This window comes from Bidens hawaiensis, unplaced genomic scaffold (genome assembly GCF_021521415.1).
Source record: "Bidens hawaiensis isolate Kalapana, Puna unplaced genomic scaffold, B.hawaiensis_p1.1 tig00036791_1, whole genome shotgun sequence".
NCBI classification, from domain to species: Eukaryota; Viridiplantae; Streptophyta; class Magnoliopsida; order Asterales; family Asteraceae; genus Bidens; species Bidens hawaiensis.
This window is the reverse complement of record NW_027505439.1, coordinates 71,864-143,952: the sequence shown is the minus strand read 5'-3', so window position 1 is coordinate 143,952 and position 72,089 is coordinate 71,864. Positions and strand designations below refer to the sequence as shown.

The 72,089-nt window shown below is 36.8% G+C and overlaps 3 protein-coding genes across 3 annotated transcripts; 2 read left to right on the top strand and 1 right to left on the bottom strand.

Annotated features, from left to right (window-relative positions):
* Window positions 1-9,746: 9,746 nt before the first annotated feature.
* On the bottom strand, window positions 9,747-10,985 carry LOC143613193 (replication protein A 14 kDa subunit B-like). The gene is made up of 2 exons (XM_077086972.1): window positions 10,730-10,985; window positions 9,747-9,853 (listed from the first exon to the last, which is right to left on the bottom strand). Exons 1-2 carry the CDS (start codon window positions 10,983-10,985, stop codon window positions 9,789-9,791), a joined length of 321 nt encoding a protein of 106 aa, XP_076943087.1. The 3' UTR covers window positions 9,747-9,788.
* A 14,372-nt stretch (window positions 10,986-25,357) lies between these two features.
* On the top strand, window positions 25,358-26,067 carry LOC143613191 (auxin-induced protein 15A-like). The gene has a single exon (XM_077086970.1). It carries the CDS (start codon window positions 25,603-25,605, stop codon window positions 26,002-26,004), a length of 402 nt encoding a protein of 133 aa, XP_076943085.1. The 5' UTR covers window positions 25,358-25,602; the 3' UTR covers window positions 26,005-26,067.
* A 26,347-nt stretch (window positions 26,068-52,414) lies between these two features.
* LOC143613192 (WRKY transcription factor 22-like) lies at window positions 52,415-56,279 on the top strand. The gene is made up of 3 exons (XM_077086971.1): window positions 52,415-52,925; window positions 53,264-53,377; window positions 56,066-56,279. The coding sequence occupies exons 1-3, from the start codon at window positions 52,588-52,590 to the stop codon at window positions 56,277-56,279; spliced, it is 666 nt and encodes a 221-aa protein (XP_076943086.1). The 5' UTR covers window positions 52,415-52,587.
* The last annotated feature ends 15,810 nt before the right edge of the window (window positions 56,280-72,089 follow it).

Genomic DNA, 72,089 nt, shown 5'->3' with positions numbered 1-72,089 from the left:
CTACGTAATGCATTTATCAAGAGATACTTCCCACCGGCTAAAGCGGCTATTCTTCGCGATCAGATTCACTCGTTTCACATGTAGCCGGGGGAGCAATATTGTCATGCCTGGGAACGTTTTCAGAACATGCTAGCTCGTTGCTCACAGAATGGTCTCACACCATGGGCTCTTGTGGAGAAATTTTACAATGGGCTGAACTACGAAACCCAAGTTCGGTTCGACACGGCCGCGGGAGGAAGTTTACTGGCGAGGAAAAATGTCACCTAGTGTAACGAGATGTTTGAGAGCTTCGCTCAGTCGGACCTTGCCAAAGTGCCACATCGCGGGAATTCCACTCCCGTTAGCAGTACATCCTCATCCGCTCGAGGTGTACACCAGGTTAATCTGGATACTAGTGTGGCAGCTGCTTTGGAATCACTAACTCGAGAGGTTAAGTAGCTGAAGGCCAACGTGGATAGGTGTGAATTTTGTAGAGGTGGACATGGTACGTTGGAGTGCCCGGTGATGAATCAAAAGGTCGATTTTATTGCTGGTCAGAATAGGTTTCCCAATAATTACAGCAACAATAATCAGAATTGGAACACCTACAAAAACCAGAATCAGAATAGTTCCAACTGGCGTCCGTCATGCGCACCACCCGGATTTCAAAATTCTTATGCTCCAGCACAAGGTCAGTATTTTAATGATAATAATACCAATAATACTAATGTTCAAAATAATGTGCAGGATTCGAACGGTGGAATTGGGCATTTGGAAGAGATGATGAAGCAAATCCTGGAGAGAGATCAAGTTACACAGAAAAAGTTTGCCGAACATGATTTGCTTTTCAAGAATCAACAATCTTCTATTCTCGATATTCAAAGAACTGTTGGTGATATTATTCGTCGTTTAGAAAAAAGGCCTCCGGTCAGTTTTCGGGTATTCCTCAAACTAATCCGGCTGCTCAATTGAAAGCCATCTCCACTCGTAGTGGTAGGGTTTTTGGTCCGGAGGTAGTTAGTAAAGAAATTGGGAAAAATGGGGACGATGAATTGGTAGTTGAGGAGATAGAGGTAGAGGCTCCGGGTAAGTCACAAGTTACAACACCGATTATTGAGCCATTAGTTAAGAAGAAGCCGGTTGAAGTCCGGCCACCACCACACATCATCAACCCTGCCTATGTCCCGTACCCCGCCCGTCTAAAAAATCAACAATATACGAAAGATTACGGGCATTTTCTCAATATATTTAGCCAATTGAATGTTAACCTCCCGTTCGTTGAAGTCCTCCAACATATGCCGAAGTATGCCAAGTTTTTGAAAGATCTTCTTAAAAGAAAGGATAAGTTGGAGGAGTTTTCGACTGTACCACTGAATGGAGAGTGTTCCGCGGTAGTTCTTAATAAAGTACCGGAGAAGTTACCCGACCCCGGCGATTTTACCATTTCATTTCTTTTCGGAAGTGATACGACTTGTCAAGCATTGGCAGATCTTGGAGCTAGCATAAACCTCATGCTGTATTCTTTATATGAAAAGTTAGGCCTTGGAGAGCTCACCCCTACTCGTATGACGTTGTCTTTAGCCGATCGTTCCGTTAAGTATCTGAGGGGTGTCGTGGAAAATTTGCTCGTTAAAGTAGATAATTTGGTGTTTCCCGCAGATTTTATTGTTTTAGATATGGAGGCCGACGAGAGAGTTCCTATCATTTTGGGTCGTCCGTTTTTACGTACTGCTAGGGCAATCATCGATGTGTTTGAAGGTAAGATAACTCTTAGAGCCGGTGATGATAGAGCCACTTATTTGGCGAAGTCCATGAGACATCCGAGTGGTCAAGACGGTCTCATTGATCCATGTCATCCAGTTTATTCGATAGAATCATTTATCTCGGGCATGGGCCCTAGTCTTGACGATTCCCATTCGGTGAGTAATAGTGTGAAAAACGAGTGAGCGGTTTCTAGTTCTCGAAAAATGGTAAAGTGTGTTGGAGAAAGAGGTTGCGGAAAGCGTAAGTTTGAGAAGGTTCGTGGAGTTAGAAAGAAGAAGACCAAGGTTGACGAATGGTCGGAGCGTGATTTTATATTTTTGAGGGCATTGGAGTTCTACCGAGGTGGAGGAAGCTCCACTCGGTCCGCCACGTGATTCGCATTATATGGGTTCTTGAGTGAAAACTCAAGTGTAGAGTTTGTATATTTTATTTTATTTTTATTTCTATTTTCTTTTTCTTTGAGCCACTAATGTAGTTTTTGTAGTTCGACTTTGTTTTGTGTTTTTAAGTTTTGCTAGTTTGAAGATTGTGTGAGCTAGAGAGACGATCCCCAGGGAAGACTATATTGAAAAATACAAGTGTGGGGATGGAGCGGCCGAGCCGTATACTTTATATTATTATTTGCTGCTAATTATTCATGTTTTATATATTTTTGGGTTGTTGACGCACTTTAATTGCATAATATCTATCAGTTTGATAAGATACGTTTTTAGATATGTTTGTTTTGTTTTGTTTTGCCGCTTACGTTCGTGAGAGAAGGAGTTACCAATTGTTGAGCACGTTCGTAGTTGGAGGGCATTCATGGAAGAAGACTTTGACATCATGTTCCATTAGCATATTACCAACTAAGTCTTTTCCTTTATCTAGCTTATTAACTTTTTATTTTGCTTTAGTTTATTTTTGGTTTTTAGTTTTTTGTAGTCCGATTTTATTTTAGTTTTTTCATCCTTATCCTTGCATTGAGGACAATGCAAAATTTAAGTGTGGGGATAGGATATTTGAGTCGTAGTTTAAATTGAGTTTTTGTTTGAAAAATAAAAAAATAAAAAAATAAAAAAATTGAAAAAAAATGAAAAATGTTTAAAAATGTCCCTTGAATCTAGTTTTTTGTGTTAAAGTGGGAGATGATGATATTTATCGGAAATTGGTTTTTCAAACTACTAATAATATGAGATAAATAAAAGAAAGTGCACTTAACTCAGGATGTGTCGGTAGGCTCAACCTTGAAAATGAAAGGGCAAATCTGATAAAATGGTTCGGAAATCTCTTGTGGGTAAAGCGTTTTGTCCGTGTAAGATAAGTAATGAAAGGTCGGGCCATACTCAAGCCTCAATTTTTGGTATGAAAAGTGGAAATATTATAAAGTTTTAAAATTGAATACGTTATCTTATGATTCTTGGGTAGGTTTAACGTTAGAGTATGTCGTGTAGCCTGTGATATAAATCTTAAACTGCTAGTTTTAGTGTTTTACACATCATTGGCGTATGGTTTTATAACCTTAAATCCTGTATTGATGGGATACCCCGGGTCCGGAGACGATGGGTCTGTATGCCGATTATTCATCTGGGTATTCACAATTCCAAATTGGGTTGTGAATATTTAAAATAAAGCTAAAAAAGAGCAAACCCGCAGATTTCTGCCACTTAAGTCTTTAAACATGATCACAAAAAGTACAAATGCATTACAGACTTGATCATCCACGCTGTTAGCCATGTGGGGTCCCCTTGCTCGCGTCTCATTACCATTAAGAAACGGACCACAAGGGACACACCACATGTAAGCCCTACAGATGAAATTTTGCATACTCACCTATGGTAATGGTTCGGTGTATTGCTTGATAACGGGGGCATGTCATGTTGTGGGGAACACTAGCTATTAATTAATTGAACCTTAATCATATATAATGGCTGCTTGGTAGACTTTGATGCTTAAGCTTAAATGGATAAACAATACCCTTGATCGTCTTAACTATTCATAAAAAAATAGAGCAACAAAAGTTTTAAATCTGCTAATTTTGAGGTTTAAGTCAAGTTGGGGTGGTCTGGTCCGGTAAAAGCTGAAAATAAGTGGGTCTTAATTGTGTAAACCACCGAGTACTATTATTGTCGGATCTTATTTGTCCCCGTAAAGATTAAGGCATGGGTTTAAGTGGACAACAATATTTGTGATCGCGGTTTTTTGCGTTTTTTCTAAGCTTTAAAAATTAACCTATATGTTTTTAAGACTGTATTTTCCGATTCTGATTCCATTGCAAATAACTTTTTCAGGGACAAAAAAAAGTAAGTGTGGGGATATTTGATATACGTCTATTTATACATCTTGGATCCCTTGTAAAGTTATGTTTATTTAATATTTTGAGTTCGTTTTAGTTCGTGTTTTGGTTTATCTTTTATTAATTTAGGTTTTGAGCCAAGTATTTCATATATTTACATGTTTTATATCGTTTGGTGTCTTGAATGTTAAGCCTTAATTCTTTCTATCTTTTCATGTGATGTTTGAGTTCGTTTTGTTCGTTAATGACTACATGATTTTTCCACTTAGCGTTTCGATTTGTTTTCATGTAGATGGTGGTTTGAAAGTCAAGGAAAAGATGATCTAGAAGGTTCTTAACGTTACTTTATGTTCAAGAAAGAGATCTAAGATGATTTAATAACAAATAACAAGCAAAAATTCGTAGGCTACTCATATGGGCGCCGCGCCACGCGAAGGCAAAGGGCCAAGGCGGTCGCGGGGCGCCTAGGCCTTCTAGTCAGCAAAAAAAAAGCAAGCCGCCGCGCGCGAAGGCAAATGCCCAGGGTGGGGCCGCACGGCGCCTAAGCCTACTGGTCTGTGCGTTTTTGCATGCCCAAGCCCGGTATTCGCTTATATAAACATCATTATGTCCCTAGCCGAAGACACAATTATTCCAGCCGATTTTGGAGAGGTTAGAGCCAAGTTGAAGGTGTTTTTGGAGCTAGGAATCAAGGGAGATCATCGAGCTTTCATACGGGTGTTCAAGGATCGATTAAGACGGGTTCTTTCGTTCTTTATCTTTGTTTTTGTTCATTGTTTTTCATGATGTTTCCTTTTGTTTTTTGGTTTAGTTCTTTGATTATAACTATGCTAGGCTAGACTTCATGTCTACCTAGGTTTGATGAACATGTTTGATGCATGATTCTTGCTTTGGATAATTGTTTGATTATGGATTTCGTTATTTAATAGTAAAGACTTGGTTTTGTTTTCATGATGCGTATAAGTATTTATTATCCTGATTGATTATTAACTATTGCTTCACATAGATCTTTTATCTTTTGATTGTGTTTTTTAGAATTAGGGTTTATGTTTAAATCATTACTTGGTGTTTTGATTATTGTGATTAAATGGGCCCGTTAGATCATAGAAGCTTGTTGATTGTTGATTAGGATTATGAATGCTTTGCCAAATTCCAATAGCTGTAATGTGAGGAGTTGTTCATGTGTCTTGGTCAATTGCATGCTAGGATAGTTAGTAACAATATTCTTGCTTATTGTGTTGATCCATGTTCATGATGTCATGTTAGCTTATCAAGTTATCTAGAGTTTAGTGTTTCGTAAGATTGCTTGCTTTAGATACTATTAATTAACCCTAATTGATGACTTTGCGGAAATCAATAATACTTATTGCTTAATAATCTAATAATTGTTTTTGGGATTTCGTTTGATTCAGTCAAGGGTCCTTAGGGTTTTGTTAGATGAATATGTTTAGAAATCAGTTTCCATAATCATGTTATTTATCCATTGCTTGATGATTGTTGATACATGGGATTCTTACCTAGGTAGATTCTTTCTCTGATTGGTTTCGATCTTGTGTTTAGTTGCTTGTTTCTCGTTTACTTGTTTATTTACTTTCTTCGTTTAATAGTAGTTTAAAATCCCCCTTAAAACATTAATAATAAATAGTCGTGTCGTAAGTCGAGTCTAATTAGTTAATTTACGTAATTTATAGAGTCATGCGGGTTCGATATTCCGGACTTACTTAGCTTTAGTACAATTGACCGGTTCACTTGCCGGTGTTTTGCTTAGTTGAGTCTCAAGTCTAGTTTTTATTACTTGTTTAATTTAGTTAATATTTATTGATTGTTTTCACCACATCAGTCACTAACACCCATGTAAGTTATTTGTTGATTCCGGGTAAACATATAGAACTAGACTTAACCAATCATGTGTTAATAGGAATATTAGAATTAACAGACTTAAATATCAATTTTAGCTAGCTGTTCTTTTAAATATGGACAGCCTTGTTGCTTATGCCTAATCTATTGACATATTTTTGCAATGAGACTTCTCCTTAATGAATTTAAAGCTGGAAGTAATATTTGTGATTTGTTCATGAACATTAGAACTATCCTCTTTTAGGTTTTAGTGGTGTGAGTTGAATAACATCTTATTTATAGTACCAGACAATTCTTTTCTTGTACATATGTTGTTGATCAACACACTCATTTCCTTTAGTACTTTTGAGTGTTATAGTTGATTCTTAAGGCACCAAATTGTACTACTAAAAATTTTAGTATGTAATGTACTAAAAAAGTATAATTATTTCCATGTGTAAGCCCTTATTTATATGGGTCATGGTTTTGTACATTATAAAGTATTCAGCGATACCATTTAACCTTGTAGTTAGAATTTAGAAAGCATGCATGCATATTATGAGTTATTTTGATTAGTCTCGGGAAAAACTAAATCTAGAATGACTCTAGTGATTGTATTTATTTAAATAAGTTCTTGATCATAATTATCATAAGAGACATTATGATTGACCTATCCCATTTGTCATGATCTAGTTTTCAATAGAATGATTGTTATTAGAAAGAGCAGTAGGATATTCATATCATATCTTAATGGATAATTAAAAATGAGAAGAGCTAAATGTTATTAAAACTCTTTATGAGACAAAATTCAATTGTGTTTTGAGATCAGAGTGGATGATTTGGATGAGATCTTTATTTATAGAAGAATGCTATATTGAGTAATATTATGGGATATTAAAATAATACAGATTAAAATTAATGATCATTAGATTAATGAAAGATCATTAATGTGAGGATCATTATATTTTATTGAAGATGTGATATGCATATTATTAACATCAAACTAATAGACTGTAATTAAAAGTTCTACTTAAACAAATAATAAATCATCTTTGGGCAGAATTAAAATTTATTTAATTATGTGTGCAAAACAATTATATCTCATCACCTTTGTGCAGAAGTGATACAATTATTTTAATTATGCACGTGATAGATTTGTTAGATAAAAATGTAACATATCACTTTTGAGCAGAAGTGAGACATTTGTATCATGTTAGACAAAACTAACAAAAGCTTTTATTTAGACTTGAATGAAAGGTTGATGTAACACATCACCTTTGAGCAGAAGTGATACATTAAAAAATTCATTCAAGTTAAGTCTTTATGTTTTGTAAAAAATTATAATATTTAAGGTTTACAAAACATTTAATTAGTTAATAGCAAAAAAATGTTTAGAGTAAGGATTTTTAAGTTTCCGGTAAAACCTTATTTTTCGGAATTAGTTCTCGGGAATTTTGGGTTCCCGAGAATGGCTATTTTCCGGCTTTTAACGGGTTTTTTAGTATTTGGGTGTTTACATGATTTTATGGAGTTTATAGAAAAAATATTGATTCCGGTATTAGTGAGTTTTCGGGTTTATGGGTTATGACCCCAAACCATTTTAGAAACTCATAAACTCTTAGAACACATAAGCTATTTTAAGCCCATAATACATTATTTTTAAATAGACCGTGAACCCGTAAACTGGTTTAAGCCTTTAACCCATGATCTTTATTAACTAAATTAATAATGATAAGATTTAGTTCAAATATTTTTAATGATTAAAAATTATATATATTTCCTATTTTAAGAGGATTCAAATCTTTTAAGAAAATATTAAAAGTTCTAAGTTATCCAAGATTTGAAAAAATATTTCCCTAAATAATCATTAACAAATTTTAATCTAGATTTTGAACCAACATATGTATAATTTTCGATAATAATGATGAACACGAAGAACATCATCGAAAATTTTAACAATTAAACATACAAAAAACCTGGAATCGAAATCTTTAAACATGAATTTAACATATTTCGAAAATATCAGAGTTTACTAAATATGAATTTTAGCGATTTTAAACAGTTTCATATATTGTTTTCGTAATAGAACATGAAAAAAGAAACCGAAAAAATTAGGGTTTATCAAGTTTTAGTCCATGTCTTCTGATTCAATTCCATATTTAGGGAAAACATGAACTGATTAATCAACATCACTCTGATGCCAGATGTTGATCAGTTCTTCATGTAAGCAATAGAAAACATGATAAATATTAAACCTATGAACCTATTACAGCATGGAGAGTAGTAATCGCAGCAGAGTATGGATATATACGACATAGTTGTCAGCTTGATCGAGTTCCCCTTTTGGATGTATAGTTAAGGATGGTGTTAGGGTTCTTGAGATGAACCCGGTTTAGAAGAGAGGATGCACACAAAATTATAATGTGTGTGTGATTAGGTTATGATGTTAATATTTATCTCTCTTTGTATACAACCAAGGAGAAACTTTTTATTAGTTAATTAAAAGTAATATGGACCATTAACAATTACCAAACTAATATATATAATAAGGTATCATTAATATTTTGATCTAATATAATATAAATGATAATGATGACTATATTAATAAATATATAATATATATTTATTCTTACATTATTAACTCCAATGTACATACACATGTTCCAATATCTCGTTCGTTTGCATCAAGTAAGAAAACTAATGCGTATGTTTTAGTTTGCATAAATTTTGCGTTAGATCAAACTATCTCAGCTCCAAGTGGTTAAGCTGAGAGACCAAAAACCTTCATTTAAAAAGTGGTTGAGGTGAGGCCTTGAGTTCAATATCGCATGTGACAAAAAATAAAGGATTCCAGGTTAGGCCACTGAGATTTCTTCCATATAGTGCGTTTCCTCCTTAGGCTGGAATCTAGAGGATCGGGTGACTGGGTGAGTCGGTGGTCCGTCAGTGATTCAAATGACCGGTAAAAAAATATACATTCACCTATAGCTCATTTTATAACTGATACACATCAAAACATCTAATAATGTAAGATCGAATGAATAATAAGTTAATAGCACCTTTGCAAACAAATCACAGTAGAGAGCTCAGTATTGGTTGTTAAAACAAGGAAGTTACTCTACAATGTTGACCCAAAACCACTAGTTATGGTTTGCCTCCGCTTTGCTTTTAGTTAATAAAAAAATATTGGCAAGACGTTGCAACTTGGATATGAGAAAATGCGTTCGTGAGTTACTTGAAATCGGCTAGCTATAAACTCAAATCTAGTCGAGCCTAAAAAGATACTCGTCAAGTCAGGGCCCAAGTTTCACTTATCATGCTCGGTAAGCTTGAAAGCCTATCAGTTATATAATATCTATTTAGTAAACTAGTAAATCTCAAATAAAATTATGTTTGTCTTCTAGTTCAATACAAACAATGCTATACTTGGTTCATCTTAATCGAAATTTTATATTACAGAGTTGTGGTAAAGTGCCTATCTTGGCGCGGTACTTCCGAAATTTTAATTTGAAGCCGGTGAGTAGTGTTTTCTTTCAGGTTATTGGCACATTTGTAGCAAGTGTTAATCCTAAACACGCATCCACATTTTTTAATCTTCATAAACTGAGTCAAATATAAAATATGATTAAAAAAACTTCACAATTCTAACAATAATCTAACTTTAAATAAAACAGTTTAAATGGGCTTAAGTATCGAAATTTCAACTTGATTAGTCTGTTTTGCTTTGCATTATAGATAGGTCAAATTGAAACTTTTATTTCCAAATAGCAAGTTAGTTGTCTACTACCAGAGGGTGAAACTGTGAATAATATCTTTGGTAAGTTCTATATTTATCAATACTAATAACAGAACAATGAGAAACAAACAAAAAAAAGAGGTTTAAAAAATTCCTTCATGCCTCTTCTGATCCTTTTATATTTTGTAGCACACATGGTCTTCAAATAAACAAATGCCTGAAATCTCCATTAGCATGTCGGCAAAGCTGGTTGAAATTATTTGCATCTACAATATCAATATACAAAACGTATAAATACAAAACAAGTATAAATAAAGGGATGTGTTATTTATACACCCTTTATAGGGTGTATATATTGACAGGGTGTGTGTTAAGAGGGTGTGTGAATAACAAAAAAGGTGTATGAATAACCATTCCCATAAAAAAATTAGTTTTAATCATGTCATAAAATAATCAAATAAATCAAGATACAGAACATTGATTTAACATCAAATGATAATGAGGCACTTGATCATATTCCGCTTAAATTTATAACATAATTACTAGTAACCCGTCCTTTTAATTAGAGTAGCATGTGCATGGAACAGTGCGGTTCAGTAGAGTTTTGTGCTTAAACCAATCCAAAAACCAAAATTTCAGTTTTTAAGCTTTAAAAAATTGTTCGGTTTTTAGTGTTTTTGGTTTGCCTTTTTTGGTTTTATGTGAGATCAATTCGATTTTGGATTTTTTCAGTTTTGCCATTTGGGTTTTGGACAAAAAAAATTGACCAAAAATACTAAATATATGTTTAAACTTTTATTTTAGGTAGGAATTTATTTTATTATTATATGCTTTGGTTAAATTATGGGTTAAACTATATATTAAATTAGCATAAAAAAATTACATAAAAATCAAAATAAATTTTGAAAATCTATAAGTTCAACTCGGTTCAGTTTTTTCACTTTTAATCACACACAAAACTAAAACCAAACCAGTTTGGTTTTTTTACAAAAACATAAAACTTAACCATCAGTTTTTGTTTCGATTCAGTTATATCGGATTAGTTTTTCAGTTTTGGTTCGGTTTTTTGGTTTCACGCACACCCCTATCGTAAACCCACGTATCAAGAAAAAAAGTTTATAATCTTTGGGCAAAAAACATACCAAAAGTATCACCAAAATTAGTCACAATCTCAGCACAAATAGATTGTGGACCATCAGCAACACCAATCACTTCAACAAAAGTAGTAACAGCAGCCGGCATTTTACCCTTAACATCAATTTGCTTTTCATCCGTTGATCTACCCGTCAGACCACCGGCATCTGGCCGTACAACCTGAGCCACTGTCCGCACCCTTTGACCCACGTAACCGCGAAGAAGACCACCGTTCACAAGAACAGCTGGCTTTGATGTATCCATCACAAGATCTCAAAGAACAAGTGTAAAACTGAAGACCCACACAGGACTTTTGTCGAGCAGTTGGTGTGCAGAAATATAATGTCAATTAATAAATAATTATAATGGGGCTTGTTTTATATATTTGGAGTCAAAATGGCGGTAAAGGTTCCCGCCAACTCGTAAGTGGATCGGATTCGGTTTTAGAACATTCACTATGGGCCTTTTTATAGGGCTTTGTTAGCCCAAATACCTAGCCTCACACTAAACAAGGCTTGGAAGAGGATAAACATATACTTTTCATGTAAGATGTTGATAATAAACACAACGAACGTATAATATGAAAAAAGAATTCATTAAAATTATCTAATTAACGATGGATTGTTTCATCAAGATTCGTTTATTCATTCGACTCACAGTCACAGATGAGACAAAAGGACTTTTATGTAATCCCCTACCAATCACGCTTCTATTGTCACAACAACAAATATTTTTGTTCGAATAAAATGCTTAGCCAATTCCATGTGTCTAAGCAACAAAAACAATTTATTCAATTGTGAAATAAAATATCAAGAAGTATGTATCTAGGGAACAGTCGCTTCAAAGTGAATTCTCCCTATATAATGAACATGCAGTCCGTTTGATAAGAATCGAGTGACATTGCTTCTTCAACCCAAACCAAAGAATCCCTTAGATTCGATGCAAAAAGGTATAACGTCCGTTCTCTTAATTGAATTTCGATAAAATTTGGCCATCTTTCATTTGATTAATAGCGGTGGTTGGCTGTGGTAGACGCCTAAAAATGATGGAATTTGGAATGGGTAAAATGTGGGGTGTGAGGATTCAGTGGGTGTGGATAACGATTACTCCATCACTAGTTTTTTAGCAATAAATGGTAATGTCAAATAGTTGAGGAGTTTTGATTTGAAGGTGAATCTACTTTACAAGAAAAAAATAACATTATGAAGTCATACGTCTCGTATAGGCTTACACATATCATATTCATCGTTCCCATGAACGGGTGGCGTATAGGTCGTCTGGCTGACTGATACACCACCCGTTTTCGGGATCATACGCAACATAGAGGTCTTTACGAGGTGTATGCTCCCGAGAACGGGTGGCATATTGGTAAGCCAGACAACCTATACGCCACCCATTCCCGATAACGAGCAATAATTAGACAAATTGACTCGCTAACCTGTTTTTGACTCATGTATATTGTTGAAGTGACTGTAGAAAACATATTAAGTTTCTTCATCATTGGAAGCCATTTTTTCTCCAGTAAATTTTGTAGCTTCTAGAATAGAATAATTACATCATAGTGTCTTATAGCTAAAACTTAGTCAAAAGTATTTTGTGGAACGAATGTTAGGCATTAGGCACTTAAAAACAAAACGACCTAGACTACTGGGTCAACTTATCGTGTTATACAATTTATTTTTAATCTTTGCTGTATCTTTAGAGGCAAACGTGTAGAGGTTTAATTAACACTAGAATATATCTAGCCGAAGTTTCTATTAGTTTAGGGTTGATTGGTAAAAAAGAAAACCCTACATCTACTGTGTCGAAGCACGAAATGAATCTGACCTGATCCATGACGATGTTTCCACGGATTTTCGAGATGAACGAAACACGTCTTGATCTTCTTCTCCGGCTGCCTGAGACCTGCAATGGTTTTTTCGGGGGTGTGGAGGTGACTGCTAAGAAATCCTAAGATTTCTTGTTTACAGACACAAAAAAGTGGTGGTGGCTCTTATTGAGCATGACCTTTTAATAAAGAGGTGGAGACCTCCTTATATAGAGAGTCTCATGGCCACCATCATGGTACCCTAATGGGCTTAGCCCAGTTAGGGTTACCTCCACAAAACCCCCTCAGCCCAATAACATTGTATTAGTCCATATAATAAAATAAGCCAAACATAATAAATTTAGGGTCGTAAAACCGGGTTTAGTACCATACCCCTACAAGCCCCCCAAGTTCAGCGTTGCTCCTGGGCGCGCAAGCGTCTAGGTGGAGCGCTGGACTTTATGAGGTGTGTTAGGTCATGGGGCGGTTTTTTCCCTTTCCTTCGGCCTTGTCTTTATTGTCTGAGTTTCGGGAGGTTTTTCCCATGATGGTGACATGTTGCGGTCCTTATGATAATGATGGTGCCCTGTCATAAATAAGATATAGCACGCATCATAGTGGCGCGAGGCCTGATAAAAGATGGAGCGCGCATCTCGATAATGATGTAACATAACTTGCGCGCGAGGCAGCTTACGAGTTATGAGAATAATAAAGCCTGCGCGCGAGGCGACTTACGGATCTATAAGAATAATAATAAAAAACTGCGCGCGAGGCGACTTACGAGCTATAAGAATAATAAAGCCTGCGCGCAAGGCGACTTATGAGCTATAAGAATAATAAAGCTTGCGCGTGAGGCGACTTACGAGCTATAATAATAATAAAGCTTGCGCGTGAGGCGACTTATGGAGTTTGCGCGAATTGCGGCTTACGAGCTATGAGAATAATAATGAAGCTTGCGCGAGTTGCGGCTTACGAGCTATGAGAATAATAAAGCTTGCGCGTGAGGCGACTTACGAGCTATAATAATAATGGAGCTTGCGCGAGTTGCGGCTTACGAGCTATAAGAATAATAAAGCCTGCGCGTGAGGCGACTTACGAGCTATAATAATAATTAAGCTTGCGCGAGTTGCGGCTTACGAGCTATAATAATAATGAAGCTTGCGCGAGTTGCGGCTTACGAGCTATAATAATGATAAAGCTTGCGCGTGAGGCGACTTACGAGCTATAAGAATAATAAAGCTTGTGCGCGAGGCGACTTATGAGCTATGAGAATAATAAAGCTTGCGCGTGAGGCGACTTACGGGCTGTAAGAATAATGAAGCTTGCGCGAGTTGCGGCTTACGAGCTATAATAATAATGAAGCTTGCGCGAGTTGCGGCTTACGAGCTATGAGAATAATAAAGCTTGCGCGTGAGGCGACTTACGAGCTATAATAATAATAAAGCTTGCGCGTGAGGCGACTTACGAGCTATAATAATAATGAAGCTTGCGCGAGTTGCGGCTTACGAGCTATAATAATAATAAAGCTTGCGCGTGCGCGTAGACTTTATGTCCCGCGCCACGCGCATATGTTGCGTGCGCGTGCGCGTAGACTTTATGTCCCGCGCCACGCGCATATGTTGCGTGCGCGTGCGCGTAGACTGTGCGCCATGCGCAGATGTTGCTGTGCGCGTGCGCGTAGACTGTGCGCCATGCGCAGATGTTGCGTGCGCGTGCGCGTAGACTGTGCGCCATGCGCAGATGTTGCGTGCGCGTGCGCATAGGCTCTGGCTTTGTGTTATGCGCCACGCGCAGATATTGCATGCGCGTGCGCGTAGACTTTACGTCCCGCGCCACGCGCAGATGTTGCGTGCGCGTGCGCGTAGACTTTATGTCCCGCGCCACGCGCAGATGTTGCTTGCGCGTGCGCGTAGACTTTATGTCAGGCGCCATGCGCAGATGTTGCGTGCGCATGCGCGTAGACTGTGATGTGTGAGCATGTGGTGCGTAAGCATATGTAATATGCGTGAGCATATGTGATGCGTGAGCGTATGATATGCGACTGCGTTCAAGCATCATGGTGGTGTGCATGTTGAACGGAGCGGAGCCGCGCTCGGTCTTGTATTCGGCGCGAAGCCGTATGGGTTTATGAGGATTCCCAACCTTTAAGTATGGCGTGTAGCCATATGGGATATTATGAGGATTCTCAACCTTCAAGTATGGCGCGTAGGCATATGGGATATTATGAGGATTCCCAACCTTTAAGTTTGGCGCGTAGCCATATGGGATATTATGAGGGTTCCCAACCTTTAAGTTTGGCGCGTAGCCATATGGGATATTATGAGGGTTCCCAACCTTTAAGTTTGGCGCGTAGCCATATGGGATATTATGAGGGTTCCCAACCTTTAAGTTTGGCGCGTAGCCATATGGGATATTATGAGGGTTCCCAACCTTTAAGTTTGGCGCGTAGCCATATGGGATATTATGAGGGTTCCCAACCTTTAAGTTTGGCGCGTAGCCATATGGGATATTATGAGGGTCCCAACCTTTAAGTTTGGCGCGTAGCCATATGGGATATTATGAGGGTTCCCAACCTTTAAGTTTGGCGCGTAGCCATATGGGATATTATGAGGATTCCCAACCTTTAAGTTTGGCGCGTAGCCAGTTTGGCGCGTAGCCATATGGGATATTATGAGGATTCCCAACCTTTAAGTATGGCGCGTAGCCATATGGGATATTATGAGGATTCCCAACCTTTAAGTTTGGCGCGTAGCCATATGGGATATTATGAGGATTCCCAACCTTTAAGTTTGGCGCGAGGCCTGATGCGCGCATGCACGGCGATGGAGTGGACTCGCGAGTGCGCGTGCATGGCGGAGGTCTCTTGCGCAAAACCCACATGGTGGTTTCCACGGTGGTTTCCACGGGCGCTCACGCATGTCGGCGGAATGGTGACCCGCTGGCGAGCATGCGTGGTGGCAGTCTTCTGCGCAAAACCCACATGGTGGAGGTCTTTTGCGCGAAAACCACGTGGTGGTTCCCGCTGCGGCACATGCATGGCTGCGGAGTGAGAATCCGCGGGCGCGCGTACATGGCGGCGGAAGTCTGGCAATTTCTGGATCTGCACTTTTAGAGTCAGATCTGCAATTTTAAACCTAAAATCCAGGTCTGTAATCTAGATCTAGATCTGTAAAATTAGATCTAGATAGATCTGAAGCTCGGAGCGGATTTAAAACCATCACAGATCCGGAGACCTGATCATTCGAATCAGGCCGTTTCTTTTTGCACAGATCTGGAAGCCTCTTTTAGATCTATGGATCTTTTTGAGCTTTAATAGAACAAGCCTTGAAGCCTTTTTCTGTAAACTTCCAGATCTGGGTTTTTCCTGGGAGAGATCTGACAGCCGAGATGAAGATCGAAGGGTAGTTCGTTGCCCTCCCACGGATGGCGCCAATGTCGAAGCACGAAATGAATCTGACCTGATCCATGACGATGTTTCCACGGATTTTCGAGATGAACGAAACACGTCTTGATCTTCTTCTCCGGCTGCCTGAGACCTGCAATGGTTTTTTCGGGGGTGTGGAGGTGACTGCTAAGAAATCCTAAGATTTCTTGTTTACAGACACAAAAAAGTGGTGGTGGCTCTTATTGAGCATGACCTTTTAATAAGGAGGTGGAGACCTCCTTATATAGAGAGTCTCATGGCCACCATCATGGTACCCTAATGGGCTTAGCCCAGTTAGGGTTACCTCCACAAAACCCCCTCAGCCCAATAACATTGTATTAGTCCATATAATAAAATAAGCCAAACATAATAAATTTAGGGTCGTAAAACCGGGTTTAGTACCATACCCCTACATACTGTTTATTAAGATAAATAATATTTATTAAACTTGTAGCGTGAGAGATAAGTAGATAACAGAATTCATGAACTGTAATGCTTAGTTGCTTACTAAAAAAATGTTCCTGGTGTTCACACCTATGAAAGTAACTACCGTTGAATACTATGTATATCAATTTTAGCCTTGGTAATAAACTTTTATATATGCATATATATTAATTTTCAATAGGATGTATAATGGTGATCATTTGAATTCTATGTAGACGGGGTTTGGATTCGAATCTTATTCATAATCATTTACTAACTTCTTGATGTCATATGAAAACAATCTTGCGGTTACTTCAAGGTTCGGCCATTTCTATCACAATTTGTATACAGTCATATTGTTATGCACTTATATATAGATAATTAATAAGCATGCGGGTCAGTTAAGCTTACCAAACTCATACATGTACACATCTATTTCAGGGGACCACCGAATAAGTTTGAGTTGGCTCGAGATTGTATTTAGATTCAACTTAATCTCAATTTTTACTTTTTAGCGAGATAATATCCAGTAACTTATTAATAATTTGGTTTGTTTACACTTGTGAGTTGTGAAGATAGTGTGATCAAATAGAAACCTTTTTATCATCTTAAAATATACCACATTTAGAAACACCTTCCCCCCAGTAGCTGGGGTTGTGGTTACCGGAGTTTCTTTAACCATCTTTCCAGAAGTTTGAAAAAACTGGAGAAAAATGAAGTTCTAGCTTTTATGCACGGATGGCGCCAATGAAGAAACACTAACCGGACCCCGGGCAGATTACGGATAACCTGGGGGTTAGATAGATGTTTCCCACGAGGGGTTAGACCCGGTAAAGATGGTTCTTCTGATAACCTGCAAAACAGACACCGTGAGCTTGTCACTGAGAAGGGGGGGTTCCTCCTTGTGACCACCCTCCGGCGTGAGAATCAGACTAGATTGCTCTTTAAATATAAATGTATATTAAGAGATTGCTATAGCAGATATCAGGTATAATATGATAAGATATGATGGTAATGTGTTAAGATAAGATGATCATACCATTTGTGGTATTTATAGCCGAAGGTAGATTTCCAAGGAGGTGTGGCCGGCTGCAACAGTATTCCTGTTCCACCAACAGTGGCCTACGCACGTGCCCTGCTGGTAGTTGGTGGGTAGGCAGCGGCTGATAGTGACCAGGCCTGCTGTGTACTATTCCTTTTCCACCAACTGTCGGCTATGCACGTGGTATGGCAGTAGTTGGTGAGTAGGCAGCGGCTAATAGTGACATACAGTACAGGAGCATGCTGCTCGCCATACTGTTGTCAATAAGCTGTCGTATCTTTAGTCAGATCTTTTGCCCATACCTCGTCAGGTACAGTACAGAAGATCTTCCCGTATCGTACGGACTGGCTTATTTGGGCGGGAGTATTCCCCCTCCCGCCCTTGTGCGGGATTGTTCCCGGCTTTGCTCATTCCTTCAGGTGACACTGAGTGATTGAGAGCTAAGTGCCTTGTGCGTGTAGCCTTGCTGCGCGGGTGGCATTCCCTGATGGCTTGTATCCGAAGCTGCGGGAACAGGCGGAGTCCTTCACCATTGGGAGGCATTTCCTGCGGGAACAGCTTGCGTACTGCGCGTAAGGACGTCACGTCTCTGAGCATGGTGGGTCCTGCGGATCCAGTTGGTTTCTGCGCAGACGTCCCTCTTCAAGGTGAGTCTTGCGGGTCCAACTGGGCTCTGCTGGGACCTACCTCTTCATAATGGGTGTTCAATGACACTTGACCTGAATCTTGCATCTCATAGACTCTTACTTACGCCATCGGTAGACTTACCCTAAGCTAAGGTGTTTTTCGAATTATACTTCGGGTTTTTTGAACCAGGTTTTTCGGATTTTAGAAATTTATTTCTAGTACTAATACCCGAACGTAAACTCTCTCGGGTTCGGGTTTATAAATAGGGGTTAATCGAGTCTAGAGTGTTTTACATATAAAACGTGTGTGTGTAATGAGTATCATTACAGTATACACACACATCTATATATGTGTGTTAATATTCAAGCAAAAATATCATTTTCAATTTTTAAGTTACATAAGTAAATAACAAACCGCATAATCCAAAATACACAATATGTTTTCTGGAGAGGGTCCGTGAAAACCCCAAAATTATGAAATTAGAGTAATATTATATAGAAAAATTGGAGTGAATCTCATTATTATAAAATAATAGCAAGGAACACCTTACCAAACTAAACAATGATAACTCATAATTTTATGTTCATGTAGCTTGCTCTTTTTGTCATTTTCGTCTAAATTTTTTTTAGTTATTTCCATCCTCAAGGTTCATTTTCTTGCCATTTCAATCCAAGTCACTAACGTTGTTACTTCTAGTTTGTTAAGTTAGTATGAAATGACAAGAATACTCTTTTAATTAAGGGATATAGGTTTTTAATACTCCCAACTTTCCCTCATTGGTATAGAACACTCCCAACTTTCGATTTGTCACCCACCACTCTCAACTTTCTCCCTATTTTCCTGTACCACTTCCCGTCTAAATGAACACTAACCTCGTTAGTGTTTTGGACTAAAAATGTCATTCAAATTAGTTAAGGGGGTAAAACAGAAATTTTATGGTCTACCATGTTTTCCGGTGACGATCTGGTCTGGCTTCCCTGTTCTTCGACGAACTCCCAATACAACGACAAGACGAGGACGGTGGTAATTGTACAACCTCAACAACCTCCATTTCCGGTGAACTCGTTTTTCCGGCGACCTCGTTTTTTTCGGCGAATTTGAGTTTTCCGGCTATCTCGTCTTTCAAAAAATGGAGATGGTTCAGAGGTGTAAAAAGGTGATGGAGATCTTAAAGATTGTGCACCAGTGGAGATATGATGAAGATGGTGCTCGCCGGAAACCTGCAACTTGTTTTTCTGGCACGCAGGCGATCCCAGAAGGTGGTTGGGTGAGATGATGTATATGGTGTTCGCCGGAAACCTGCAACTCATTTTCCGACGAGTAAAGGATTACTTCGAATCGATATGTTATGGGTTCGTGTTGAACCAGAGGTGTAGTGGTGGTTGTAATAGATGAGGATGGAGTGGTGATGCTTGATCTAGGGTTGGTTGGAGGCAAATTTGGTATATGTTAAACAATTTAATTTTCTTTTTCACCCCCTCAACTAATTTGAATGACATTTTTAGTCCAAAACATTAATGAGGTTAGTGTTCATTTAGACGGGGAGTGGTACAGGAAAATATGGTGAAAGTTGGGAGTGGTGGGTGACAAATCGAAAGTTGGGAGTGTTATCTACCAATGAGGGAAAGTTGAGAGTATTAAAAACCAATATCCCTTTAATTAAATAGAGTAAACTGTCGTATTCGTCTCTGTGGTTTGCTTACTTTTGTCAAATTCATATAAAGTAAACTTACTTTTAGTCATTTCCGTCCTCATGGTTTCTAAAAGTTGTAATTTCCATCAACTTCAATAACAGCGTTAGCCCTTGTCAATTAAGATAGTGCAATTTGGCAAGCGTGTCCTTACTTACACCATTTTAATAAATTCTATAAATTGTCAGGATTCGTATGCGTATTTTCACAAACTTGATGAATGTAACGGAAATAAATAAACGTATGGACTGATCCAAATCTGTAACTTTGTTGGGACTCGTATGTAAGTTTTAACAAAATATGCAACTTTTGCTCAAACTTGTTTTGGCCAAACCTAAAACCTAATCCTTTATAAACTACAATTATTAATTTCGTTTATGGTAAAAAGGGTTTAGTTCTTTAACTGAGAGTTAAGCAAATGAAAATTAATAATTGTTGTTTATGAAGAATTATGTTTTAGATTTTGTCATAACAAGTCATGGCAAAAGTTGTAGATTTTGTTAAATGATTTTGTTAAAACATTCATACGAATCCCAACAAAGTTGCAGTTTTAGATCGGTTCGTACATTTATTTATTTCCGTTGCATTAATTGATATTGTTAAAACCTGCATACGAATCCCGACAATATATATTATTTATTAAATGGTGTTAGTATGGGCACTTTTGTAAAGTTACACTATCTTAATTGACAAGGGCTAACAGTATTAGCAAAGTGGATGGAAGTTACAACTTTTAGAAACCATGAGGACGGGAATGCCTAAAATTAAGTTTTGTTTGGACGGATCTGGCAAAAGTGACCAAACAATAAGAAAGAAAATGGGAGTTTACTCTATTTAATCAAAAGGGTATTTTATCATTTCATACTAACTTAACAAGCTAAAACTAATGGAGTTTGTGATTTGAGCTGAAACGACATGAAAATGAAATCACGAGGACGGAAACGACTACAAAAATTTTTGGACAGAAATGACAAAAGAGCAAACCCATGGATGAAAATGAAAGTTCTCTCTAATTCTCATTGCAATGTCATGGCATGTCATGTTTGTAGCCATCATTATTGTATAGGTATTGAATTGACTTAAGACGAACCATCTTTATTTGAACTTTTAAGGAGCCTTGATCTTGTTAGAGGTGGGCTAAAAAACCAGTTAGCCGAACCAACCTGAAATCGAACCGAATAGGTTTTGAACCGATTATGTAGACACCAGTTTGGAACCGATTGAAACCATAGGTTTGAAACTGATCAAGAAACTGGTTTCAACTTTCAACCCATACCAAAAACAATTATAAACCAGTTTTTTTTTGGTTAACGGAACCAAACCACTTTCAACCCAGACATGCTTAGAGTTTGAAACCGGTTTGTGCACCTCTAAATCTCATTGTAATTACTTTCAAAGGTTGGAGGAAAAATGTTTTTTTTGGAGTAGACTATATTTATGTATGAAATCAAACAAGATGAGAGATTAATTGAGATGAAAAATTTTATTTTTGACTGGTAAACACTTTTTTTCCCCAAATTTGTTAGCTGATTAAACTAGTCACTATAGTTAAAAGATTGGTCCTGCAACTAGGGGTGTTAATCGGGTCAACCCGATCGGGTTTCGGGTTAGTCGGGTTTTCTTAAAAAATATCTAACCCGTAACCCGACCCTATTAAGGTTCGGGTTAGTCGGGTTCGGGTTTCGGGTTAGTTGGGTCGGGTTAATCAGGTTAACCATGCTACTTTATAATTTTAAGCTATTTTTTGTGTTTGTAACTTGTAAGTTGCAAAATTTCTTATACTTTTTAATTTCTTTTACAAATAATTATATTATAATTACATACATAGGCCTGTAAACGAACCAAACGGACATGAACAAATGCATGTCTGTGTTCGTTCATTTAACTTTTAACGATCACGAACACTTCATCGAACAAATATTTGTGTTCATGTTCGTTAGTTAAAAACTAAACATGTTCGTTTATTTAAAATCTAAATGAACAATTCACGAACATAAGCAAAAATATTTAAACAAAGATAAACGAACATGAATGACATATATGTACATACATAAACGAACACAAACATACATAAACGAACATAAATGAACACATTTAAATAAACAAAAACAAACAAATATAAAACATATTAGGGTGATATAATTTTTAAATTCAAATAATGTTTAATAATTTTCTATTAATATGTAAACGAGCATGAATGAACGTAAACAAACCTAAATGAACGATCATAAACGAACGTTCACGAACATGGATGAACGAGTGAAACATGTGTTCATGTTCGTTTGTTTAATTAAATGAACACAACATAAATAAACTTTCCATCGAACGTTTCATGAACTTCTTTATAAAGCTTTCAATATTGCCTTAATAGTGCTTATTTCATCTTTTCATCATTGTATTTAAAGTTAATTATCACCACTAATCGGGTTATTCGGGTTAACCCGAAACCCGACTTTTTTCAAAAAATGAACCCGAAACCCGACCCTATTAACAATTCGGGTTAATCCGCATAACCCGATTAATACTTTTTGACCCTATTAACCCGATCCGAATTAACTTATTCGGGTTCGGGTCGGGTTAATCGGGTTCGGGTATTTTGGACACCCCTACCTGCAACAACAATAAAAGAAAGATTCATAACGGCTTTTGTGGTGAAAATGGAAATATAAAAATAAGAATTAGATTTTCTTCTTTTTCTTTTCTTTACTTCACTTTTTTTCCCTTAAAAAACCGTGAAAAACGGTTCTTTCTGGCATTCTCTCAATTCCTTTCATTTCCTTCTTTAATTGTGACTTGGGAACACAACGTTAGTCCTTGAACAACGGTCCACATTCTTTGAATCAAGAAAAATAGAGGTATATCTTTGCATAATACGATTGGAGAAAAATAATCGTCCTTTAGATTAATTAATCTCGATTAATGGGGGATTAGAGGTGCACATTGGAGCATTTGGAGAAAAACTGGAAGGGAGACACATGATGAAAGATTAATGCTGCACATTGGAGGTTGTGGTGGAAGATGAAGCGGGAATTGGCATTGTGGTTGGAGTTGATATATGCATAGACGAGTTGTACTAGGACATTAGGTGTGTAGATGAACTTTTGGGTAGGGGAGCATTGGGGTTGTGGTGACATCTCAAAAGATTAGTGGGTTGATATTTTTTAGCTCGATATTGAGGGAGAATGGTGAATGAAAACTAAACCATACATGAGACTATGAGAGTGGGTTATGAACTTATGGGATGTCAAGGGCGTTAATATGCTTATATTTTTGCATTTTATGTAAAAAGTATAATAATCAATATATATTTCATACCTTTTATATGCTAGTTAGCAAAATTGGTAAATTATAGAAACCATGTAATGTAGTTTCTAAACAGCGAACAAAAATTGTAACGTGAGTATATTAAGAGATGGGTTATTCATACACCCTTTATAGGGTGTAGTTAACTAAGGATTATTAATAACAAAAATTGCCTATATTAATAAGGACTATTCATGTAGTTAACTATTACTTAATTGTTTTTTTTATGCACCATAATTCAACCAAGTGACTTATTGAAGTACAAAAATGACGTACGAAATTTCCATGATTTCTGGTGAAGATTGCTGTCGTAATTGTGTCTCAGTCTCGCACGTTACGGACCAATTTAAATTAAAATATTAATCATGGTTTGACAATTTTTTAGTTTTTAGTCATTTATATTAATTAGTTTTAGAAACTAATTAAATTAATAGTTATTTCGTTCCCACCATCATGCCACCCACCATTCGGTTCCAGCCATTTCCATGCCTACATTCAACTCCAAATCTTAAATACATATATCATATATTCATATTATAAGCTTACTTATTGTAACCAACGAGAGAGATTTGGTTTTCATGTTCTAGAAACGTCATAATATTTAAAAGGAAAATTGAATTTAAATAATCTAAACTATAAACTTTTGTCAAATAACAGGCTTTACTAATGCGTTAGTTGCTAACGATCTCATCTATTTGTTTCCAACGGGCCACAACTAACGAAAGCTTAACTTCGTTAGTATCCGATTACCGGTAAAACGTTTGCCTGAAAACTTAATCTTTCTCATCGGAAAACTCAACATCAATACCACCACCATTGACTACCACTACCATTAACATCGCAAGAGTTCTTATGCGTGTTAGGGATTTGACTGATTCTCAATTGATCAGACCAATGAACAGTCATTCATTCTCGTCGTCGGAGCTCTAGGTCGTCGTCTAAGTTATTGGGTGTTCGCCAGTGCGACTCTCTTTACTAACTTCGACGATGGTTTTAGGATTCCGACAACCTCAATAATTAAGGTTTTTATTAGAAAATGTTCCTAAATGTCTAATCTAAGGTTACAAATAAGTTTATGATGGAAATGTTGAGTTTTCTAAGAAAAAAAAGAGTTTTCAGATCAAAAACATTTTTCAGCGACCGGAAACTAACGGAGGTAAGCTTTTGTTAGTCACTTCGTTGGAAACAAATATGCCACAAAAGATGGCACCGTCAGCAGCCAAATCGTTAGTTGAGGTTGTTATTTGTCAGTAGTTCAAAGTTAAGATTATTTAGATTCAATTTCCCTTTTTAAAAAGGTTTATTGTAATGAAAAAAATACTAAAAGACATAACTGATACCGGGTCGCTAGTATTAAATAGAAGACAATGATTTATTGGCTAATAATAATATATGTTGATAAGTTAATCAGTGACACCATAACATTGTTTTCGTTGCCACAATCAATCACACTCGCATAAATGCATAATTATCATAAATTACATGTGAAACCGTAAAAAGAACATTCATTCTGGGCAAATTCAAGTGTAAATCAAGTATAAATGTATAATAACTACACAAATAAGATTGCCCTTGACAACAAACATAAAAGTTAAGAGTGTCATTGATAACATTATTATATGGATTGTTATTGATAAATAGGTCTATTTTAAGTTATTAAAAATGCGGATTTGTGGAATTAAATGATGAATCACGTAAAAAGAACAAAGTATAGTCGTAAAATGCTTAACCTAAATTTTTTAAATAGGAGTATAATATAAAATTAATGAAATTCCGAAACATAATGACCAACTTAAAAATAGATCGAGTACTTGTAAAACGCTTAACCTAAAATTTTAGACATAAATAACCGTGTCCAAAGAACAATTATATTTTTGAATATTCGAAAAAACTTGATATCATAAAGTAGAAAAATATAGTTTATTTTCTGCCCCTAAAACACTCCGAATAGTCGAATACTAGATTTGGTCAGTCGTCGAGTGTATTTTTGATCACAGGGTCAGCTAAAGATTTTTTGTGCCAAAATACTTGTGGTCAGCAATGTTTTCCATAATATATTTGTCACTATTACTATTTTCCAATGATTCTTTTCACAAAATAATTATATATTTTCTATAACCCGCATATAATAATTCTGCACGTTAGAAGTTTCAATAAATTTATTTGTTAACTGAAAAAATCACTATCATTTTTTTAAAATATTTAAAACCTTCAACCTAGACTACCTAGTCATATATATAAATAAACTAATAGCATCCACATTAGTCTACAAATCATATAAAATTAGATATTATCACATAAACAAATTATTATAATAACACATTACCAATTTATTTTTCACCCTAATTCGGTTGTTCAAAAAATTAGTCAAAATAAGACCATAAATTCATTAAATAATGAAAATATGATAGGCCCACGTTCAATTTTTCAAAAATAAAAAGTCCAACGGTTGACTTTCTCTAAAACATTCCATCCTACTATATATCACACAAATGCCCCCACCCAAATTAACTCATCCAATGCCATTAAGCACAACATCTTTCTTTCTTTCTTTCTAGAACAAAATGTTGGGGAAGAAGTTCGGCTCAGTTAAGAACCTAGCCAAGATGGCTAAGGTTCGGCGTGACGTCAAGCGGTCACAATCCGAACGGTTGCTTAGGTACAAGGACAGCGAAGAAGATACTAGTTTATCGTCTAGATGTTCTTCACCATCCTCTAAAACCCCAACTGGGTTTTTCACCGTTTATGTTGGTGAGGAACGACGTAGGTTTGTTGTCCCGATGGGTTACTTGTCTCACCCGCTTTTCAAGATGTTGCTAGAGAAGTCGTCAGAAGAGTTCGGGTTCGGGCAGAAGAATGGATTGGTGGTTCCATGTAGTGTCAATGCTTTTCAAGAAGTGGTAAGTGTTGTCGAATCTTGTAATGGAAAATGTGATTTGAGTAATTTGGTTGAAGAGTTAATTTAGAGCATTTTTTTGGATACAAAAGAGTAAATAAATTATATTGCGCGCATTGTGTATTGGTCACACTTGGTTATACAGTAGATATTACAATATTCTCATAGTTTCTTTTGTTTAGTGTGAAAATCTTTTTTTCGAACGACAATGGTGTCGTGGAGTGATTATGCCGCCCTAACACCACTTGTGGCGGAGCCTTGACTCCAGGATATATATTATCTAAGACGTTAGATGACATCAATCTTGATTTTTATATCTTTACTAGAAGCCTTGTTAACTTCTTGACAAGATGGTAAGAACTCAATCCCATGTTTGTGCTGTATGAACAAAGTTTCATAATGTCAAGTTTGATTATGATTTCACTTTCGTACACAATTATAGATCGAGTGGATGGAACCACTCGTACAATTTTCTGGCATGGTTTAAGTTATATAGCGAAGTCCCAGTCATGTGGGACGATTTGGTCTTGATAAGCTTGGTATGATATTGTGATTTGAGTCTTGACTCATGACTATATGTTAGTTCGATACTTCGATCAATTTTAGTACAATATGATGCTTTTTAATGGAACTTTAAAACCTGTCTATAAAAAGTTAGGTCATGGTGTATACTCTAAGACCATGAGGTACACTATAACCCATTTTAATTTCACAAAAGCTCCACATTACTTATTTCTTTCTCTTTCACTCCATGTCATTCAAAGAAAATAGTTTAACCCATTTAACTTCATATCTCTCCTATTAATACATAATAATTAAAATAACAAATCAATTAGTAATTAATACATAATAAATACATATTGTTACTTTTAACCCGTTAAAAACATAACCCATGAGCCTTTTTAACACACTTAACACAAGTGAGGAGTGGTTTAATCCATCTTTAAAGTGTCATGTCATTTTAACCTATGTAGGGGTTAGAGTATACCCCACGGCCTAACCCCAACATAGGTTAAAATGACATGACATTTTAATGATGGATTAAACCACTCCTCACTTGTGTTACTTTTGTTAAAAAGGGCATTGGATTATGTTTTTAACGGGTTAAAATGCAAAGAACATGTTGGGTTTCTATGGAATTTACAAACTTAGTTAACCGTTTAACTAGTTATAATTAATGCGGAAACGTGATAGACAAACTAACCATATGAACAACCTAGTTTATTCATTGCAAGATTACCAATAATCTATTTACTAGAAACCCGAAGCTAGGATCACATGATACGGGAACAACTAAACAATCAAAGCTATATAAATACTTACAATCTTAACCCTTTAAGAGTTTAGTAGATGGTTGAAGAAGATGATGATGATGCTACTAGACTTTCAAAGGAAAACCCTCAAACGGAATATACCCCGAGCCTCCAACACACACCGAGCTATGCTAGGAAGCTTGAACACGGAAAAACGAGACCCGAGCCCTTCCTTTTTCCTTTTGGCCGTAAACAAGAAAGAAAGAAAGGAAGAGTTGTATGTTTTTGTTTACTTGAAAGTTATTAAAAAGGGTCTTCATCATCATCACACCCAAGAATGCATGGTTAGGTAGATATAAACACTTATACACTCAACCTCCATCTTTTGCATGTTAATGATTTTGACCAAGTTAGTGGGGTGTGGGGCCCACCCAAAACCGGCCCCAATATATAATTTTTTTTTTTTTTTTTTTTTTATTTATTTTATACTTTATAAAATATATAAACACCCCATCTTTTATAAACCATTTTACAAAAGATCATATAGTTAAATAATCATTCCAATAATAATTATTTGAATAAATAAATTAACCAATTAATTTATTTAACACTTTCAAGTAAGTATTCAGAAACCCGATTTTCTGAATGTATTGTGTTCTGTATTTGTCTTATAGATCTTATCTTAACAAATACATAATTGGTATGTGTCTAACTCGTTATTGGGTATGACCCGACTTGGATCAAACACGGCTAGCCACATTAACCTAATTATGTGTCTCGGGCATACGGTATTCCAACAATCTCCCACTTGCACGTGACTCATAAGAAGTTAATGCTAATGGTGAATACCGCCTAACAACAGGTCACCACCCCTAGTGTGTTTGACTAAGTGCCATTCAATAACATCATCCCCTTCAAGTCCATACTTGATATGATATAGGTAAGTCTTATCATTACATCCCTTTGTTACTAGATGTCCTGTCAAATCGAAGAGACATAGATTGATCATTCTCTCATTGATTTAACTTAACAGGCCTTAGACATCTAAACTCTCAACACATAAGAGGAACAAATCCCATCTTGACTGCATACATCCTTGTTGACATCTCGTATGATATCTGAGCTCTTTCTTTTATGTCATCGTGTTACCGAAAAACAAAGAAGAGAGTCAAGTTATCAGACTTGATGAAAGGTCAGATCCAATATGCATCTCAGGTCAAAGGACACAATGATACTCGCCTTTACTCAAGGATTACTTATGATCAGTTGCACTAACTCCATGCAGTGATCCTCGAGAGCGGATCATGTCCAATATTTGTATCCCACAAATATCTATGAACCTTGGTGGCAAACCTATGCCTTATATTCATCACATGAATATCAACCAATCCAGGTTCATAATAGTCTTACCTTCATACTTGTTCCCACAAGCATGATCGACTACGGACGTTTAGAACAACATAAGTCATTCATGGATTAAACATGCAAAAATAGAACATAACTCATTTAATAATTAAAACTTAATTAATTTCATGAGATACCCATTACATTCGTTCTTAAACAAACACTAAACACGGATTAAATCCACTCACTAGAATACCGAAGTCCTAATGCACAAACATGACCCTCATGCTTTGGCCTATCGAGGAGCTTCGTGAGTGGGTCCGCAATATTTTGATCGGTATGAACTTTATGAATACATATTTTTCTCTTTTCAACTTCATCCCTTATGTAGTTGAATCTGCGCTCAATGTGCCTCGTTTTCTGATGAGCACGAGGCTCCTTGATCTGTGCAATAGCACCCTCATTGTCACAGAATATCTCTAGGGGCTCCTGAATGGAAGAGATAATCCCTAGATCCATGATGAACTTTTTCATCCATGCAGCCTCTTGGGCTGCCATTGAAGCGGCGATGTACTCAGATTCTGTAGTGGATAACGCGACAACATCCTGCTTTGAACTCTTCCAAGAGACAGCGCCTCCATTTAAGATGAAAACATATCCCGACTGTGACCGAGAATCATCTCGGTCAGTTTGGAAACTCGCATCCACGTAACCCTTTACGACGAGTTCCTCCTCACCAGACCCATATATTAAAAACATATCCTTAGTCCTTCTAAGGTATTTTAATATATTCTTGACAGCCATCCAATGACTGTCACCTGGGTTGTGCTGGTATCTACTTGTTATGCTTAAAGCATACGAGACATCCGGTCTAGTGCACATCATTGCATACATAATAGATCCTATTGCCGAAGCATAAGGAACATGCTTCATCCTATCCTGCTCTTCCTTAGAGCTAGGACTTTGGGATGAGCTTAATACAGTTCCTCTAGGAATAGGCACCAAACCTTTCTTAGAGTTTTCCATCCTAAACCTCTTTAGGATTTTATCAATGTACGCACTTTGATTGAGTCCGATCAATTTCCTTTGTCTATCCCTATAGACTTTTATTCCCAAGATATATGTCGCTTCTCCAAGATCCTTAATTGAGAAACGACTACTTAACCACGTTTTAACGTTTTCCATACTTGGTATATCATTTCCAAATAAAAGTATATCATCGACATACAAAATAAGGAAAATGATTATACTCCCACTAGCCCATTTATACACACATGCCTCATCACCGTTTTGGACGAAACCAAACGCTTTGATTTCTTCATTAAAACGATGATTCCACATCCGTGATGCTTGTTTCAATCCGTAGATTGAATTCCTTAACTTACAAACTTTATCAGGATTAGATGGATCGACAAAACCTTCAGGCTGAACCATATGGACATCTTCCTCAAGATATCCATTTAGAAAAGCGGTCTTGACATCCATTTGCCATATCTCATAATCAAAATGAGCTGCAATGGCAAACAATATCCTGATCGACTTAAGCATCGCGACTGGCGAGAAGGTTTCATCATAATCAATCCCTTGAGTTTGCGTGAAACCTTTTGCGACAAGTCGAGCTTTGTAAGTATCTAAATTTCCATGCATATCGGTCTTCTTTTTGAAGACCCACTTACATCCAACCAGTTTGGAGTTAAGTGGACGATCAACCAATTCCCAAACTTGGTTATCGTGCATGGATTGCATCTCGGCGCTCATGGCTTCAAGCCATTTGTCACAATCAGGTTGTGACATAGCATCTTTGTAGGAGATCGGTTCATCCGAATCAATCAAGTAGCAATCATCCACAAGAAATCCATATCTCTTGGGAGGTTGACTAACCCTACTAGATCTGCGAGCAACGTGCGTATGATCAACCATTTGATCATCTTCAACATCCTCGTGTTGAAAGCTAGTATCGACCAACTGTGTATCATCCAGTGATTCTTGAACCTCTTCAAGTTCCACTCTCTTTTCACTAGGTCCTTCCATAAGGAACCTAGTTTCTAAGAAGTATCCTTTGCGTGAAACAAACACTCTTTGTTCACTAGGATCATAGAATATATATCCTATATCATCCTTTGGGTATCCTATGAAGACACACCTGATGGATCGAGCCTCAAGCTTATTTGGGGTGTCACGTTTAACATAAACTATGCATCCCCATATCCTTAAATATGAAAAGGATGGAACCTTTCCATGCCACACTTCATAGGGTATTCGATCCACCTTTTTGGTCGGGGCCATATTCAAAATACGAGCCGCTGTGAGTAGCGCATATCCCCAAAATGATGGCGGTAGTGAGCTTCGTGCCATCATTGATCGAACCATGTCCAACAGTGTTCGATTCCTCCTCTCGGATACTCCGTTATGTTGAGGAGTTCCAGGAGGAGTGAGCTGTGAAATAATTCCACAATCTCTAAGATGACTTTGAAAGGTATCACTTAGGTATTCGCCTCCTCTATCGGAGCGGAGTACCTTGATTGTTCGGTTGAGCTGATTTTGCACTTCATTTTGAAATTCTTTGAACATTTCAAAGGCTTCATGTTTGTGTTTCATTAGATAAACATACCCATATCGACTAAAATCGTCGGTAAAGGTAATGAAGTACCTTTCACTATTCCTACTAGTTGGCTTGAAAGGTCCGCATACATCCGTATGTATGATACCTAACAAATCCTTAGCCCTTTCATTTGTACCTTTGAAAGGCTCTTTGGTCATCTTGCCTTGAATACAAGATTCACACTCATCAAACGAACCTAACTCGTTTGTTTTCAAAAGACCATTCTTTTGGAGAGTGTTTATACGATTCTTGTTTATGTGTCCAAGGCGACAATGCCAAATGTAGGAATCACTCAAACCCTTTTTGAGTCTTTTAGTAGAAGTTTGATATAATGAGCTATTTGAGGTATTATCATGAACCAATTCATAAATACCGTTGTTTGGTACAGCTTTAAAATAAAAGATACCATTAGATGACACATGCATTTCCGATCCTACAAATTTAAAGTCAAAGTTACATTGTCTAAGAAGGTGCACAGAAATAATGTTCCTAGTCAAACTAGGAGCATACAAAACATTTTTTAAAACAACTTCCAAACCACTTGGAAGTGATAAAGTGAAGTCTCCTCTAGCGACCACGTGTACTCTTGCACCGTTGCCCATGAAAAGATTCACTTCGCCCTTCTTCAAGTCTTCATTCCTTTTGAACCCCTGCAACCAATTGCAAATATGAGTTCCACATCCGGTATCCAATACCCATGTGTTAGAAGAAATAAGATTTAGCTCAACATTAATCATAAAGACATTACCCGAGGTATGCGCCGCATTCCTCTTGTCTTTTAGCTCTTTTAGGTAGACCGGGCAATTGCGTTTCCAGTGTCCGGTCTCCCCACAACCAAAACAAGGATCATCCTTATGACCCCTTGGTTCCACAACCTTTTGTTTCTTTGCCATAACCGGTGATTTGCCCTTACCCTTAAGATGCATAGGGGGACCCTTCCTTTTAGCTACCTTAGCCTTAAGATTGGGTTGAGATCGATTCTTGGATCTACCTTCATTGATTGCAAACACGGGTAAAACCCTTTTGCCCATGCTCGCCTCGGCTGTTTTAAGCATTGAGTGAAGTTCTCCAATGGTTTTGTCCCACCCGTTCATGTTATAATTTAACACGAAAGTGTCGAACCTTTTCGACAAAGAGTTAAGGATCAAATCCGTTGCTAACTCATTTGAGATGGGACAATTGAGCTTAGTGAGCCGATCAATATAACTTTTCATCTTAAGTACATAAGATGAAACTGGTTGACTATCATCCATTCTACATGCATGTAAGGCTCGAACCGTTTCGAACCTTTCCACTCTCGATTGCTTAAGGAACATTTCCTTAAGTTGAGTAATCATGTCGTACGCATTATGGTTTTCGAAATCCTTTTGGATTTCGGGAACCATAGTCGCCAACATGAGGCATGATACTTGAATGGAATCTTCCGTGAGTTTGACCCAATTCATGTATTCGACCTCAGTTCCCTCTTCCGGTTCTTCGGGGATAGGTGTTTCCAAAACATGATATAATTTTTCTTGTTTTAGAACAATCCTTAAATTTCGGAACCAATCCGAAAAGTTATTGTGGTTAAGACGGTCTTTAGCGAGAATAGATCGGAGAGATACGTTTTGGACGTTAGGGATAATGTTGTCGTCGACGTGTGTGGCCATCTGCAGAATTTTAAATAAGTTCATTTTAGTGTTTTAACCTTTTAATTATTAATACCCTTTTATATATACCAAATATAATTAATAATTAAAATCTAGAATCCAACGATAAACCCGACTCCGGTTAGGTGACCTTTTTCCCTTTGTCGGTTTATCAAGGTAGTTATTCATAACAATTGCAAACCCTTTTGCAACTTCTAGAATTTATGGGACCGGTTCGAAATCATATTTCGTGTTGGCATGTTTTATCCCATCAACACCCATTAGACCCCATGCTTGGGTGACCCTCTTCACATGGTTCTAATTTAAGTTGTCCTACTTGTATCAACTTGTAATATTAACATACAAATGGTTAGGTGACCTTTTTCCCATTTATATGCCAATATTACCTTAACATGTTAATTTACTCTATGCGGTTAGGTGACCTTTTTCCCACTAAGAGCTTACTAATATGTTAAGTGTTATACAAAAGGATGGTGTTTAACTTATTATCCTTAATTTTAAAGGGATTTTTAGTTTTAATAATTCTAGATATAAAACTTTAAATCATGTTCTAACATGCATTTAGAAACATGATTTTGAAACCATTTTCAAAACTAATTTATAATAAAACCATTTTTATTATGGGCGTGAGACGGCTAGTTAATAATTCCATTTTATTAAACTACGTGTCACGTAATTACCGATAATTATTAGAACCCGTTTTATGCTTTGTTAATTAATTCTATGTGACGGAGTTGATATCCTAATATCTAACAACCACACAATCAAACAATCAATCAACAAGCATACACACAATATATACTAGACACGAGCCACTAAGTTAGACCACACTTGTTAGCCGAAACAAGTGTGTGTCTTAGGTCCAATCCTAAGGGACACATGACACATGGATGTTGTAGCTCCCACTCGATCCCGCATCCAAATGCTTCGAGCATCTTCTTCAACCTTGTTGTGATCCATTGGGCTTGAACTTGGGCCTTAGCTTCCATAAGCTTCCACTTGGGCTCAATTGGTGGGCTTAGGTCCTTTTGGGCTTGAATCCCTTAATGGGCTTGTGAAACCCATTATGACCATACCCGGCCCAATTAGGCCCAAACTTCCAACTTTGCAATCTTCTTAAATTTTACAAAATTAAATGTCCTAATACATTTTTTCTATAAAATAAAGATATTACAAATTACCTATTTATTACATACCCATATGAATAAATAATTACAAAATAGCCCCTAATAAATTATTACAAACCGATACTTTGAATAATAAATTACAATCACAACATCAACCACAAACAAAACATCCATTTGGTCTACGGCTCGGTCTAGTACTAACAAACATAACCCGATATGTCATAGGAACCCGTTCCAAAAACCCCTTTGCTTTATCGGGCCTAGCCCAACCCATTTGGGCTTGACCCAATAACAAGATTATGGGCCTCGGCCCAATTAAAAACTGCATGGGCTCGGCCCAAATAAAACTATATGGGCTCGGCCCAATAATATTTTATGGGCTCGGCCCAAATAACCAAAATGGGCTTCGGCCCAAATTCACCCGAATTGGGCTTCGGCCCATTTGCCCGGTTTTTTTTTTTTTTTTTTTGAACAAAGCCAGAAACAATAACAAGATTAAATACAAAAATATCATGCATGTTAATTTTTGTATAAAATCTTTCAAGGGGAAAATAAAAAAACCGAGAACCCGAAGCTTAGTTTCCCGTATCCCGGCTCTTGATGCCATTTGTTGGGTTTCTATGGAATTTACAAACTTAGTTAACCGTTTAACTAGTTATAATTAATGCGGAAACGTGATAGACAAACTAACCATATGAACAACCTAGTTTATTCATTGCAAGATTACCAATAATCTATTTACTAGAAACCCGAAGCTAGGATCACATGATACGGGAACAACTAAACAATCAAAGCTATATAAATACTTACAATCTTAACCCTTTAAGAGTTTAGTAGATGGTTGAAGAAGATGATGATGATGCTACTAGACTTTCAAAGGAAAACCCTCAAACGGAATATACCCCGAGCCTCCAACACACACCGAGCTATGCTAGGAAGCTTGAACACGGAAAAACGAGACCCGAGCCCTTCCTTTTTCCTTTTGGCCGTAAACAAGAAAGAAAGAAAGGAAGAGTTGTATGTTTTTGTTTACTTGAAAGTTATTAAAAAGGGTCTTCATCATCATCACACCCAAGAATGCATGGTTAGGTAGATATAAACACTTATACACTCAACCTCCATCTTTTGCATGTTAATGATTTTGACCAAGTTAGTGGGGTGTGGGGCCCACCCAAAACCGGCCCCAATATATAATTTTTTTTTTTTTTTTTTTTTTTTTATTTATTTTATACTTTATAAAATATATAAACACCCCATCTTTTATAAACCATTTTACAAAAGATCATATAGTTAAATAATCATTCCAATAATAATTATTTGAATAAATAAATTAACCAATTAATTTATTTAACACTTTCAAGTAAGTATTCAGAAACCCGATTTTCTGAATGTATTGTGTTCTGTATTTGTCTTATAGATCTTATCTTAACAAATACATAATTGGTATGTGTCTAACTCGTTATTGGGTATGACCCGACTTGGATCAAACACGGCTAGCCACATTAACCTAATTATGTGTCTCGGGCATACGGTATTCCAACAGTTGAGAATGAAGATGAGGAAGGAGTGAAGGAAACTGAGAAAGTAAATGAAGATAATGAGTATCTGATCAGTTTGGGATATGATCCACTATATCTCCAAAGACTATCAAAAGAATATATAGCAGTAGAAGCTGAGGGGTGGAGAACAAGGAAAGCAAAAAGAGAATTATTAATGAAGGCTGGTCACAATCCTGCATTCCTAAACTTGCAACCATTTGAAAAAATTGACCGAATGTACAAGAGAGCCCTTTTAGATGATGTATCTGATTATGTGAAGAAAGTATCAAAGAAGAAATAAGAAAGTGAAAAGGTTTTGAAAGAATCTGACAGTAGTAAAAAGAGGGCTGAGAAGAAAGCACGGGATGAAGAAGAATATGAATCATTGAAGTCTAAACATAAAGATATCAAATTTCTCCAACTGTATGGCTACAAGTATAATAATTTGATAAATCTTTCTCCTGAAGAACTGAAAAGAAAAATACAACAGATAAAGGACTCTCAGAAAGATCAAGAAAGTCGAGAAAGATATGAGAGAGAACAAGAGTTAAAGATGAGGTTACCGAGGGAAAGAGAGTAAGCAGAAAAGAAAAATCAAGAATTGAAGAAGTGGTTTGAGGACCCTCAGATGGTAGAAATGTTAAAGACAATTGTGATGGAGAAAGGAATGATAGAAGAACAGTTTCAAAACATGCCTCTTGAACAATTAATGGAAATATATAACAGAGAGCCGAAACTGTACATTGAAACACAAAGAAAACTGCAGGAGGACAGGATGAGAGCCGAAGAAGAAGTGAGAGCTGAAATGATGAGTGCTCTGCACAAAAAGGGAGTGAGAATGTCAAAGCTATTGGTGCAAACAGACGAAACAATAAGAAGATGGTATGTTGAAGAGGGGCTCGAAAAAGCAAAGATTACTCAGTCAGGGAGCATGAGCAGAACTCAAAGGTCTGAGAGTGTGAGGCCTGTGCCACCAAGGAACTTAAACTTGCCCACACATCTCTATTTCGACAAAAGATCAAAGACCTTAAGGGCTGTGACTGAAGATCAGGAAGAACATCTCATCATCTTTAGGGATGATTTGAGAAATTTTGCAAAGGAACAATTAACTAGGATGGCTGAACTGACCTTGTATGACAATCAAATCAGAAGTCAGCCATCTGGTCAACAAAGGAATGATCTCTCTAAATTCTTAAAAGAACAAGCTGAAAGAGGATTCCCATTCCTGATACAGAAGAAAAGAGAAATTAAGAGTCAAACTGAGAAGGAAAAGAGAAATAAAAGGATAAATGAAGTACACACATCTGAGCTTTCCCTCTTTGAATTGAAGAAACAAAGAACTCAAGCAAGCAGCTCTCACCACAAAAGGAAGACTTTGAAAGAGTGCTTGGCTATGAGAGAAGTCATGAAGGAACCAAACTCATAGGTGCAATAACTTGGAAGAATCACATACATAACGTACAATCGGCATGATGATTCCACTACTCTGAGAAATATGTCTGGAATTCCCATTTCCGTAATACGACATGATGAAGACCTCAAGTTCATGCACCCACAAGACTTACAAGATCTAATTGATGCAAGATTTCCAAGTGATGCATCCGATTCTTCAGAGCTCGACATGCTCAAACAAAGGGCTGCCTATGTCAAGAGACTAAAGGAAAGATCTGATGCTAGGAGCAGAGGAAGAAGATAAAATATTGGAGCAAACTGACGACTATTTTTTTTTTTTGTTTCTGTTTATCTTTGTAAATATTTTATGTTTGATGAATGAAAACTTTAATTTGTAAGGCCAAAGAGGCAGAATTCCTAATTATGTAATGAAGTGACGTGCTCTTGAATGATATATATTATATGTCTGATACATGGGTAACTTTATGCAGGTATGTTTTGGTGCATCTGAGCTTGTTCCAATCTAGGGGGAGATTGTTGGGTCGGATTTTTGATAAGGAAGATTGGAATCTTCTCAACCTCCTCAGAAAATGGTTAAGTATGGACTTCGAGCAAGCTTAGGCGATCGAGCATGGTTTTACTACTTCGAGCAAGGTCTTTAAAACCTTAAATGGTTAATTCTTCTAAGTGTTAAGGCTTCGAGCAAGCTACACTTCAACGAGCAAGAGTATTCTTCTATCGAGCATGGATTGCCAATCGAGCAAACAGCTTGATCATACATGTTTAACCAAGTGTTACGAGCACAGGATGATCGAGCACATGGGGACAAGCATGGATGTAATAAGAAGATGTCAAGTGATCAAAGCAAGGACTTCGAGAACAATTCAGTTTCCAAGCAAGATTTACATCCGAGCATGCTAAAGATTGCTGAATAAGTATAACTGAAGACATTAAGAAGAATGAGCTTGCTCGATGGACTAATTCGAGCAAAGCATGGACAAGTCAAGAAGAACGAAGCATACTGAAGAAGAATATATTCTTCGAAAGAGAATATATTCTAAGTGAAATATGCTCGAGGACACTCATCGAGCATACCTAGCATAGTGAGCTTGCTTGAGCAAGATTGTTATCTTGCTCGAGGACTCAACACTTGTATCATATTGTATTTCATTATGTGATGATTAGGAACTTCTAGAAGGAATGTCAGGGTCTATAAATAGGGATCCTAGGATACCTTTTGGGACACGGATTTCCAGACGGAATACAGGCTGGCATGCACTGAATACGAAAAACATTCCAAAGAATATTCTCTTTGTTCACTCGTACAATAGCCGCCGCTGTCACACAAAACCCTAGACATTACTTTCAATGTTCCATTAATGATGTATTTATTACAGTGAATCTTTGTCTAATGAATGAGCTTTTATTGACCATTTATTACTGTTTTGTGTTTGTTATTCACACCCCTTTGTTCCCACTCGTTGGATATCCTGATTCCGCCGGGATATTCAACAGGCCTTTTGGGTAATCGAGTCGGTGTGTTCTTGTCAACCTCTAGAAGGTATCACCCAACTCACAGTCCTGACAAAGAAAACATAAGAACTTTGGTGTGCACTCACTGTAAAAGGAATGGGCATTCAGTGAACAAGTGCTACAAGTTGATCGGTTTTCCAAAAGACTATAAGTTTGCTAAAGGCAAGAAGTTTGCTAATCTTGTTGAGGAATAAGGAAACAATGATCAACCTCAATCTAATTAGCAAGGATTCACTCAGCAACAATATCATGACTTGATGGCTTTCTTGCAGCAAAACAAAATTCAAGTTGGATCTTCAAATGCTTATGCTGCTAATAATGTTACCACAATCAATCATGATTCTTTCTGAGGTATAATGTCTTGCAATTCTTCTAAAATTCTTCCAATTGGATCATTGACACTGGTGCTAATGATCATATGTGTCATGATCAAAATTTGTTTTCAAGCGTTTCTTTTCTCATAACTTTGATTTTCATCACTCTTCCTAATGGCACAAACATTATTGTTCATCAGTATGGGATTGTTCTGTTAACTGATAAAATTTCTTTGTCAAAAGTTCTTTTAGTACCACATGTTAGAAATAATCTTCTTTCTGTATTAAGGTTATGTTCTGATACTGATGGTATTTTTGTTTTTTTTCCTAAAAACAATTGTGTTTTACAGGCCCCTTTTCTAAAGAGCCATCTGGTTCTTGGTGAAATGCTTAATGGTCTCTATCTTCTTGAGGCAACTAAGCAGTTTGCTGATTCTTCGTTTGTTTCCAATAATGTTTGCAATTCTGTAAATAGTGAAAATTGGCACAATCATCTAGGACATTTTCCAATTTACAAACTGAAACAATTACCTTTCATTTCTAATGCTTCTTTCAAATATATCGAGCATTGTGACATTTGTCCTAGGGAAAGACAACATAAATTTCCATTTCCAATTAGCTCTACACCAACTAGCAAAATTTTTGAGCTAATTCATATTGATGTTTGGGGGCCTTATCATATCGCTACTTATAATGGCTTTAGATATTTTTTAACCATTGTGGATGATTATAGCAGAACCACTTGTACACATTTACTTTCCACTAAAAGCAATGCATTTCCCATCCTTCAATTCGTTATTTATATGGTTAGCAATCAATTTGCCACCACTGTGAAATGCATTCGATCTGATAAGGCTTTTGAACTGGGGACTGGCTTAGTTCAACGTGCTTACTTATTGAGTAAAGGCATTATTCCTCAGACTACTTGTGTAGCTGTCCCTCAACAAAATGGTATTGTTGAACGGAAGCATAAACACTTGCTTGAAACCTCGAGAGCTCTCATGTTTCAATCTAAACTATGTGTTCAGTTTTGGGGTGACTGTGTTTTAACTGCAACACATTTGATCAATCGGTTTCCCACTAAAATCCTTAACAATAAAACCCCATATGAGGTTTAAACAGGAAGAATTCCTTTTTATGCTCACATGAAATCTTTTGATTGTCTTGCTTACGCTTCCACTTTAACTCATGGAAAAGACAAATTCAAACCAAAGGCTGTACCTTGTGTTTTCCTAAGATATCCACTTGGTAAAAAGGCTAACAAATTATATGCTCTTGACACAAACAAGGTTATAATATCATGAGATGTCATTTTGTTTGAAGCATTATTCCCTTCGATCACCAAATCTAAAGAAAGCTTCATTTTTCCATCCATTGACATCATCAATCAATTTTTTGATGATCCTTATCCATCTTCCGCTTCTACCCTGTTGGGTTTTATATTTTAGACCGGCGCATCGAATCATTACTTGTTTATAATAAATATTAATTTCAAGTCGAAAAGAAAAAATAACGAATAATTGAAGCATGTTCGGGTGAATTATATAAGTTTTATATTATATCATTGATCTTATCCAAGAGGCGAATGGAGTGAAGACCAGGGCACAAGACCACTATAAACAGATGATGAGGTCATGTCTTTCTTTGGATGTGTTTTGTTTGATTGTTTGCCCCTGGGGAAGAGCTCTCCCCAGGTGGCCGAGCGTTTATGATTATGTATGTATGTATGAGTGTTCTTTGTGACAATCTTTTGGTTAATGAAATCATACTACTACATCTATCTATTTGTGTTTCGATTACAATTGTTCATCCTATTATTGATTGTTAATCGAATCGAACTCTCCGCATCCGTCCATAGATATTTCAAGAGTGAATACATGTTGTTGATTCGATCCTAGCTCAGATCCGAGCTCCTCCGTTAATACTGAATATTCGCGCTTCCGCACCGAGGCTCAGGTCTTGTCATACTCCAAATAATTATTCTGTTTGTCCTATTCCTAATCCTTCTTATTCTCCTCCTAATGATTCACCTGTTAGAAGGTCTTCCAGAACTTCTATTCCACCTTCTTATTTGAATGATTATGTTTGTAATCACTCTGCTTCTTCTCATCATTGTTTCCACACTATTACTAATTCGTGCTCCTCTTCTGCTTCCTGTTCTTCTTCTCATCTTCTTCCTTCCAGTCAATTTCTCACCAAAGCAATATTTGATTTACATGAGCCTACTTCGTATAAAGAAGTTGCAACTATCCCTGAATGGCAAGATGCCATGAAAGCTAAGTTTCAGGCTCTTGAAAATACTAATACTTGGGCTATTGTTGATCTTCCTCCTGGAAAGAAGGCTATTAAAAGCAAATAGGTGTTTAAAGTTAAACACAAAGCAGATGGGATGGTTGAGCGTTGTAAAGCACAATTGGTGGTAAGAGGAGATGCTCAAAAAGAAGGGATTGATTATACTAAAACTTTTTCTCCTGTTATCAAAATGACCACCATTCGAAGTCTTGTTGCTGTTGCTACCAAACTAAGTTGGTCTCCTTTTCAACTTGAAGTTAACAATGCTTTTCTTCATGGAGATTTAGATGAGGATATCTATATGCTACCACCACCTGGTATGCAGCTCCCTAATCATCAAATGCTTAAGCTTCAGAAATCTTTATATGGTTTAAACAAGCTTCTTAACAATGGTATGGAAAATTGTCATCTGCTTTGAAGTCAAGAGGGTATATGAGTTCTCAGAATGATCGCTTTTTGTTTTCCAACTCTATGGGATCATCGGTGTTTTATGTCGCTGTATATATTGACAACATTCTGGTTACTAGGAACAATTTAGAAGTGATCAATAATCTAAAAATTTTTCTGGATTCTTCTTTCAAGATTAAAGATTTGGGGCGTCTCAATTATTTTTTGGGAATGGAGGTTCTTTATACTACAAACAGTGTTATCATGTGCCAACGCAAGTTTGCTAAGGACATGCTTTCTGAAATTGATAGTTCCAACCTTTCTGTCACCAATTCTCCATTGCCTCATCATTTACAGCTCAAGGTTCATGAGTGTCTTGCTATTGATGGCCCTTTACAATACATGAAACTATTTGGTAAACTCAATTACCTTACACACACAAGAACTGATATTGCTTTTGCTATTCAGTTTTTAAGTCAATTCATGCAAGATCCAAGGCTACCTCATTGGAATGCTGCTCTTCACACTCTTTCATATGTCAAAGGCACTTTATCTCAAGGATTATTTTTCAACAACAATCCTTCTTTTGACTTACAAGCATTCTGTGATTCGGATTGGGCGGCTTGTCCTAATACTCGCCAACCGATCAGCGGGTTTTATATTTCTCTTGGTGGTTCTTAGATTTCTTGGAAATATAAGAAACAACCCACTATTTCTTTAAGTTCTACTGAAGCTGAATACCGATTGCTTCACCGTGTTACTGCCAAACTTGCTTGGTTTGTAGAAACGTTATACGGACGTTTTACGAGCCTAGGAACTAGTCGCAAATCGATACATTAAGTTTGTGTTCATACATTAAAGGAGGATAAGTTACAGAGAGAATCCGGCATGGTAACGTTACAATGGATAAATATGGCACAGATCTCTATGCACATTCACTAGGAAAGGCCTATTTATAGGCAGTCCTCCTCATTCGTTAACATCACTAACGAATGAGGCTTCCCATAGCGAATGACCTCCCATTCGCTAAACATCCTTAGCGAATGGGCATTACTTTAACGAATGAGCCTCCATTCGTTACACAATAGTAATGAATGAGCTCTTACATTAACGAATATGTCTAGTCTTTAACGAATGAGGCTCATTCGCTAAAAATCCTTAGCGAATGTGCCTTTATACATTAATATAAAGACTAAACAACCCCTATCCTATTCAAACAGCTGCAGACACCAAATCCGTGCACTAACAAACTCCCCCTTGACCGTAGCTGTCGAATGCTTTCTAATACTTTAGCATCCAATACTTTAGTCTTCAATACTTTAGCCTCCAATCCATTAACGTCGAATACATTAACAACGTATATGTTAAAGTCGAATACTTTAACGACGAATACGTTAAAGTTGAATACTTTAACCGTTAATACTTTAACTGCATATCATCAGTCGTACATCCAACCTCCCCCTTGACTGATGATTCTCGGGCTTGTGCGAATAGACAAAATATAACTCTTTTTAAGCAAACCAACAACTTGTAGCTACTCGTATCAGATCTCCCCCTCAAATCAGCATGTCCAGGTGATCATTCCGATCATACAACTGGCATATGATATGGTTCGATCAAACGAATCAATGAGCAACAAATCATCGGCAATCTGTCGCACCGGTAAAGTAAAAATGTCTTTACGTTTAACCTCGTCACACATCTTCATGAACAACCCGATCATTCCACATCTTTCACAACGGTCTTCACTCTCTCGATAACGTCTATCCCAAAATATAACCCTTTGAAGCTCTTCGGCAACCAATACGCTTGGATGCGCTAATGCTTTGGGCATATGATTCAGAGTTCCAACCTTAGTTAATCAATCCTGAACGATCAAAGTCATCAATCTGATGACAAGACACGTATATTCTTCAACACGATCAACCCATTCAAGAATTGTCCCCTTCAACAGAAGCAATCCGCCGAACACTCGTAGCCAACATTGTCAGGATCAAAGTCCCTCAGAAAGAAGTAATCGGACAGACACTCGTATCCCACATAGTCAGGTTTCAATCTTGAACAAACCAATCACAAATGTAAGAACAAACACTTGAACTCGGTCAAACATAGCTTTGCAATCATGAATTACCACCCGAATTGCAGTAATTTTTTCAGAAATCCTTACAAATGTAGGAAAGATACCAATCGAATAACCTCTTTGAAAGTTTTATCTCCCCATTTTCTTGACAAATTCGGCAAGGTCTTGAACAATTCTTCGAAAATTTTCAAGAAAATTCCCCGCATATTTAAAATATCCCCGAAAAATTTCGTTTAAGAAAATTTTCCGAAAATACTTTTTTTTTTTTACAATCCTCATACGTTATCCTAGTCTTCATTCGCTACAACAGTAGCACATTCGTCCAGCATCCATCCACATTCGTTACCCTTGAACGAATGGGTCTCATTCGTTAACTTATTAATGAATAGCCACATACGTTAAGGTCACATTCGTTAAACCCTTAACGAATGTCTTCTATATGTTAATCACCCTCATTAGTATGAACAGTACACGAAAGAGGTTTCATTCGTTATGAGCTTTTCATTCATTAAACACTGTAACGAATAACTCATTCGTTAAACTTCCGTAACGAATGACTTTTAAATTAACGAATGGGTTGTTGGCAGTTACTGTAGACGCCAGAAAAACGAATCTCGCCGGAAAAATCAGTTACATCGCCGGAAAACGCATATCTTCAAGCTGTAACAATGGCAAATTCTTCAAATCTTCATCAAATCAGCACCAGAATATATCAGTATGCTCAGATTTTGATCATGAACTCAAATTTAACAACCAATTCGTCATTTAAGCACTGAATCTAATCAAATCAGAATCAAACCATAACTTAATCATCAACGGCAGATTCTTCAATTTGCCATGATTAACCAATTGAATACATTGCATAGCTTCGGATTTGCATTCTAAACACGAATTCATCATCAATTCCATCAATCAATCAATGAATTCGGTCCAAATCTGATTATACTTGAAGAACACGAAGAACACGTATCACGAGCAACCGCCGGCTCTGATACCAATTGTAGAAACGTTATACGGACGTTTTACGAGCCTAGGAACTAGTCGCAAATCGATACGTTAAGCTTGTGTTCATACATTAAAGGAGGATAAGTTACAGAGAGAATCCGGCATGGTAACGTTACAATGGATAAATATGGCACAGATCTCTATGCACATTCGCTAGGAAAGGCCTATTTATAGGCAGTCCTCCTCATTCGTTAACATCACTAACGAATGAGGCTTCCCATAGCGAATGACCTCCCCTGCGCTAAACATCCTTAGCGAATGGGTATTACTTTAACGAATGAGCCTCCATTCGTTACACAGTAGTAATGAATGAGCTCTTACATTAACGAATATGTCTAGTATTTAACGAATGAGGCCCATTCGCTAAACATCCTTAGCGAATGTGCCTTTATACATTAATATAAAGACTAAACAACCCCAATCCTATTCGAACAGCTGTGGACACCAAATCCGTGCACTAACATGGTTGACTAGAGTTCTTACTGAGTTCAATGTCCCTAATATCACTCCTGTCACCCCCAAATGTGACAGCCAAGCTGCAATTTATATTGCCAAGAATCCTGTCTTCCATGAGCGAACAAAGCATATTAAAATCGATGATCATTTTGTTCGCAAGAAGTTACAAGAAGGCCTCGTGACTTTAATACATACGAAGACAAATGATCAGCTTATTGATCTATTTACCAAGAGCTTACCATGGCCTCATTTTCACGAGCTTCTACGCAAGTTAGGGTTTTCTCAACCTCTAACTTGGGCGGGAGTGTGAGCGCATATGTTGTGTTCTCAACATAGGCGCGGCATATGCTATGCGGCGCGTATGTTATACGCCGCATAACATATGTGTCGCATATGTTCATGTATATATATATAGTTTAGAGCAATAAAATTTCTCTCTCTTATTAATTTCTATTTTCTATTCGTGTTATCGTTTTATACAATTACACAGTTCTTGTTTTTGTGTTGTCACAAAATTTTCTTTAACACCAAAAATCTATTCTTTAACCAAATCCATTTAAGATAGACAAGACAGTGGTCCATTTCTATGAGCAAACCAAAGCCCACACCTTAGAGGGTATGGATAAATCAACATGGATAGGGATCCATTTTAGCTATTTATATAGGTTAGAATTTTGATTGGAAAGAACAACAATTGAATAAGGTCTGCTCAATATTCAAATCAAGGGAATGAAGCGTGTACATACGTGAAACATCACCCCCTCCATCTATGTTTATCTTATAAGAGAGAATTAAGATTGCTGCTATTATTATTCTTTTTGAACGGAACACATTACGCTTACGCTATTACACTAATATTACAACACTATCTCCAGGTGTAGAGATAGGGTTCTAGATCCATTCAGTAGCCCAAGTAAACCAAAAATGGTCTTGGATTGCATATGTTGTTCAAAACCCCTCACTATAGTAAGACACCCGCGGACGCCATTCCCGGGCAAGAGACTAGCCACATGCGGAGGAGACAAACAATACACAAGGGTAGATCCAATAGCCAATCAAAGTCCTAGATTCCATGATTTCACAAAAGACAACCGATTTTTTGGTTCGATTTCGGTTAACCATCTTTTAATAACCAGAAATAACCGAATCGAACCGATTAACCAATAGTTTCATCCATAACAATCATCTTCTTTTAATAATATTATGTTCCAATACTTTCAAAATGATATATATCTAAATTTCTTTGACCATTGTATTCTTGCTACTGGATATTCATTCAATTAGTAACATATATTAATTCATTTCGAATGCTATTGACTTTAAATTGCGTTTATTCTCTTATACAATGGCATTGGCAGTCAGCGCTCATTTGGTAAAACTTAAAACTGAGTTCACGAGTAATCAATTATGTATATTTTGGAACTAATATGTAAACTAATTATGTATAATGTTCATGGTTTTTATTTTAGTAAAGTTCTTAACAAAGGTCAATAGAAAATTAGTTTATGTTAAAAGTTTGGGTTTTAGGTTAATTAACCGAATTATTTATCAATAAAACTGAATTGACTGAAATTGAATGGTTATTGTTATTTAATAACGAAGTGTTGAGCCACGGATTTAGATATTGCCATTAACCGAACCGTGCATACCTCTACTGCGGATTGTGGTAGCCAAGATCATGAAGGCGGGGTATTACTGGCTAGGTATGCACCTAGACACGATCAAAGAAATTCACAAGTGCGACTTGTGCCAACGCCACACGCCAAATACCCTTCGTCCAAAAAATGATCCGGTACCCATCACCGCAGTATGGACGTTTCAAAAATGCGTGATAAACATTATTGGCCCATTCCCAAAGGCTCTTAGAAGAGTGAAATTTTTGATAGTTGCAATCGATTATTTCACAAAGTGGGTAAAAGCCAAAACGTTGACCTCCATCACAACCGCAAACGTCAAGAAGTTTATATGGGAATTTATCATATGTCGTTTCGGCCTGCCCTCAACGATCATGAGTGATAATAGCAAGCAACTCGCGGCCATGCTCTTACAAAAATGGCTTGTGGAGCTGCATATCCATCAAGTCTTCACATCGGTTGCTCACCCGCAAGGAAATGGCCAATTTGAGCGTGCCAATAGAAGCATCCTCGACGGGATCAAAGCCAACCTAGGAGATGGATGAGTTGCCACACGTATTGTAGGCCCATAGGACACTCAAAAATACAAGCAATGATGAAACACCTTTCAGTCTAACTTATGGGTTGAGGCCGTGATACCCACTGAGATCGGACTAGCATCCGCTCGAGTGCTGGTAGTGGACGTAGACAATGACAAGGAGCTTCGCCTAAATCTAGACCTCTTAGAACAAAGAAGCGAGTTGGCGACTATCGAAGAAGCTAAATACAAATGCCAACTCCAAAAATACTATAATGCTCGGGTCAAGATTTGATACCTCCTTTCCAAAAGGAAAATGCTTCTTTTAAGGGAGTTAGCCCGGCATTCACAGTTAGAGTTATTAATGAATAGCGGGTTCAGGGTAAGGATTAGCAAATTCGGTATTGGTACCGATTGGTACCGGTACCGAAATCGGTACCGATTTGGTACCGTCGGTAACGAATCGGTACTAAGGTTTTGAGTTTTCGGACCGGTATGGTACGGTAGGTATTTCCCGAATTTTACCTTAAATACCGGTACCGAACCGATACCGAACCAAATATTTCGGTACCGAGCTCATCCCTAGTTGGGGGTAACGGGTTTAATAAAAAATATATTGTTAATTTATTGAGATTAATATTTTGTTTGTTTTTATTTAATTATTAAGTAATAGTATATATTTACTTCTTTTTCTTGGGTCTAGATGATAAAAAAAATAAATAATTAATAAGAATTTTGTTAGGTGTTGATTCAAAAAAGTATATTTGGTGTTTATGCCAAGATAATTTTGGGTGTCGCTTGTATTTCGATTATTTATATATTTACATTTACGGGTGAATCTGTGCATTGTCTTTTGTACTATGTGCTTTTGGTGTTTGTATCTTGCTCATGTCATTAAGGTTATCTGTCTTATTGCCAACTAGCTTGGTCTTTCTACGTGCCTGTTTTTAGTTTAGCCCACAAATACATTTGACCCTTACATAACATAAGGGTTTCTCTCTCTCTCTCTTTGTTAGTTCTAGCTACCGCCAGTCCGCCACAGCCACAAGCACCGCCACCACAGTTCTCTTCTACGCTTTTGTGATACATCGGCGTATCTCTGTTATAACACAGAGATGGTGTTTCTAGATAGCGAAGCAGAGAGAGGGAGTGTTTGCCTTTTAACTGTTGTTGCCGGCGGTCCTCGGCGGTGGTTTCAGCCGATGAATGACTATTACCGGTCGTCTATGGCAACAGCGGAGGCGTCTCTTTTATCTCTCTCTACTTGGTAGGCGGTGTCGTGCTTCCTATCTCTCTCTACTCATCGATGGTGGTTGTTTCCGGGTTCATCCTATGAGACGGCACACGATGGTGATTATTTATGATGATGGACGATTTGGTTGTGTTTTTGCCATTTTCCATTTATGAACCCTAGGCGACAACGTAAGACGGTGTTGCCAGTGATTGTTCATGGTGGTGGCGGATCTCCGTGTGTTTTACCCACCGTATGCTACTGTTGCGCTCTCCGACACACCTATCGCCTCCGTTCCTCAATCACTCTGCGATCCATCCCGTAGTTGTTCCCTTATTCGATTTGCAGACCCTTGGCGCGGTGGTTTGGGGTTGGGTGATTATTTGCACTGTGTGTTCCGGTTGCTTTTCCTCTTTTTACTTAGGAATTAGTTGGTGGCCTTTTAGATTTTGGTATTTTTTGGTTTCTATGGTTTTGTCCATAGATGTGGCATGATTTCATTCTGTTACTGTACTTCTAGATTTTCTTTTTTGCAACTTTTTTTATAATTGGGTCAATGTTGTAAAAGTAAGTTTACAAAGCCGAGTACTCGCTACAAGGTACGTCGTCGAGGGGAGTTTCTTTAACTCCGTCTAGTTACTAAAAATCGATCAAAGATGGTCAACCTCATCCAGAATCACATTTAGTCGATGGACTAGAGCCGATTTTGACTTAAAAAATAAAACATAATTTTTATTTCTATAATATTAGAGAACAAATATTATTTTTTTAATTATTAATTAGTAATACTTAGAATAATTTATTCTGTATTTCTTATATTTATATTGATATTTAAATATTTTTTTTATAAATAGTATTAAAATAATAATATGTGACACATATATAATATTCAAAAATTAATTATCTTATATTTATCATGTCCGAGTACCTCTTCGAGTACTCCGAGTACACCCAACTCCTCAGTCAATCGCCTAGAGTCCACCTAACAACTTTTGGAACTTGAATTAGGTTCATATGTCATTACCTATTGGTGTGTGCTATGATAATAAGTATGTATCTTCATCTTATTTGTTATTGTCTTAAGTGCTATTAGTTTGGATAGTGTGTCAGCTTCATATGGTTGTGTTTGTTTCATAATATTTAAGTTTTGGTTTTAGTTCTTTACAATGTTGGGTATTTTTTGAAAAGTTTCAAAATCTAAGTCGAAACACTTTCATTTGTTAAAAGTGGTATTATTTCTTAAGTTTCTATGTATTTACAACGGTTTTGTGACCCACATGAAATCAAAAAGAAATCAGTAGTTTCATACACATGAAACGGCTTGTCGAATTTGAAAACATTCCAATCGACAGCCCCCCCCCCCCCGGCAACGCGGGAGTCAAAATACTAGTTAAATATAAAAAAGTATAGTGTTGTCAGTTTTCGTTCATCTCCTCTGTCGATCCGTCCTCCGCGGTCGCGGAACCTATATACGAATGTTTAATTAAACATGCTTATTAAACAAACAATCACTTCAAAGTCACGATGGTTGAAGTTTTATTACTAGAGAAGGTGCATATAATTTAAAAACTTTACACAAAAATATTGCAACTTCAATAAAAGTAGACTCATTTTATATAATTTATTCGTTCATTTGGACTTCCATTTTTCTCTTTTGAGACTCGTTGACCAAACCATTATCAAAAACACATTGTCAAGATTCTTTTTGATTTGGATTTTGGACCATTTACTAGAATCATTCAACCTCTTTTATTCTAAGTATAATTATGAACCGAGGTACATGTATACATGCACAAATTACATGTTGTTCCAATGGGATTTTGATGTAATGTAATGGTGGTAGGAGATATGGGTAACCATCACTATTTCGTCTATAATGGGAAAAAGATTTGATCCACAGTAAGTGTTAGAAGTGGGTTGGGTCTACGAGTCTATCTTCTTTTTATTGACAAAAACAAAAAGAAAAAAAATATATAGAAAATAATTCAATATTGTTTTAACCTTCTTTTTTGTTCTAATTTTGACTTCTTCAACAAATACACGATTCTTATGTAGTAAAATTAAGTTGGTTACAATTTATAGCCGGGTAATTGTTCTGTGGAGACTGTGACAACGTAGGGGACTGCAACGTGAACATATATAAAATCGAAAGATAAGGTTGCTGCTGCAAAATGAGTGATGATAAGGGGCACGACCAACAAAAGCTTTGAATTTTTGTGATAGGTAGTGACGTTGGCAAGCTACATCTATGACAAAAGTATAAGAAAAGGATGTTATATACGTACGTCTTTTGGGTGTATACCATCATCCTTTTTATGTTGCCATACATTAACCATACGAGTTATATAGGTCTCATGTGACTCATATGTTGGGTGTTTGAATAGGTTAAATAGTTTGTGAATAACTAAATCTTAAATAAAACTTGTATATATCTATATATTTTTGAAAGTTTATATTAAATTTCATAAAAATTGACCAAAATGGGGTATTCTGATTTCCACGTAAGTTGTTTTTTCTATGGCTATAAACGAACCGAACGAAAACGAACAAGGCCTTGTTCATGTTCGTTCGTTAAGAAAATAATGTGTTCACGAACGGTTCACAAACACTTACTGAATGAGATTTTATGTTCGTGTCCGTTCATTAAGGACATGAATGTGTTCACGAACGGTTCACGAACACAATCGAACATAAATAAAAATCAATAGAGCCTAGAAATTGAGACCAGTGTATTTATCAATGTGAATAATTAAAGTCTATAAACAAATCAAACAAACACAAAAAAGGGTATGTTTTTGTTCGCTCATTTAACTTTAAATGAATACGAACACTTAATCGAACAAATATTTATATTTATTTTCGTTTATTTAAGAAAATGAACATTTGTGTTTATTTATGTTCATTTGTTTATAATCTCAACGAACATAACCGAACAAAGATAAACGAATATAAATGAGCATAGATGACAAATGTAAATGAATACAAACAAGCATAAACGAACGTAAATTAAAACACTTAAATGAACTCAAATTAAAAAATATAAAAACCTTTAATTAGATTACTCATCCAGATAATAAGTAATTATTTTCTATTAATACATAAACGAACATAAATAAACAGATACAAACGAACATAAATAAATGAACATAATCGAGCATTCGTGAACATAAATGAACGAACGGAACATGTGTTTATGTTCGTTCGTTTAATTAAACGAACACAAATATTTTGTTCGTGTTTGTTCGTTTATTAAATAAACTAATATAAACGAATTTTCCGCCAAACGGTTCACGAATAATTCACGAACGTTCGGTTCATTTACAGGCCTATTTTTTCCAAATGAATTTAGTCAAACCCTTAAGTAGAAGGGCATATATATCATTCTAGAATGTCACTTAAACTTAGGGAAACCTCTGAATGTGGGCCTAACCACACAAAGTTCTTTTTGGGCCATTAACAATATAAATTGATGACTTTAAAGACGATATAAAATCGTCATTTCTTTTGCTACATTGTTTGATGAGGACCCCATTCTATATTTTTTTTTCCAAATTGTTAGTACTTTTTTTCTTTTTAAAACAGAGAATCTCACATGTAAATCTATCATTTCTGAGACTATATCCAAGGTTGATTCATCAACAGCCATGAGACTGTATCTCTAATACGCAGGAGCCGAATGGAATCCCTAAATCCTCATCCTTGCTAGTACTTGATTTAGTTAACTTACACCATAACAATGTTTAATTGTGTATAGAGCATTAAATCATGTCTTACAAGAAATGAAATTTTATGTAATATTTTTAGTACTCAAATTTAGTGCATTGCTTATTAATTAAAAAAATTAAAGACAATAAAAAAATGAAGAAGAAGATGCATCGATTCAAAAGCAACCTGTTAGTTGTGTAATGTATATTCGTTTATCATATAAACAAAAATAAATGAAGTATTTATTCATCCAATGATTCACAAAGAATTTATCAAATTGTGTGTATATATGAACAAGCACACACGTAGGTGACTAGTGCGGCTTTGTGCGTATGTTGAGTATGAAAAAGGAAATCAAAAGCAGGGGCCACTATTGACATTTGAATCAAAAGTCAAAAAGAAAAGAAACATAACATGTGTTTCCTAGATTACCACTTATTCACCTTTTACTTTGTATAATATATATAGTTAATCCCATAAGCCCAAAGTCAAAGTACCCTTAAGCCACACGCTTTCTCTGGAAGTCAACCCTTTTGTAACCACTATTCTCAAAACAACACGCCACTGTGTTTGTTTCCACACAAAATCCTCAAAATGGATGATGACCATGAATGGGATTTGCATGCTGTCGTTAGGAGTTGCAACACCATCTCCACGGATGCCACCGCAGCCTGCGGTACAAACGCAACCACCACAATTGACGACTACGACTATGACGATGATTTTGATGTCATAAACCCATTTTCTTACTCGAATACGGGTGAGAACCTGCCAGAGGGATTAGAGGAGGTGTACAAAGAAGGCTGTTCACAACAACTGACTACCGCCGCCACTGTCACCACCACCGTGCCGGTTTCAGTTGGTGATGAACCACAACATGAGATGTTAAATGCTTCTGGTCCAATTTCCACTGAAACTCCAAGTAGAAAAAGGTACATAATATTTGTAGTTTGTATAATAAGATTTTATTCATGAAACAAGGATTTAAGGCTTTTGTTAAATGTAATCACTTACATCCCTATATATACGGGCATATAAAAATTGCATACATTTGTATGAAATATTTATAGAAGCAAAAAGGTTCCTGAATTTCATACACCCTATGGTAAACTGTCATTTACTTTTTTGTAAACGGCCTTTTACGGAAAAAAAAGGCCAAAAAAAGAAAAGGAATGAATGATGTGACAGGGGAATGAGGGCATAATTAGTAAAAGTTATTGTAAGTTTAACATAACCGTATTTAATTAATAAAATTGATTGGATTTTGAAGGAAAAACCAGCAAAAGAAGATAGTGCTTGAATTGACGCAAGAGGAATTATGTAGTGATACATGGGCATGGAGGAAATATGGTCAAAAACCCATCAAAGGCTCTCCATTTCCAAGGTTCTTTATCTTCACGCCCTTCATTTTTATAGGGCTTATATAAATATATTTATAAGTATAAATATATTTGTTAAAATGGATTATTGGCAAAACAGTCAAGACACTATTTTAGCATAACTATTAATATTTAAATATCGATTAGCAATTGGCCATCCCTGTGAAAAAAAATTAGTACAATTATAGTGTAAAAATATCGACTAAGTATTGAGATCCAACAAAGATGATGATTAGAAATTTGAGAATTATTAGTTATGATGAGATTTGTCCACGTAAAAACTGCACACAACATAAAGTTAGATAACCATCGTCTGATCATGATATTTCAAAACGGGTACTGTTGGTATTGGACCAATTACAAAGTGCATTCTAAGCACTAATTGATGGGGGCGTGTCTGCATGGGTAACCGGGTATTGGGTATAAAATATGCACTAATGAAAAGCATGGCTGGTTATTTCTTGCCACAACTATCTGTGATTATATAATACCGGCAATATATATCATGCACTAGCATTATTGTTAGGGAAAATTCTCAAAATAGGTATTTATGAAAACAAATTTCAAGTTTTAAGTATGATTTTCAAAGAATTTCAAAAATAAGTATTATAAAATAGCCGTAACGATTAAATTATTTTAGTACACGAGTAGTTTGCAGAGCCAATTAAAACGTGCCATATGGCCATAAACTAACTGTGACGAGTATGTTCACTAACCATCTACTCGTTACGACTAAAGAAGTTGTATGCCTCATAATCAACACCCACGAGTACTGCATAAATGGTTTAGTTGGGACGAGTAGATTACAACTTTCCGAGACACGAGTAGTTTACTAAACTAACCATAACGAGTTGCTTTGTTTACCAATTTCGTCAGACAGGTTAGTTTTACAAGAAATTAACTGGAACCGGTTAGTTTGAAAGCTCAAATAGTCATTACGAGTAGTTTTTCCTTATACATTTCCAATACGAGTAGTTCTTCCGTAAACATATCCAATACGATTATTTGTTACGAGTTAATCCGGCACTACTAGTTTGACCTTATAGTATACTCGTGGCTACTCGTTTTAGTGTTAATACGATTTATTTAAAAAATATTCTAAAAGAGTACTGGCCGCGGTACAATTAGTTAAATCCTACTCGCTACGGTATAATTAGTTAGATCCTGCTCGGCCTGAATTCGTTTGGAGAAACCTTTTTCAAATTCTCTTTTAGTTTTCGTGTTTGAAGTCAATTGGGGGACCAATTGGCTCTTTCCGACCAAGTACACGAGTGTTCGCCGTCGCATACCACTAGGACCGTGTACTTGGTCCTAGTAACTAAAAGAGAATTTGAAAAGTGGTATATGATGGCGAACACTCGTTTACTTGGTCGGAAAGAGCCAATGGTCCCTCAGTTTACTTCAAACACAGAAACTAAAAGAGAATTTGAAAAGGTTTCTCCAAACGAAGTCGGGCCTAGTAGGATCTAACTAATTGTACCGCGGCGAGTAGGATCTAGCTAATTGTACGCGACTAGTAATATTTTAGAATATTTTTTTTAAATAAATCGTATTAACGCTAAAACGAATAGCCACGAGTAGATTATAAGGTCAAACTAATCGCGACGGGCTAACTGGTAACAAACTACTCATATTGGATATGTTTACGGAAGAACTACTCATATTTGAATGTATAAGGAAGAACTACTCTCGTAATGACTATTTGAGCTTTCAAACTAACCGGTCAAGTTAATTTCTTGTAAAACTAACCAGTCCGATGAAATTGGTAAACAAAGCAACTCGTTATGATTAGTTTAGTAAACTACTCGTGTCTCGGAAAATTGTAATCTATTCATCACGACTAAACCATTTATGCAGTACTCGTGGGTGTTGATTACGAGGCATGCAACTTCTTTAGTCGTGACGACTAGATGGTTAGTGAACGTACTTGTCACGGTTAGTTTATGGTCACGTGGCATGCTTTCATTGGCTCTGCAAACTACTCGTGTACTAAAATAATATACTCGTCACGACTAGTTTATAATACCTATTTTTAGAATATTTTGAAACTCGTAGATAAAACTTTAAATTTGTTTTCATAAATACCTATTTTGAGAATTTCAATTATTGTTAGTATATATTAACCGACAATGATTGCCTATAAATATAGGACAAACCTTGTAATAATATTGAATTATTTTATTTTAAAGTATTTAGTTTTCTAGTAATTTAATGTATCAAATTACTTATATATGTATTAAAAACATTTATATAGGTTTATAAGTCAGGAAATGGTAGTCATAGTCCCCGAGGAATATATATCACATGTTATATATTTACACATGAATATGTTTGACATGATTTGTGCCCTGTGTTTTGTCACATGAATCATGATGATGTGATGTGATGTTATGTATATCAACTCATAATGGCGGCATCAACAAAATGGCGACTTTTGGCATGTCAAAAGAAGTATAATTTGTTGAAACATCAAAGAGAGAGCAAATGGTGGCATTTACTTTTGAGATATCAAACAAAAGGAGCTTTTGCATTTAGTGTTTTTTTATTTTTATTTTTATTTTTTAGTTTTTTTTATGATTTAATAATTTTATTAAAAGATACCTAGCAAGATGCTAACTTTTGTATTTATTTTTGACAAATTTCTAGTCATTGAATATACTAATTTATTGGTTAAATTAATGGTTTGTGTTTAGGAATTATTACAAGTGTAGCACAACAAAAGCTTGTGGGGCAAGAAAACAAGTAGAACAAAGCCACATGGACCCAACCATTTTTATTGTGTCATATTCTGGGGAGCACATACACCCTCCACCCACACACAGGAGTCCTCTTTCTGGAAGCACTAGGAGCACTAAATTCGCAATGCCTAGCATACCAACCATCTCAGATGATGCCACCCATTCCTGAACACCGCATCGTAGTGGTGGTTGCGGTGCCGGTGATAAATTGGTCATGAGAGATTGAGATCTAGTTGATAGCATGTTTTCTTGTTAAAATCTGCATATCTTAGTTTACGGACATAAGAAGTTATAAACAAAAATAGAAGTTCAGATCTTATATGCTGTTGTAAGGTTAATCTAAAAGACAAAATTTTCAAAATTGTTGAAAATAAAATAACACGGATATTTAAATATATTTGTTTGACCATTTTGTCCATACATATTGTTAAAAAAAGTGTCATGAGAAGTTAAAACAAACAACAAAACTAAAACGTTAACTATCAAAAACCTTTAATAAAAAATCTACAAATTTTCCCAATTATCACATTACTTTTAATACTCGTAATTTTTAAACATTAAAATGTTCTTGAGTTAAAATCTATTTCAGGATTTTTAATCAATCCTTTTTTATTCATCTATATATCTGTACTGTTTTGAAATTTAATTTATAATATTGATTGTTTGACTGGTATGCGTTTTACATAGGAAAAGAAATGAAATAACTATGAGCATTTCCCCAAACATGAAAATACAATAACACTAAAAGATTAATCCCTTGATTGTTGGGTACCAACGGTTTTCAATCCTGCTGTAATTTGATTGTAGTAAACCCTTAAATAAAGGACATGATGCTAACTGGGATTAACAACAACAACAACAACAACAATAATAATATATTATTATTATTATTATTATTATTATTATTATTATTATCTTTTTTATTTTATTTTCTAAAAACACCCCCTCAAGTTGAGTAGTTGGGTCTTAAATGCTCAACTTGCTAAGACACTCGCTGAAGAATCTCCCGTTGACGGTCTTTGTTAATATATCTGCTAATTGGTCTTCTGATCGGACGAATGGTAGCTCTATAATTCCGGCATAAAACTATTTCTTTGATGATGTTCCAGTCAACTTCTATGTGTCTTGTACGATCGTATTGGAAAGGATTTTCTGAAATTTGTATTGCAGCTTTGTTATCACACATAATCTTACTTGCTTCGGTTGGAGGGAACCCGATCTCATACAAAAGTTCGTAGATCCATAGGACTTCTGCTAGACCTCATGCAAAAATTCTCTGAATTCGGCTTCGGCGTTGGATGAAGTTACTACTTTTTTTTTGCTTCTCCACGTCACCAAGTTTCCACCAACCAGAGTGAAGTATCATGAGGTTGATCTTCTATCGTCTTGATCTCTTGCCCAATCTGTATCAGTATATACCTGCACCTTTAGATGCTTGTTTTGCTTAAAGAAAACTCCATGACCCACTATCCCTTTGAGATATATGATAAAATGTCCACTAGTGCCTCCATGTGGCTAATTTGAGATCGGTGCATAAACTTGCTAACAACCCCCACCGCATATGCAATAAAGATGAGTATGTGATAGGTATATTAGCTTACCTACCAAAAGCTAGTTGATATCTTTCTTTGTTTGTTAACTCAACTTATTCTTCCATACGGAGTTTATGGTTCACCTTCATTGGTGTGTCATCAGGTTTGCAGTAAATCATTCCCGTTTCGGCTAGAATGTCAAGAATGTAATTCTTTTGGCATATAAAGATTCCTTGTTTGGACCTTAGTACCTATATTCCAAGGAAGTACTTAAGTATTCCCAAGCTCTTCATTTCAAATTCCGTAAATAAGTTTGCCTTCAACTTTCTCATTTCTTCTTCATCATTTCCTGTAATTATCATATCATTAGCATATATAATTAAGCAAGTCACAAGTTTACCTCTTTGTTTAAGAAACAATGTATGATCGGAGTTGCTTTGTTGGTATCCATATTTCTTCATTGCTATAGTGAATCTGCCAAACCAGGCTTGAGGGTATTGTTTGAGCCCGTATAGAGATTTTTTTAGCCAACATACTTCTTTTGTTTTGAAATTATTTGTGAACCCAGGTGAAGCTTCTATATAAACTTCTTCATTTAGTTAACATCAAACCTATGAAGAGGCCAATCTTTATTAGTAACAATCGAGAAAAGAACTCTAACTGTGTCAAATTTGGCTACAGAGGAGAATGTTTCGGAGTAGTCCACCCAGTATGTCTGAATATAGCCTTTTGCTACCAATCGTGCTTTATATCTTTCAATAGTTTCATAGGGCTTGTGTTCGATTGAAAAGACCCAACGATATCCCACTGGTTTCTTCCTTCGAAGGAGGTTACATTTTCCCATGTGTTTTTTTTTCCATTAGCACCTTCATTTCGGTTTCCATATAGAATTCTTCCAATTTCTTGATTCTAAGACTTGTTCTATAGAATTTGGAATTTTTAAGTGTATAGTGTAGAGGTAAATGCCATTGGCTTCGTTAGAAAGGTTTCCTTTGGCTATGTTTGCCATGGGATACTTAGAGGATTTAGATTATTTTTCTGGAGAATATCTTTTTGCTGGGACACTTGTCACACCCTGCTCCGTGGGCCTAGGTGTGTGACCAACATTGGTACTTGTTTTGTAAATATATTAGAGTGTAGGTTGTAAAGTAGAAGCGTTTTCAATAAAATAATATTATATTCAAATTGTCATGATTTAAACAGTGTTTATATTACAAGAGAGTTGTATTTGAAAAATGATAAATTACATCTTTTACATTATTAAAAATCTAAGCCACCAGATCGTCTAATGGCTAATATCACCATCTTCTAACCTCTATTCATTTTTGCATATAAAGCAATTTATAAAATACAACAGCAACACATGCTGGTGAACACACTGACGCTTAAAATATTTTATATAAATCTTTTTATTTTATACTCGAAACAATCAGCGGCTCTCTAGACCGGCATACCAATTATATCACATAGTCTAGCCCTCACAACCCTATAGACTGGCTCAATGAGACGGAGGCATGGTATTTAAGTCCGGTGGGGTATGCCTACACTCTACCCACATATGTAAGGATCCATACACTAGCCTGAATACCGGCAGATACTAAAGTTTTAGGTATCTGAAGTCTCATGCAAACCTTTGTATAAATGACTTGTTTATATTTATGCTCATAAAAAGATTAGACGTATTCACCTTTGTTATGATTAGTACTTCCACTGATTTATGCTTTGTGAGTTACCTCAAACCTATAGTACGAGAAGAACCTTGATCAATGATCTATCTTCAAACCTTTAGTCAATTTTACATAGCTTTGACCTTGTCAAATCATTTGTTTTTGTAAAACATTTAGATCTTTAGTCTTTTTATTTATTAACCAAGTATATGCTACGTTTCTTTTTCATGAAAAACGTCTATATTAGGTTTCTTCTTCAAGAAGAAACATTAATTTGACTATACCTCTTGCATATAAAATTTGATATTTCTTAGTTATAAATAAACATTATTTTTTTTATTAACCTTTGTATATGTAAAGCTAAATTTAGACTTGTATTTGATCAAGGTTTATGCTATACCTCCGACTAGGGTCTAAGCCATATAATAAATATAACTTAGGCGGAACCCTTACCTTACATGGGTATTGTAAGACCCCGAATCCCGGGAATCCTACAGTTGGTGATCATACACAAAACTTACAAAATTCATAAACCCAAAACAATTCATTTCAGAGTATAATTCAGCGGAAAATCATAATTATTAAAAGAAGTTCCCAAAACCCGGGAATTATGCCCAAAACCAAACTTCAATGTATTTAATAAAACTTTAAAAGAAAAGTGTTCATCATTAAAACTTCCGACTAAGTATGCCCTCCACCGTCCAAGTAGCCTCGTGCACGTCCAAGCGGAAACGCATACTCCTCCTAACCTGAAACTCACACTAACATGCACACAAAGTCAGCTTGAGCTGAGTGAGTTCAAGTTTTAATAATTGACATCTAAAATAATAATAGTCATAATCATTCCAAGAGTTTTAAAAATAAAATGGGTTACAACAGTTAGGCCATCATCAATAATAAGTAATCATCCTTGTATATGTATATAAACATCCTTATAATCATATATGAACATCCTTATAATTATATATAAACATCCTTGTAAGTATATATGAACGTACTTATAATTATATATAAACATCCTTATAATTATATATAAACATCCTTATAAGTATATATGAACATTCTTGTAATTATATATAAATATCCTTGTAAGTATATATGAACATACTTATAATTATATATAAACATCCTTATAATTTTATATAAACATCCTTATAATTATATACCTACATATACTTCATCCAAGTAATAACATCAGGGTTGAGCACACGTACAACCCAAACACGCAACATCTCATCCAACGTATGCAAACACAAAGTAGGCATACGTAACATCCGTAGTCGATAACGACTAGTAACATCGCCAAATATTGGCCATACAATAATACATACATACATACGATAATATCATCTCAAGGCCTACCCTATACAAGTAAGCCCATCCAAAATAATTTTTAACAATTCATTAAGCAAAATCGCTTATGTGTGCATGCTAGCCCAAAATCTTAAAAGAGTAAAAAGGGGGCATCATGAACTCACCTGACACAATACACGTATTCACCACGAGCTAGATAATCCCTAAGTAATCCCAAAACTCAAACACCTGTCGGTTTACACAAAATCATTACTAATGATATCGAAAGGACTCGTTTATCCAATGAGCCATTCTAACATGGTTCGAGTCACCTAAAGCCTCGAACCCATCAAACCCAATCATAACAGCCCCCGGGGCCTTACATTCACCAACACGACCATTAGATACTCCCGGGAATAAAGAATTCCCAAAATACCCCCGGAAGCACTAGGTGACACTAGCACATGCGTTTAAGAGTCGTTTAGGGAATTAACATCTAACTCAGCCCCATGTGGACTCAATATGACAAATTCATAGCCAACAAGTCCACATGACGCTACACGAGTCGAATGGATCGGTAATTCGCAAGTACAACGCGCTAACTATTCAATAAACGCAAGTGCGCGTTGTACCGACCCATTTGAGTAACCGGCAACCAATTCATCCCCATAACTTATAAAAATGATTTTTCAACAGCCCGTACATCCAACCAAGTTCACCCGAGCTGAATTGGTCGTTAATCAGTTCAACCCTCGCGTTAAGCGCAACAATTTACAATTCTAGTCAACCGAACACAATCTTTCAAATTACAACTAGTTGACCAATCTAACGAACACCAATGAACATGATTTTAAAGTATGTTATACTAGACATACCTAGGAAGATTTTGGTTCAAAAAGCTCAATCATAACAGTCCCGAAACCACTCAATTGGACAGCCACCCGGTTAACCTAAAACAAGTCGTTTATCGATCAATACGCGTAATATAATGATCGATTAAGGTGTAAAAGACTTTTAGGGACATAGTACTAATCTTCAATTGAAGTTTTAGACCTTAACCTTGGCTGCACAAAATAAAATCGTGGGGGGCGGGGGCTGCACTATGCCGATCGGACAAGGAGGGGGGGGGGAAGGGCTAGGGTTTGGTTTATGTTATAAAAATTTTTCATATCTAGCCCTTCAAATTTTAAAGAGGTAGCATCTTGGTTGAAAAGTTAAATTTTTTAACATACCGGGATGACTAGAAGGTTTCTGAGAAATGTCGGTTAAATTCCGAGAAATAAACATACTTTACAAACTTTAAATCTTTAAACCGAAAATCAACGGACATTACAAGTCCACCCCCTTACAATGGGATTCGTCCCGGAATCCCGATGCGACAGGAACAACTGCGGATAGAGTTTCATCATATCGTCTTCGGACTCCCAAGTAGCTTCAGAACCCCTACGGTGCCTCCACTGCATCTTCACCTGCCTAACCACTTTACTCCTCAAACGCCTTTCCTGACGGTCAAGTATAGCAATAGGTTCTTCAACGTAGTTCAGCTTACTATCAAGCTTAATATCATCAAGATGCACATGGGCCTCCTCATCTATTAAACATTTCCTCAAATGGGACACGTGGAAAGTAGGATGAATCCCCGCGAGCTCCTCTGGCAATTCCAACCTATACGCTACCTCACCAACACGGGACAACATACGGAACGAACCAATAAACCTCGGACTAAGCTTCCCCCTCTTACGAAAACGAATAATACCCTTCCAAGGAGAAACTTTCAACATAACCCGATCCCCAGCCTCAAACACAATAGGTTCCCCAATTACGCTATGACATATTCCATTCCACCTGTAAGGCTTTGTTCTGAACGTTGGCTATCTGTTTCAAAATATCGGGTTTAAGAATAAGCTAGTAAGATTTCACACGAATAGGTTTCGCTCTCTCCTTCTGGCTTAACGCGTCGGCTACCACGTTAGCCTTACTGGGATGGTGCATAATCTCCAAATTGTAATCCTTAATCAACTCCAGCCACCGATGCTAACGCATATTCAATTCCTTTTGCTTGAAGAAATACTTTAAGCTCTTATGATTTGTATAAGTAACACAAGGGACACCGTACAGATGTCGCCACAACTTAAGTGCAAACACAACCACCGCTAGCTCCAAATCGTGAGTAGGATACTTCGCCTCTTGGGGCATTAACTGCCGCGAGGCATAAGCCATGACTCGGCCTCGCTGCATCAGAACACACCCAAGCCCCTGGTAAGAGGCATCAGAATAAACAACCAGATAGTCAGTGCCATCGGGTAATGCTAAAATCAGAACATGCGTCAACCTGTTCTTTAATTCGAGAAAAGCCTCCTCCTGCTCAGTACCCCAAACAAACTTAACGCTCTTCTTAGTCAACTTGGTCAATGATGAAGCAATTTTCGAAAAGTCGGGAATGAAGCGGCGGTAATACCCCGCCAAGCCCAGAAAACTACGAATTTCGGATGGAGACTTAGGAGATTCCCATTCGTTTTCGGTTTCCACCTTTGCAGGGTCAACCAAATACCACTCGGTTAATAACATGACCCAAGAACTAAACCTCGCGTAACCAAAAGGAACACTTGGAAAATTTCGCATACAACTTGTTCTTTCGCAGAGCTTCCAAAACTTCTATGAGATGACCAGTGTGATCAGATTCGCTTTTGGAATACACAAGAATGTCGTCGATGACCACAATAACCGAACGATCGAGCATCGGCCTACACACCCGGTTCATAAGATCCATGAACGCATCCGGTGCGTTGGTCAAACAGAAAGACATCACGAAGAATTCATAATGCCCATAACGAGTGCGGAAGGCAGTCTTAGGAATATCTTCCTCCCAAATTTTCAACCGATGATACCCGGACCTAAAGTCGATCTTCGAGAACCAACTAGCTCCTTGGAGCTGATCAAATAAGTCGTCGATCCTTGGTAGAGGGTACCGATTTTTGACAGTGAGTTTATTCAATTCACGGTAGTCAATACACATCCGCACGCTACCGTCCTTCTTCTTAACGAACAGGACCGGGGCACCCCAAGGTGAGATGCTCGTTCGAATGAAGCCCTTGTTGAGCAAGTCTTCCAATTGAGCCATAAGTTCTTTCATTTCATTCGGCGCTAGACGGTAAGGAGCTCGAGCAACGGGTTTTGCACCCGGTACAAGGTCTATTTGGAACTCGACCTCGCGATCCGGTGGCACATCTAACAAATCATCTGGAAATACATCCGGGAAATCCTGAACAATAGGAACATCACCGACGGTAGCCAACTCGGTTTTCATATTTATAGCATACGCCAGATACGCCCCGCAACCCCGCTGCATCAATCTTCCTGCCTTAAGCATAGCTATGATATGTGGCGTCGCACCATTCGATCACCGAAGACCGTAATCTGGGTCCCATCTGGGCCCTTAGACGTACAAGCTTTTGACCACAAACGATCTGAGCATCAACACTCGCGAGCCAATCCATCCCAAGCACCACATCGAAACAGCCAAGCGGCATCAAGTACAACCGCACCGGAAATCTATACTCAGACAACTCGATGGAACAACCCTGAATAGCCCTAGACACGGAAACGGACTTTCCTACGGCGACCTCAACCTCAAACACATCGACTACGTGCTCGGGTGATTTATTTAACGAGGAACAAAAAGCTGTAGACACAAAACTTCTACTGGCACCCGAATCAAATAAGACCGAAGCTTGTAATCCATCAAGTGAAAAGGTATCTGGAATAACATTACGCTCCTACTTAGCTAAACAGTTGCAAATACATTCTTGAAGGAGTGAGGAATTTAAGCGGTCAAGTACCAAGGAACCCAGAGTGACAGCATGCTACGCCTCAGCTAAACAATTATGCGCAAAGCGTTTGAGAGGATGGGAAACTAACAGGAGAATTTAGGGAATAAGATGAACTTTAACGCTAACGACTCGAGAGTTAGCCAAATCCTATCCCTACAAAGAGGGAACCCTAACATAGTCAGAAACAAGTGGTATTTAGAACATAGAGGGTAAGGGTAAACTGCTAATAACGTTGATCAAGTATTATTAGTCGTTTACTTCACCGGCCCGTCCTAAGCACCCCCTGCCCCTAACCACATTAGCATTATATCTAACACTTAAACAATTAATCACATACTGGAACTTTAAAATTCAAAGGAATGACTAAACAATTTAAAGTTATCTCTTGACGTGCAGCTACTCGCGGTGGGCATACTAGTATATGTATATACAGTTAGGCCATCATCAATTATATGTAATCATCCTTGTATATGTATATAAACATCCTTATAATCATATATGAACATCCTTATAATTATATATAAACATCCTTGTAAGTATATATGAACGTACTTATAATTAAACATAAACATCCTTATAGTTATATATAAACATCCTTATAAGTATATATGAACATTCTTATAATTACATATAAACATCCTTGTAAGTATATATGAACATACTTATAATTATATATAAACATCGTTATAATTATATATAAACATCGTTATAATTATATACCTACATATACTTCAACCAAGTAATAACATCCGGGTTGAGCACACGTACAACCCAAATACGTAACATCTCATCCAACGTATGCAAACACAAAGTAGGCATACGTAACATCCGTAGTCGATAACGACTACTAACATCGCCAAATATTGGCCATACAATAATACATACATACATACGATAATATCATCTCAAGGCCTACCCTATCCAAGTAAGCCCATCCAAAATAATTTTAAACAATTCATCAAGCAAAATCGCTTAGGTGTGCATGCTAGCCCAAAATCTTAAAATAGTAAAAAGGGGGCATCATGAACTCACCTGACACAAGACACGTATTCACCACAAGCTAAAGAATCCCTATGTAATCCCAAAACACAAACACCTGTCGGTTTACACAAAATCATTACTAATGATATCGAAAGGACTCGTTTATCCTATGAGCCATTCTAACATGGTTCGAGTCACCTAAAGCCTCGACCCTATCAAACCCAATCATAACAGTCCCCGGCGCCTTACATTCACCAACACGACCCTTAGATACTCCCGGGAATAAAGAATTCCCAAAATACCCCCGGAAGCACTAGGTGACACTAGCACGTGCGTTTAAGAGTCGTTTAGGGAATTAACATCCAACTCAGCCCTGTGTGGACCCAATATGACAAATTCACAGCCAATAAGTCCATATGACGCTACACGATTCGAATGGATCGGTAATTCGCAAGTACAATGCGCTAACTATTCAATAAACACAAGTGCGCGTTGTACCGACCCATTTGAGTAACCGACAACCAATTCATCCCCATAACTTATAAAAATGATTTTTCAACAGCCCGTACATCCACCAAGTTCACCCGAGCTGAATTGGTCGTTAATCACTTCAACCCTCGCGTTAGGCGCAACAATTTACAATTCTAGTCAACCGAACACAATCTTTTAAACTACAACTAGTTGACCAATCTAACGAACACCAATGAACATGATTTTAAAGTATGTTGTACTAGACATACCTAGGAAGATTTTGGTCCAAAAACCTCAATCATAACAGTCCCGAAACCGCTCAATTGGACAGCCACCCGGTTAACCTAAAACAAGTCGTTTATCGATCAATACGCGTAATATAATGATCGATTAAGGTGTAAAAGACTTGTAGGGACATAGTACTAATCTTCAATTGAAGTTTTAGACCTTAACCTTGGCTGCACAAAAGAAAATCGCAGGGGGGGGGGCTGCACTATGCCGATAGGACAAGGAGGGGGGGGGGGGAGGGAAAGGGCTAGGGTTTGGTTTATGTTATAAAATTTTTTCACATCTAGCCCTTCAAATTTTAAAGAAGTAACATCTTGGTTGAAAAGGAATGATTTAACGTACCGGGATGACGAGAAGGTTTCCGAGAAATGTCGGTTAAATCCCGAGAAGTATACATACTTTACAAACTTTAAATCTTTAAACCGAAAATCAACGGGCGTTACAGGTATATAGAGTTGGACGCCTAAGGTTGATAGAGTAGCACTTCTACTCTATAATGCGTTTTGGAGCTTAAAGCTTCGGAACTTTGGGGCTTCGAAACTTAAAATGATTCCCGAGGTTATATTTTAGATATTGAGAGTGTTTTGGGATGCTTGGAGCAGAGCCCGACTATCCCCTTTTATAGGCAAAGTTTGGGTTTCATCACATATCGCGATCGCTTAGTTTTTAGGTCATCGCGTAACGCGATGACATGGTAAATTCCGGTGTTACCACGTAGTGACACGTAGCCTGCCACATTGCGTTATGTGTTGACACGTGGTTCGACACGTGTCTCCGGTTACTTAACCTAGTCATCACGTATCGCGCTGACTTAATGAAAAAGGCTATCACGTAGTGCGACACCACACATTTATTGGGTTTTATGAGACCTCATCGCGTATCGCGATGGGATTGTTTTGGCCTGTCGCGTAGCGATATGGGTAGAAAAATTAGATTTTTTCTTTTTAACTCTTTATCTTTCATAACTTGACAAAATTGGCCCGAAAGTTTTGGATGTTACATCCTCCCCAGATGCTAAGACCAAGTGACAAATTCAAAAAGGGATATTCAAAAGAAGATCTTGGTTACTATGGTAAAATCTGGTGTAAGTTCTGTGATGTCTGTGGGCATTATAAAGAGTTATGCTGGTACAATAATGAACCAAAACCTATTGACATGCCAAACACCAAGAAATTTGGTCAAGACTTTGGGATGTATAAGAAGAAGTATAATAATTATCTTGCCAAGGGTAAAGAAGTGGTTAAGGAAGAAAATGTTGAGAATGTTACAAAGAAGTCAAGTGAAGTGTCAAGGGTTGAGAAGGTGAAGTTTATGAAAAAGGAAGACAAAGACAAGACTAAATCAATAAATCGTCAAAAGTCTGATAAGAGTCTAAAATCAAAGGTTGAACAGACTGAGAAACAAGAAACTTCTAAATCTAAGAAGAAGTTCAACTCAAAGTCAATCAAGAAGAAGAATGGTTCAAGATTGAATGGAGATGAAAAGTATTTACTTGTTTTTTGTAAAGAACCAAGGGGTTTTTCTCAGGTTAAAAGAACTGAATCTCTAAAGATTTTGAAAAGAAAGGAAGATATGCCACTTGAAGAGAGGATGTATGCTATAGTGAATGGTGATAGTATTCCAGAATCTGCTTCTGCGTTTGTTGAAAGATTGGAAAGTAACGGATCATGTGAAGTCGTATTTGATGAAGTTATTCCAAAGGATTCTTTAATCATATCACTTGAGAGGAAGCAAGCCTCATTGGCTTGTGTTTCTCTTCAAAACTAATCATTTTCTTTTTATGTTCACAAACAGTCCACAGATGTTGAAGATATATGGTATATGGAAAGTGGATGTTCTAGGCATATGACTTGTGGTAAGAGATCACTTGTAAATTATAAAGAAAAGTATGAAGGCACTTTTGCCATTCGAAGTGATAAGAATGAAGGAAAGATAGCTGGAAAGGGGATTATAACTAATGGCAAGGTGTCATTTGATATCATGTATTATGTTGAAGGACTTCAATACAACTTGTTGAGTATTCACAACTTTGAGACAAAGTATATAAGGTAGGATTTGATTATAGTCATTGTTCTGTTTTTGAAACTAGGGTTTGTGATACCTCATGATAATGATGATGGCTCCAAGAAATGGCAATTTGTATGAATTAAGGATAAAAGGATACTATTTCAAGGGGTAGTACTTGTTTTGTTTCCAAAGCAACTGAAATGAATCAAGACTTTGGCTTAGGAAATTGTGTCATGTTAACTTCAAGAACATGAACAAGCTAGTTAAGGGTGAACATGTTATTGGTTTACCTACTAGAGAGTTTAAGATTGATGACAAATGTTCCTCATGCATGAAAGGGAAACAACACAAATCATAACACAAGACTAAGCTAGTGAACTCCATTGATCAAGTGCTTGAGATGCTTCATATGGATTTGTTTGGTCTTGTGAGTTTTCCAAGTATTGGTAGAAAACTTTATTGTCTTGTTATCAATTCAAGATTCATATGGGTATATTTTCTTACTACAAAGGATGAGACTGCAAAGTTGATCAAGAGTTGTGTTACAAGAATTGACAACCAACTGGATAAGGGAGTTAAGGTAATGAGTAGTGATAATGACACAAAGTTCAAAATTGGGGTGATGTTTGAATTTTGCAATAAGGGTATATTACAACAATTCAGTGCTCCTAGAACTCTAGAGTAGAATGGTGTTGTCAAAAAGAAGAAACAAAACTCTAATTGAAGCGACAAGGAGCATGATTACTGATGCCAACTTACATGTCTCTTTCTGGGCTGAAGTTATCAATACAACATGTTATGTTCAAAATAGGGTGCATCTCAACAAAAGCCACAACAAGACTCATTATGAGATTTTGTTCAATAAGAATCCCTATATCAAGTTCTTGAACCAGTTGGTTGCAAATGTTCTTTATTGAACACCAAGGACTATTTGAACAAATTTCAAGCTAAGTCTCTTGAATGCTTCTTTGTTGGATATTCCTCACACTCAATAAATTATAGAGTCTATGTCAAAGACCATTTAAGTGTGATTAAATCATTTAATATTGTGTTCAATGAGAATCAATTTAACACTGTTGATGGCCTAAGATGATTATTTGATCTTAAGAAACTTATCTAATCTTTCAAGATTTACCCTGAAGATATTAATCCAAGAGCTTATCAAACTTCATTTCTAGAAGCATCTCAATAATTAAAGTCAGATTTGAGCAAAATTTGGTCCAGAGTTGCTGATTTAGAGTTTGAATTTGTGAAGAAGAAACAATGTCAACTTGAAGAAGATGATATTCTAAATGACAACTATGTAGCAGATGCTGCTGTTAAACTTGAAGTTCCTGTTCAACAAGATTTAAATGTGATCCTGCCATTGTTGAACCCTCTAACAACCCTGATATTCTGTCTACCTCAGCAAATTCGGATCAATCAACAGAAGAACCTGATTTGGACACTTCCAATCTTAATCCGGAAATTACCACTAGTTCAATCACGCAAACAACTATTGTTCAAATATATATCCTCTTGAGAATATCACTGGTAATCTATATGAAAGAGTGACCAGAAGTGGATCCAAGACTGCTAATATTTTGCTTGTTTTCCAATTTCATATCCTAAATAGATCCCAGGAATATTGAGCAGGCTCTTAAGGACAATAGTTGGGTGGAAGCTATGTAGGAAGAACTTGCATAGTTAAGAGATTTACAAGTATGGGAATTTTTGGATAGACCAAGAGGAAAGTATGTAATTGGTACTAAGTGGGTGTTTAGAAACAAAAGAGATGAAAGAGGCATTGTTATTAAGAATAAAACAATATTATTTGCATTGGAATGCCTATAAGAAAAAGGCATGTATTTTAAAGAAGTGTTTGCTCCTGTGGTAAGATTGGAGGCCATACGGATTTTTCTTGCATATGCGGCATCTAAGAACATTGAAGTTTATCAGTTAGATGTCAAATATGCATTTCTTAATGGAAGAATAGATGAGGAGGTGTATGCAACTCAATCTTCAGGCTTTGAAGATCTTGACTATCCAGAAAGAGTGTATAAGCTTCGCAAAGCTCTTTATGGGTTACATCAAGCACCAAGAGAATGGTATAATGAGTTGTCAAATCATCTGCTTACCAATGGTTTCTGTAAAGGAGCTATTGACAAGACCTTATTCTACAAGAGGAAGGGTAAAGATTTCCTTATCCTTCAAGTCTATGTGGATGGCATCATTTTTGGTTCAACTGATGATCAAATGTGTAAGGAAATTAAAAATGTCATGAAATCAAAGTATAGCACGAGTTCTATGGGAGATATGAACTTTTTTCTTGGTCTACAAGTACAATAGAGGAGTGATGGAATTTTCATCAAGAAGTCTAAGTTTGTGAAGGACATCATTTCCAAGTTCGAATATGATAATGTGAAGACTGTTACTGTAGGTTCCCAGCCGGATCAACACAGGATTATCTCGTAACACGAGGGTGTGGAATCCCCTACGTATACGATACGAGTGTTTAGATGAGAGACACGTAAAGGAACACGTAACACGTAAGACAAAGGTTACTTTTCTATTAGAGGTGAAAACCCCAGGACACCGAAACCCTACTGCGGCTTACAAGACGAACACTCAAAAAAACCTTTTCAACTGACGGCGCAAGTTAGGTTATTATAGGACGACAACTTCACCTAACACCCTAGGCGAAGTTCTCCCTAACTTTGCCATAACACAAGTTTGCCATAACCAAAACAAACTAACTAGTTTATCACGACAAACCAAACAGCGTAATGATTACAGACACGATAAACTCGAGACAAATGAACTACTGGCATAATGCACCAACAGACTCCCCCTTGGCAGTAGCTTCATTTCTCTTACATCTTCGTCTCGTCATGTAATCCAAAAAGCCGTACCTTCCATCTTCAAGCATGTACACCTTGTCTCACACAAACTGAGACCACCCTTTGATATTTCTTCGCTTCATCTTTCCAGGCAGGAATATAAAAAATCTTCTTTTCGTTGAGTACCTGCAAATCAGCATGAGACAAATTAACCAAGTGCATAGGATCATACACCCTTAAGATCTCCTGTTCATCTTGATCTTCCATCACGGCTTCAGCAGTCTGGCAATCAACATACCACCATTTAAGATCTTTTAACACATCTTGAGGCATAGTCTTCATTGGAACTTCTTTCATACAACGAATCGGTTTGTACTTCATCACCATCCAGGGCTTGCCATCAGCCCGCATTCCTCGATCCGTATCTTCAATCAACTTCCCCTTTTGAGGCTTCAACAACTCAAACTTTTCTCCTTAACAACTTCACTCCACACTATTTTACCAACCCAACTAGCAAAGTTGTCCCAACTCTTATTAATCAACCTTAAACGAGCCAAGTCCTTCACCTCACACTCAGATAACGTATTGAATGATCTCAACTTCTTAGCAAAATACTGAATCCCATCATATCTTTTCACCACAAATACTTTTAGCTGATCATCATACAACCAACAGAGATGACTGAATTTGGTTCTCAGCCACTAGCCGTTGAAGAGTTTATGTTATTCACAGAAGAAAAACGTATAAATAATATAAAATAAACATAAGAAAAATAGCATTGACGGGATCAAATTTCAGTCTGTAGAGAACCCAGCATGTTTAAGAAAAGATCCGAACATGGAATCATACTGATTTAGAGGCTGTCACACAGATCCATGTTCAGCATTATTATGACATAGAGAAACAGGTTGAAGGCAGGTATAAAACTTAGCATGATTCTCATTACTTCAGTGATACGGATTAGGTTCAATTAGGCTCAAAATTTAGATGGACATCACTTAAGGAACTGTGATGCCTCCTATCTATTCTCAAGGCGTATTTGGCTTTCCCTAGATTACCCCGAGTTGACTTCGACCTGTAGTGTCTGATTT

Bases quoted from the DNA above. Each gene is read 5' to 3' on its own strand.
- LOC143613193 (XM_077086972.1), bottom strand. From the start codon at position 10,985: ATGGATACATCAAAGCCAGCTGTTCTTGTGAACGGTGGTCTTCTTCGC. The intron at 9,854-10,729 runs GTATGTTTTTTG...TTGATATTGTAG, and splicing joins TAATTTTGGTGATACTTTTG to ATGCAAATAATTTCAACCAG.
- LOC143613191 (XM_077086970.1), top strand. From the start codon at position 25,603: ATGTTGGGGAAGAAGTTCGGCTCAGTTAAGAACCTAGCCAAGATGGCT.
- LOC143613192 (XM_077086971.1), top strand. From the start codon at position 52,588: ATGGATGATGACCATGAATGGGATTTGCATGCTGTCGTTAGGAGTTGC. The intron at 52,926-53,263 runs GTACATAATATT...TGGATTTTGAAG, and splicing joins GAAACTCCAAGTAGAAAAAG to GAAAAACCAGCAAAAGAAGA. The intron at 53,378-56,065 runs GTTCTTTATCTT...GTTTGTGTTTAG, and splicing joins AAAGGCTCTCCATTTCCAAG to GAATTATTACAAGTGTAGCA.